Raw genomic sequence first — 72,089 nt, forward strand, 5'->3', positions numbered from 1 at the left:
TAAGAAAATTCCTATAAATCTACATATGAATTATCAAAGAAACATGAATTGGAAAGATAATATTTTTTGTATGTATAGTTTTCAGTTTATTTTACCTGAAATCTCAATAAAACCTTCCTTGAATGGATGTGATATTTGCTCAAGCAGAAGGGTGTTGGTAGTGTGCTTGGAACTATGGTAAATCACCAATTAGGATTGAGGTCGCAAATCACCAATTAGGATTGAGGTCACAGAAATTTTAGAAAAGAAAATTTATAGATATTTGATGTTATGAAAATTAGTTCATCTTCGAAGTAATCACTTAGGTGTAGATAATCTAGAATTTTTCATGGTATGTCTGTTGTTAGCTTGTCCATATTTCACTGGGATAGACAAAATATTAATAAAGAAAATATATTTATAATTTTAGATTTTGCATATAGTCACAATAGAAATGGTGACAAATGAAAGGTTTTGTGTATGGATTTTGAAGTAGAAATCAGTGTTTTATGAAATATTGTTGAAATATTGATGTTTGAATGACAATACTACATATGCTAATAGGTTTCATTGTATGGAATTAGGAAGGATTAATGAGTTTTCTATGATATTTTAGCTTACCATTTTAATAATCCCTAACAGACCCTGCTCCATACCATAGAGTTGACCCCAAATTGTCATGTTATCTGTTGTTACATGCAATAATAGTGGATCGACATTCGGGAAAACCATGATAGAGGCTTTGGCTATGATTGCATATTGTTGGAAGGCTAATATATATTATTGGGATGTTGAGAAACCTTTGGAATGAGTAGAGAAATGAAGTATTGGAGTTTGAAGGCTGGTTACAATATTTAGCACTAAAACCAAGTAGGTAAAACCAATTAAGTTTTTCATAATAAGGACAATACAATTATAAATAAACCTTTCTATTTCCACAAACATATTACAGATGTGCATTTGTAGTTAAGACCATGTTTAATAATGTCATGTTGCCATGAGTGAAGGATTCTCATTGCTAGTAATATTGATGTTGTTAATATCTTCTATTATGGGGTTCTTCATTACTAAATTGGCTAGCTGTGTGAGGACCTTTGTTGAAGCTTTGGCATTAGGATATTTTGTTTTGGTGCATGGACATTTTTTGTGAAGACTTTTCTTACTATGTGCAGAGTTGTTTATAATTATGAAGTGTTCTTATTTATCATTGTTAAGCTGAGAACACAACATTAAATAAATAAAGAGTACATGTGGCAACCATTTTTTACTTTATCAACCTATCTTAGAGATATCACTTTCTGTTTGAAATTTTTTCATAATAATACCATTCTTTGTGCATTTCTAAGTCCTAGAACTGGCATTGGGAAGTAAACAACAAGCTACAACAGTGAGAAGAAACTTGAAGCACCATCTCAAGTTATTCAAAGGATTGTTGGAAGACATTATATCTAGTTTGAATGTTGTTTTAGTATGATGACTGATGAAATCTATAAAAATGCATATTGGAACATGAGTCTCATCTAATATTGAAGGTCAAATATCTCTATTATTTGTTAATTATAAATTTCTACTCATGGAAAATAATGATATGGGTTTCAATCTAAGAAGTGTTCAAAATAGTGCAAGTAATATTGTTTCATTCAAGAGAGTTGAATGGATGTGAGGCTATTTGTAAAGTCTACTTTCATCATGATCTGCAATAAACATTAATTCACCAATATTTGAGAACCATAATGTCCTTGCAAGAAAACTATTGTCAAAAAATTTTAGTGACAAATTGGTTGAAACTGTGGAGGATCTTACAAATCTTTATGATGTTAATGTGAACATGACCATCTAGGACCATATTCTTGGGTAACTCAGAGCATGAGATAACTAGTCAAGGATTAACTCCTAGCAAAAGTGACTTAAATATGGAATATTCCTAGTGAAAATTAGAATGCATAGAATCTACAACTTTGAATCCAACCCACATCTATAAGCTAAGAGATTTGTATTAGTTAATTTAAAGCATGAGGTGTGGTAGTACCACTCAAAGCCTAAAGGTAACAATCTACAAAAATAAAATAATATTTGATAACAGCTTGCTTGGTTTGAAGTTATTTTATTTACAGGAGATTAAATTATAAATAAACCTTTCTATTTCCATAAACATATTACAAATGTGCATTTGTAGTTAAAACCATGTTTAATAATGTCATGTTCCTCAACAAAAACAGAAGCTGCTAATGCCCTACGCTCATCAACATTAGTAGTGATGACAAGAATCCATAACTTTGCAGTTGCAATTCCTCTTAAAAAGCTATTTACCTCATGATCTGCTTCAAATGATGATGATAAAAATTTATCAAATCGACTAATTTAGTTGATAACAAAAAAGCTATTAAGTTGTCCCAACAAAAATGACATTATGTCAACAATAGAGTAACAAAAATTTTTAACTCTATTTTTGTAAATTGTAATTGTAATATGACTGAATATGGAAAAAGTAGAGTATAACTATAAATACCTTAGAATTGAATGCTAAATCACTTCATTGACTCAATCTAAAATGTGATGCTTCTATATCCCATATGGACCCCAGATCCTGAAACTAACGAGTACTAATCGGTTCCTCTTCATTTTGAGTTGGGTATTCAAAGTCCAAAAAATATTCATCTTCATTCTAACTTTGAGACCTAAATTCATCATTTATGTTAGAATCAACAGTAACACCACCATCTTTTGAAGTGTTTCAAAGGTCTCATCTTTCACGCATGGAATTCCAAATGGCCAATGACCTATCATAAGGAAAATCTTTAATATTGTATTGAGTTACAAACAACAAGCAAGTTTCCAAATTTTTGTCTAGTTTGTTTCTGACCTTTGATTTCAAAAACCCCAATGCACTGAAAAATATCTCATCTTCCACCGACCCTAATATCATTGCTTGACATAAATCAACAAGTTTGAAATATTTTGATATTGAAGTACGCAAAACTTCACTCTAACTTATCCTTTTCCAGAGCCTTGTTATTGCACTAGGATCAAATGGATTCTCAAAGTTTTCCATCTGGTGTTTCATACACAATGCAAAATGTTTACATTTTTTTTAAAAGATTTTTTGAATCCAAGATTCCTTGTATTGGTTGTCCATCACAATCTATATGCTTTGAAAAATGTGTTATCAATTCGTCAAGTTTATTACGAAACAACTTTGCATCACTTGGATAATCTCCAAAGTGTTTCCAAAATTGAGGAAACGCACAAATCATGGCTTGAAGAATTTCTTCTCGAGGGAACCTTTCATGAATCTCACTTAAAAGTTGGTACAAAATAGACTTCACATTTTCACTAACAAATTTAACAATCTTGTCAAAATCATCCTTTCTAACTAGTAGTACTCTGCCTCTCTTGCTTGTCTTAGATTGGTGCATTGGTATTTGAAATCCTTTCACAAACATGCATAGCTCATTTTTTTCATTGAATAATAAAAAATTCTCAGCATGATTCAAATCTGTAATTATCTCTCACCTTGAAAAAATTGGGCTATGACCTGTGAGATTTGAATACAAAGAGTCTAGAGCCATGCATGTCATTTTACATAAATCACTATACTCATGAATATACATAGTTCTGTCTTGGGCTTTCTTAATAAGTTTGTTCATTAAATCCAACATGGGGAGAAGACTGGCTAAAGTTGATAGGCTCTCTATATCACTTAACTTATTTAACAAATCAAGAGCTTTGTCTATTGTAAGGCATTGCTCATATATAACTCCAATCAAGGATTAATATTCTACTAGAACTCGTGCTACTGGTCCATGCAAAGATATCCATCTGGTCTCAACATCCTTCAGAATATTATTTCTTACTATTACTCCCTTAGAAAAAATCTTAAATTCTACAAAATGTTTATGACTTCTACAAAAGTAGGAGTTGAGCTCATGGATTTGATCATCAACTTTTGACACTATAGGAAAACTACTTATAATCTTATATGATAAATTCATTTGGTGGGCCATGTAGTTTATGCCAAGCATGTAAGGTGCAATTTTGTTATCTTGCATAAAGACCAATCCTTTGCCCTTGCATTACTATAGCTCCATCAACTCTGACACACACTAATTTCGTGGAAATTTTCAAGTCATCCAAACCAGCAATTTCATTCAAAGCTTTCTTAACTTCTAAATATAAATTTTTTGTAGTTGAATTGGCCCTCATTTTATGAACACAAAGTAGATGAGCTCGACAAACATGTTCTTTTACAGTATATACATGCATATAGACCCAAGCAATGTTATTTACCATAGTGACTTCATCTAAGGATAATGAAATGAACTTGGATTCTTTTACTTTCTCCTGTACATTTTGCTTTTCCACCTCAACAAGATAGTTTTCCATTTCCCATCCAGTGTATATTGACCAATGTGACATAGGATAGTGAGGAACTCTCAAAAAAGATAATAAATTACTATATTATGAAAAGTCTCTCATAGGATGCCCTTTAGATAGAATATGAAAAATAACACTCATCTAAACGGTCTTTGTCAAGTTTGCATCATTGAGTGCATGTTGAAGCCCAACCTTGATTGGATTGCCACTACTGCTGACAGCATCTTACAAACACACAATCAGTTCATGTTTGGGAAAGTTTGTATAAAGGAGTTTTCATCAAGATCAATTTTGGTCTATTTTGATCAATTCTAAAGTCCTATTTTACTAGGCAATTCTTATTTTGATTTTCGCTACTTGACTTAATTGTCAAATGCAGAACACCCTAATTTACATTAATCAGGCTACTTATTTGATTCCTAAAGTATTGACTCGAATTAGTCACATTAAACCTATTGATTAAGATTTAATTCAATTTGAAGTGTTTATACTTTAATTAAATCAAATTATATCCTAAAGCTAATGTACTAAGGAATTAAAAATATTTAATTTAATAATTATGCTCATTTTAATTAGTTGAATGAGGTTATTCAATTAAATGAAAAAGGCATTTATGAGGTCATCTCTCACTTTATTAAATTAAATAATATCTTCAAAATCTTCTCTTCAGCTCCAAAATGGAAACTCTAAGTGAACTATCTCTCAAATTGGAATTAATTTGGTTAACTTGTTCTCACACTCATGAAAAGCTCAGTCAACTTCACCTGCACAAGGAAGCTTCCATTTTAACTGAATCGTCTCTTTAATCTTAAGCATCCATCCAAATTGATCTTGACCATTGATCAATTCTCAAATTCTATTTAAGGGACTCTTAATCCCTCATTACAAAGGTTAGAATTTGAATAGTATTGAATTGTTGTCGAACTAAATATTCATTTTCTTTCTAGCTTTCACATTGCTATCATCTTAAACTATCATTTTAGATTAAGAATGCATACATTTAGCTTAATATCTTCTATTTCTTAGATTAATGCTTACATTTCATATAGACTAATTGCATAATCATACTCTACATAAAATCCTTCATTCTAGAAAGGTCTGGTTGCCTGCATCTCGATTTGAGAGCACAATAGACAAAATCCTTCTAGTTAGAAGGCAACAGGACGCATTGTCGGGCCTCTTGGATAAACGACTCCATGTTTATTCTAGGATGATTCTGCACATAATGACCATGTTGAAGTGTAGGTGAAAGATCCGAGGTCACAATTTCATGTATACATTTTTGGCACCCACCATGGGGCCTGATAAAAAAAAATTATGGCCTTAAATTATAGAGATTATGTCAATCTAATTCGACGAAAACAAAACAAAATATTATATTGAATAGATGTGATTCCCCTTTTGGTTGAAGATTGCATTAATGAAAAATCAACCCATGACATTCAAAGACATGATAATGAGTTTAATATAGCGCCTTTCAAAATCTCAAAAAAGTTTAGATATGGGTTTATCTAATTTTCGTAAATGCTTAGCTATTAATTTAAAGAACTTCGTAAATTTTTCAAATTTTCCAATAAAATACTTCAATTATCCACCATACAATTATTGAAATATATATAATACTTTATTTTACTTATAGCTTGTGATGAAATGTAACATATGAATAACAACACTTGTTAAAGAAATTGATAACATGATTATAATTGAATCACCTATATAACACAATACTTAAGGAGATCAATTGATTTATTTGTAACAAATGTTTAAAACATTTCATTATGGTTTTACACCATGACTTATATCTTTAACAAATTTACCATTATCACATTTCTAAGTCATAATATATTAATGAAGTTTCATATACTCTTCTTAAGGTTTACTTCATAACCTTAATCTAGCATTATAAATGTGTTTGAGGAACATCTCCTACCCAGTTCTCAGATGGTTAAGTGTAATGTTAATATATATTTGTATGGTTAATAAATCATAGCTATAATGATGTCAACCTTTTAAGGCCAATTTTTTTTTTTTTTTAAAGAGATCAAATTTCCACAATCCATTGTATCAATGATGTGTTGCTCGATTTGATTGTGTTAAGATTTTTACCATCAATGTTTCAAACCACACCATGTGATCCATCATCAAGATGGAGAGCAAGAGATGCAAAAGAAAGTCCATTAAATTAAGAATGTTTGACAATCTTATCATATCTTAAGGCTGTGAATTAAAACCTAAAAATTTAATGAAAGTGATAACAAATAATTTGTGGTGACGAATTACTGATTTAAACAAGGATATCCTTTTTTATATGGTAATTAAAAGTATTAATATATTGTTTTGCATAGATTTTGCAAAGGTTTATCAATGTAGCTTCATAATGCATTGAATGCTCTATATGCTTTGTAGGTTTTTTTTTTTTCTTGCACTTCTATTTTGCAATATTATGAACTCAAATGTTCCTCTATATGACCTTTTTTCTTCAATTTAAACATATTATTCCCACACTACATAAATTTCAAACAAGCATGCTAAAAATGGACCCCACACACACAGTAGAGAAAAAAATTGAAAGGGTTACATACTAAATTCAAAAGATTGGAATACCATGATTTAAAATATTTTTTGAAAGATAAAACAAAAAATTACATACATTTTTTAATTAGAATAAATATATTGAAGTTAACATATATGTAGGGTTTGGTTTTCCGACCAATTTTTTCCTCTCCAATAACTCGTAATTTTCTGATTTGATTTTCCGGTAACGTCAAAAAGACACTTTCCGTTTTTTAATTCACCTCATCGCAATATTTCATAAATGGACACTTCTAATTTTTGAATTCTCTCATCGCAATATTTATCGGTTGAGAACACCATATGATGTATTTCAATACGATTATGATTGCAACTGAGTGTGCATTTTTTACAACTTCTATGGAAAGTTTGAATTCAACAGTTGTCTCGTCATGATGACAAATTTCAAATTCTTTCATCGGGAGAGATTCTTGAATCCTCAATACGCAGTTAGAGTTTGTGTTATGATTGATACTGACACACAAACCCCAAACAGGATTCTTGAATTCTCTAATAATGATTCATACTGGTGGGAATGCCGAAGAATGTCTGCAGAATGTCGGAAAGTGTGAGGAAAGATTGTGCAATGTAATTTTCTTAGTGGCCCTCAGAGTACAGGTAGTAAGTCTGGCTTAAATCTAAGGGTGCCTTCGATTGAGAAAGATGACATGGTTCCTGCAGTATTTGTTAATTTCCAATCTATTGAGGAATGCGTATGACAAGCAGCTGAGACATCGCTTAAAGAAACTTCTCCACCACCAGTGATTCTTGATGGCAAATTTTCTTCCCTTGTCTACCATTGATAGCGAGCTGAGTGGTCAACATCTGCAAAGTGAGGGAAGGGGACTTGACTTGTACCAAATCATGAACAGTTGTCTCGTCATGATAACAAAGTTCAAAATCTTTAATCGGGATCGATTTGTACCAAGCATTGTAATGTGATTTGGTAAGATGCCAATTCCCTCATCTGTTTTTTCTGCTGAATTGTTTCTTTTTAATTTTCTATAGCTTTTTATTTGATACTTGATGGAAATCTGATGAATTCAATTGAGATATATTTGTATTTTGAACGCTTAGCATTTGTTTGAATGTGGGTTGGCTTGAAATGGATGATGGGTTTTTTAGTTGATGACATATATGCCTCTTATGCTCTATTTCCAACTATGAATTGATTGGGAATATGTTAGTTTTCTTGGTTTGGCCTGTTGGCTTTCTACCCAATTGGGCTGTATGAATATGCTTTGGGTTTCTTTTTAAATATAGGATATTTGTATTATTGGGCTCGATTTTGTATCACACATTTCTGTACTATAACGTGATTTGGTAATGTCCCAATTACCTCCTCTGTTTTTTTTGGCCGACTTAATTCTTTCCAAGTTCTAACAACTTTTTCTTTCATACCTGATGCAAATTTGATAAATTAAATCAAGATATATTTATATTTTGAATGCTTGGGTCAAAATGGATGATGGGTTTTTCAGTTGAGGACATATATGCCTTTTATGCCCTACTTCCAGCTATCAATATTGACTTGGAATATGATAGTTTTTCTTATTTTGGGCTATTTGGAGATGTTGGCTTTTTAGTTTTTATCCAATTGGGTTTCTTTTTATACTTAGGTTTATTTATATTTGTCATTTGTGTTTCCGAATCTTACACTTTGCATTAGAATCCAATTAATCGTAGTCATTGCATTAAATCAGTTCAAATGATGTAACCATTTCTAGGAAGTGAGTCTGTACCCAGAATTGGATGTTGTGGTTTACCGAATTTCAACACTTTACCTTGATTAATTGATCTCTGAAAATGGGCCTAGATGGTTCTCGAAGTGTTGGAAGAGAAAATGATTAAACACTGTTGTGTCCAGGCATTTGCATTAAAACACACATGTATGGTGGGATACTTAAGTTTCATCTCTTTAACATGTTTTTTTGGGATACCCACTGCTGACAGTTGAAAGAATTTTTAGTTTTTTAATTAACTCATCTAGCTACTTATTGAGATGGTACTCTATAGCATGAGCTCTTACTATGAAGAAAGTAGAGAGTATTTGTTGGAGGGAGTTTAAAAGGTTCCTTAGCAACGCATTGATAATACACAAGTTATTGGGATTCTCCTCCTTTAATTGATTATTATTTGGATTTAAGGAAGAGTATCCTAGCTGGGATTAAAGACATCAGATTTTTACAGTCCTTAATATATCTAGTTGTTCCTCGATTTAACTTTGTAAGAATTTTGCATCATCAATGTCTCCTTGTTTAATCTATTATTATTTGGATTAAACAAATGAATGGATTGAAGACATTAGATTTTCACAGTCCATAGTATATCTGAGTGTTGTTTAATCCATAATTATTTGAATAATACAAATGGAAGGGATTAAAGACATCAGATTTTCATAGCCCATAATATATCTCTGTGTTCCAAGATCTAACTATGTAAGAATTTCACATCATCAATCTTTTGGATTGCACTTTGTATTCCAACATCAGAATGTGGAGAGCAAGAGGAGAGAACATAAAAATTGTAAATTGCAGACTACAATTGACTAAATCAAATTCTGCATCATTATGCTCCTCTCGTCCATTAAGTCAGTCATGTTTCACAATTTACTATTTCTTCCCTCTCTCCTCTTGCTGTCTACATTATGATGTTGGATTATGGAAAATATTGCTGACATAGTTTACATCCACACACTCAGATACAAATGAAGGTATATCACTCTTGGACAGGTTATTGCAGTAGACCCTATTTATTGTTTTTTTTGAGATTGGAGATGGGGATTATAGATCCTCTCCAAGTTGTCTTCCTTTAGTCAAAATCTTGGATACCCTTCATGATTATTGGATTTGAGCTCCATGTCATTTCTTCATTGTTGTGGGTATTTATGCTTCGTAACTATTAAGCACAAATTCTTTGAGTTTATGTCAGAAAGGCATGATTGTTTGAAGGTTGAGTTACACTGTCATGTCCCTTCAGAATTATCCCTATTGGAATCAAATAAACTTATGTTATATTAATTATTCTATATTAGTTTCAAACTAACTAATATAAAATAATTAGTAATTGAAGTTTTTTTAAATTTTTAATTAAGTAGTTCCCAAATAATCACCAACTGATTTTGTATTCTAGGTTAAAAGGTGGCAATTCAGTATTCCTTTCTGACCTGGTGGAAGATTACAAACAAGTTAATCTCGAGATCGTGAATCAGAGTTGAAGGTCATGCAGGAGACACGTTATGGCCCAGCCAAATATTCATCGCAGTTGAACAGATTCAAATAGTTTAGTATATTCATATTTGCTGGTTACCTCATTCTCACATGAAGGCTCAGTAAGCATAACTGGAACGTTGGCATTCACATATAGTCAAAGACAAGGATTTCGAGGGAACAGTATCGAATACCAAAGGATTCATTAATTCGTGTGTAAAGAGAGGTATAACCGAAGACAATATTTTCTGTCACAAAGCAGACATCAATAATCGTGATTGCCAGATTCCGATGTCTGATTCAGGAGTCTAGCTAATCGGCAGTGGTCCATACAGAAACATTGACTCAGACAATTAACTGGTCTATTCCCGTCCACGGCAAGGGAAGGAGATTGGAAGGAGCATGTTCTACGGGAATCAATGTATCTATACAGGTGCCAAGTTTGTACTAAAACTATTTTATAAATCTGTAATTAATCTGGAAAAGCATTAAAGTATAATAGTTCCTGTGAAAATATTTCTATACTTTTGTTACTGCCGGATTGAAAGTTTGTATTCCGTGTGTATGAATCTGTTATGAAATAATTGTTATTCCCTGCCGGCTTGGTCATATTTATTGTATTTAACAAATTCTGAGGAAATAAAGAAATTGCAATTGTGTTGGAAATTACTATGGGTATTTAGTATTCAGAACTATTTTAGATACTCGGAATTTTACATACGCACCATCTCACACCAACTCTTGATCATCAAATTTTCTTGTATGAATGACTTATTAAGTTTTTCATTCTGTATTCTAAAGAAGATGCATCTTTTTAAACAATCTAGTGTTTGTTTTAGAATCTTCATCTATTTATTCCTGAATTGTTTTCAATTAATATTAGGCTGACTTGCAATTCCATAATTTTTCCATCGTTTTTTGATTTGTTAAACTATGAATTTTATGACCTTGCAGCTTTCAATAATGTTCTCTTGTTGATCTTTGAAGCTCTAAGTGATGTTCAAGACGCTGGCTGTAGTTTACTTTGCCAATCAGATGTTATCATTTTCATTTTTATCATTTGAGTAGCTGAGTTTTCTCTTTCTCACTACAGCTTACAAAAACAAGTTGCTTATATATTTGTGTCATTTTGGTGATGTGAAATGAATGTAAATCACTAACTGCTTAATAATGTTACTTACTTTGAACAATATATATTGCTAGTTTCACACTGCTTGGTACAGTAGTTAATTATAATGGTTTAAGTTTTCTCTCTGTTTTTAAAAATATGTAGAGAGTAAATTGGCAAGAGGTGCTTCTACTATGGAAACCAGTATATGCCTCCTTTAGTAGCTGAAACCTAAGAAACATTCAATCTGCATTCTTTGTTGGATCAGCTGTGTATAAGAAACATGAAGATATGTTTCTCTATTCTTAGTGTCAATGGCCCTGGGGTTTTCCAGAGACCTACGCTTCTATTTGGCATGAGAAGTCGATATCCATTGCTTAATGGGATGGCTTTAAATGCTACAATAGTCAAATGGAAATATTGTCAGTTTGGGCGCTTTCATGCGTTTCCAGGTCTCAGACTTGCATGCAGTGAGATTCATGTCAGCAGTGAGAAGAAAATAAAATATGTGCAGCTCTCACTGCTGCAGAGAACAGGAGGATGAAGCGTGAAAGTCAAGGGACAGTAGATGATAGTTAGGATGATACTGATCTATGCCCTATACATTTTGTTAAAGAATTCAGCAATGGTACAGAATTGAAAGAAATTCTTGAGGCAGCCAAGGAAACAGACTCTCTAGTGGTGGTGGACTTTTACAGACCAGCTTGTGGAAGTTGAAAATATTGAGCAGGGTTTTATGAAGTTATGCAAAGGAGCTGGTGACGGGTAAGCTTAAGTAATTTCCTTGTAACACAATGTAAGAGTTCGTCTCCTTCTATGACATGTCATACATTTTTTAACATTTCTTAGCTTGAATTTTAGGTCATGCAAGATCTGATCTTGAGGGAGTGGGAGAACATTGTTATTATTCTTAAAAATCATGGGGTTTTTAAAATCTATGTTTGCCTTTTTCGCTTTCATTCTTCCACATATAGCTACTTGATCATGTTGTCAACAATTTGTACTTTCTTCCTAGTTTAGTTGGATCCTGTCATTATATTGTACTATCCCAGATCCAAGTTCATTAAGGATGTCAAGGAAGAAGATACACATGTTTACTCATTAGAAGTTATTCATACTATTATGATGATGATGATGATGATGCATCACAAGATGGACCCAAAACATTGATCATGAACTTCCCACATACTTTTATACAAAAAGCACTCTTATTCACAATAATGGATTGTGGAAATATTATGCCACTTATAGTTACTCGACTGAATGAACTAAGCACACATCACATGAATAAATATACCATGTCATATTCTTTCAGATGTTGTTGTCATAATTAAAAGCAATCATCTGATTGGAATGATCTTCTAATGAATTAGTTTCATATTTTAATTTCAGTCTTATTTAGAGAATGAACAATATGAAGACATGAGGCTGCACATGGATGTTATATAGCCAGAAAGCTCCGTACCCAATGGACAAGAGATGATGTTTCGGGGAAACCAATTGCCAAAAATCTATAAAATAATTACAGTCCTGATTTTATTGAGATGACGAGTTCATTAAATTAGTAACTGTACTGTTGGTGATACATTGAGTCCATGATTCATATTTGGTGCTTCATTAGTTGTAGAATTCGACTTAGGTGTATGATTTGCCAGCTGAAGGAATCACTTCCTGTTAAAACAATTGCAGTACCTCTGCATTGAACATGCTATCTTTAGAGTAAATAGTTTGTTGTTTGAGAAATGTGTCTTATACTCATAGTTACACTGCCCTAGGAGACAGGGGGACAAGTTTTCGAGACGGGGGGACAGAGGGGCCTTGATTTGGGGACGGCGGGGTCTTTATACGGCCAGCATGGCTAGAACCAAGTATCCATCTAACAATTATACCGTCATAGCTACTTGAGTAAACTTAATTTTGGCCTTTGTGAAGAGAAAAAACAACTGCATTTATACTCTTGATGTGACCAGAAATAAGCCTTGGAGGTTGACCTTTTTAGGCTTATCTGCTGACATTGTAAGTACTTGCTTTCTAGCAGCATAAATGCTCCCTGTGTGACCACCATCTTCAGCCGACCCTCCAATCTTTCGCGTGTCTTCCCACCAAAAAGCACCCCTTTCTTGTCTGAACCAACAGTAATAAACTTACTCCCATCTGGAGAAAATCTTACACAATTCACGAAGTTTGAATGCTCTTGATTTTATTGCTTGTGCTTGTTTTTCTGAGGGCTATGAAACTTAAAGGAATATTAAATATTTTCTGGATTCATTATTGCTATCAGAGCAGAAGCAGCTTGCCCATTTTTCCACTAATTTCCAGTTGCTAGAGTAGTAATCTACAATTCATCTTCAAATGATCACAATCTGAACAATAATACTTTGCAATAAACCTTTTGCATCTTTGTTTATAATTATGGAGAACGAACATTTCAGTGATGGCTATAAACTCTACCATAATGAACAAATTTCCATGAAACATAAATAAGAGTAACATCAGATATATAGGTGCAGAAACTAAATGAATGAGGATCTGGATTGCTGCAACATGATTCAAAAAGGTTCATGCTCTCTAGTGACTTCTTTCTTTAATCATAGCGTTGATTTGAGATCTTCTTGAACTCCAAATGCTTAATGTTGTGAGATTTTGTCATCATCTCCAATACACATGGAGCCCTCAAATTTTTCTAAAAAATTTGGCTCCATCACATTGAACATTGAACATCAGCAAATTGCCAAATAATAAATATTAGTCTATACATCAGTCTTTAGATCAATAGTATGAGTATCTAAATTCTACTATCTAATAGTAATCAATGATCATACGAGTCATGACATAAAGATGATTACAATAAGTATCATGTGCCATGAATCATGATTACAATAAGTATCATGTGCCATGAATCATGATCTCAAAATAAGTATATAATGCAAACAAAAACTACAAGTCTCTAAGAGTCCAAATCAAAATGTCAAATCAATGATCAATGATCATCCCCTGGAGGCTGGAAGTTGAAACTCATCGTCACTGGAACTATCAGTCTCTCCAAGATCAAGAGCTGAAAAGGGAACACCAACTAGCCCTGTGGCTGGATCTAAAGTATCCTCCTCCTCATCAATCTGCGATGGCTCCTCAGGCTCTAAATCCCATCGTGATGCTAGACTCTCCTTGTACACAGTTGTGTTGCAGTCATTGATACGCAACACACTGTGTACAGCCACTAGCTTCTCTACTCTTTGAGAGGTAAGTGTATTCCTCTTAAGAGAGTGGATGAAACTATATGTAGACCAATTCCTCTTAATGAAGGAGACGTCCTGGCATCCCCTTGCAATGAAGTAGACTACTTCGCATCCCCCTGCAACCCCACAATTGGAGATGTCTCGCCATCTCAGAGACAATGAAGGAGACTCCTTTGCATCCCTCGAACCCCCACAATTAGAGACATCTCACCGTATCCGGCGGTGGTGATGCTCTAAGTGGCGCCGCCCAAAACGCTGAGATGTCATCCCCCCATGCCGAGGACATCCAAGTCTCTCAGACGGCCTAGTTTTTTTTGTGGGGGGGGGACGTGTCCCCATGTTACACTTTCAAGAAATATGATATTCGATCAGCCAAACAACAAAGTTACATAAAAATTGTTCCTCTTTAAAGAAAGAAAAGATGTCATATTTGCTTGAGTTACCAAAATTAAGTTTGGATTTACAAGTATAATCAAACCCTTCTTAAAATGCCTTAGTTCCAAGATATCAAGTGGGAATCTGATTACATGAAAAGTCAACTTACAATTTTTTCTTCAAATGGAAATGTGTGGTGTGTAGCCTTAATGTATTATGAGGCTTTTGCAACTATCTTTGGTCATTCCAGTGCTCCCCCAAAAGATTATCCTTCTAGGCAAGATGGACAATGAAAATATAATTCAGTTCACTCTGTAAAAATGCCCATAAGGTCTTACCAACAATGCATTTCTAGAAGATGAGAGAATTTTATTCGCCTCTACTACATAGTGCATAAAGAACCTATACCAACCTTATGAGTGCTTGATTTGACCGCCAAACCATAGTGATGAAGCATAAATCATCCCTTTCTCATAGAAAACTATGTTTTCAACTCAATTCACAATGTATTTCAATGTGCTCTCTGCTTGAGGACACACAATAAACATATGTCTGCTCCTTCAAGCAATACTGCCCCATACAAATTTATTGCAGAGACAATTAAATTCAGAACAACATTCAATATTCTGATAACTCCTCCTACATTAGAAGTTTAAGAAGATTATCTACAGCAACTCAAGAGTATCTAAAAGGTCTGATTTTATAACAGAATTTGCAAAAACTTTACAACTTTAGCAAATTCCTTTTCTTTTCTTAGTTCATTCCTCAGTTGCTCATTCTGTAACTTGAGGGTTGTGATATTAATGTCGTTTCCATTCAATTCATCATTGGCAATCGTCAATTGATTCATTGTATCCAGTTGCATGTTATCAATCCTTAGTACCTCTGATGTCTTCTCTTCCAGTCTGTTGGTTAGTGTTCTTTTGTCATCTTCAATCATGACCTTGTCTTCCTCAACTTTCTTTTTCTGCTCGATCACCTCAAATAACAATATTGATTGGACTTCTTGTTCTATCTTAAGATTTCTGATTTCTTCAGTTAAGGCACCATTCTTTTCCATCAGATCTGCAACTGCTGCATCAAACTCACTTGAGTTCTCATTCTCAAATAGTCCAATAGTGTCTTCCTCTTGGTAATGAGTGTCATTATGCTCAATAGCTATCTCTTTCCTTCTCCTTAATGAACTCTGCAATTCATCTCTTGCTTTCATGAGCTGGTGTAGGGCAAGCTAGATTTCAATTTTCTCGTTCTCAATAGTCTTTCCCAACTTGTAGGCTTCCATCTTCAAGATCTTTCCTCAAAGTTGTAAAGCTTTCCTTTCCAAAGAACAAGGCTTTGATACCAATTGTTGGAAATAACAATGGGAAAGTAAACTCTGATCGAGGGGTGAATCAGTACTTCAAAACTTTAACCATAAAACATTTACCACACATCCATCTCATAACTAATCATATAAACTGAAATAGCTAACTACACATGTTTATCCATAGCATGAAACAAATCACACATAGCACAATAAACTTGTTACCCATAAACCCTCCAATGAGAAGGTAAAACTAGGGTGGGGATGACACCCACAAATCTTCACTACTGCAGCTATAAAGTGTAGCCAATTAAGGTTACAAGAAGTTTGATCATAAACTATAATCTGCCTTGTGAAAGGTCTTTCCTGTTAAAGGCTTACAAAGATTATTAAGTCTCACCTTGTTAAAATATTTCAACACCCTGCTAAAAGTGTGCCTTGTTAGAGGACTTAAACATGCAATAAAACAAGCACTCGGTTAAGAGATTTTCACAAGCCTGTTAAGACTAATCTGTTAGGATATTTTCTATGCATCACTAGTTAGAATGATTCAACACCATGATCCTTCGATTAGCAGTTTGTTGCTAGATGTCAGATCTTCTCCTTCCTGATGTGTACTTGATCCTTCTGATCAGATATGTCTCCTTTGTCCTCTCTTTGCTTTTCCTCTGTTCTTTCTAATTGATTCTGCAATTTATAATGTTATCACAACCTCAATAGCCATTATGAATGCTCTCTGCACTTAGCATTCGTCTCTCTTGCGTCTCCTTCTCTTCCTTCACGAATACAAACTATTTAGGGTTTGTCTCCTTAAGTAAAGACAAGTTAGCTAGGGTTAGAATCAACGATTGATGTTGATCCATTTTTCTGCTTAAAACATCCCTCAATTTGATTGGTTGCATGTACTATATAAGGATTCACAATATACACTTGTATACATCTTCTAGAATTGTAAAACAATCGTTAAGTCAGTTAAAAAATGGTTTACAGAGGAGTTTGTGCCATTACAAACAACTATGTCCAAAACTGTTCACTCGACAATTGAAGTCTTTGATGTTCGGGATACACTATATCTTTAATGTTGTAACTCGTCTTTTGATTGACTCGACATATTCTATTTACTCGACTCATGAGTGACTCGGCACTGATTATGTATATTACTTAACATGTATTGTCTGGCAACTTATGCTTGGCATGGTCTGATCACTCGGCTCACACTGATTGCTTGGCTTGCTTTGATCACTCAGCTTGCATTGTAATTCTGCTAAATAATGACTATGTTTTTATACTGCCTTGTCAAAACCAGTTTGAGATTAACAAATCGTACATGTGAGATACCAAAAAGTGGATGTCATTGATAACTGAGAATCCACTAGTAAGAGCCAAGGTAACCAATTAGTGATAGATCAGGAATAAGATTCTAGAAATGTGCAAGGTGAAAAGATGTGGAAGTTACACCTAGCTTGTAGATACTTTAGATAAAAAAGGACATGGATCTTAAAAGAATAATAATGGTAGATGATGAAGGGAAATATCAAGTGATATCTTCAATAGGTAACAAAAAAAGGCAATGAAAGATAAAGTGTTCATTACCTCTTACCATTGAGAGTGGAGGACATTTTAGGAAATTCTAAAGAATCTTTGGAAAGGGTGTTGAGAGTCATCAATTAGGTATGCCAAGGGCAGGATATTGGGGATAAGCTTTTGAGTCCTAAACAATGTCAAAAATGAGGCACACAATAAAAAATGAGGAACCCAAATATATAAATAGTCACCAGAGCTAAAGAGGGTTCACTATGACTTGATCATTTTGGTTTCAAGTATCATTCTTTTTTAAGTGTGTGCTGCCTATGCTCTTATGAAGCTAGATATATAATAAGAAAGACTATGTATCTTATGATTTTGAGGCAATGTGATATATATCCTTTTCTGTTGTGTTTCAGTGTAAGATTTGTTTTCAAAGTATGTTTTGTTTCTTTTCAACATGTTTATGGTTAGCAAGATATATATGGCTCGATGCTAATAATGAATCTACATGAGCATACATGTACAAGTCTTCATGGTGGGTGGCATAGCATGGAACAAAAGGTAAACATATTTCTATTAGATACATAGATAACTTGGGTTAGAGGTGTGGCATCATACATAATTAGTCTTAAGGCGGAATTCATTGATTGGTTTGTTGAGGTGTTGAGACCCTTGGAAGAGGTAGGTTTCAGATTTAAATGGTCTAAGTACACAAATCTTTCCATTTTTTTTGAGGATAGGGACAACACTAGAGACTTATTTAGTGCAATGAATTGCTTTATTGAAGTCCACGTCATTTAACTTTTCAACATCCCCACTTCACTACTTTAGAAACTTTGGGAGTCATAGAACACTACTTTTGGTAAAATGGGCTTGGACTAATGGTTGGTCTTGATGTTGTTGACTACAATAGATGAATCCATGCCATCTATATTTACATATTCCTTGTCCACTATGTAAGAGTATTTGTGAAGATAAATGTGGTCACTTTCCATGGAAGAGAAATTGACTATAATTTTGACATGCTTGCCTTAGTTTAACACCTAGATTAACATCAACAAAACCTCAATCATCAAAAAGAAATTGACCCTAATTTTGACAAGTATAGACGTCTGTTAAAGTCAGAGGATTGCTGCAAATGAAATAATACTACCTGCGATTTTTGTATATTTCAAATGCAACAATCTCTCTCGCATTTATATTGGGAACAAGGTTATGAAGAGACATGTCCCTTTAAGGGACATGTCTATTCATTAATTACATAATTAATGAAATAAAAAATATATTTTATATATATATAAGTTACCAAATTCTCTCTTGGACCTAGGAATTCTTGGTACAATTCCCTCAAAAGTCTGGTCCTTGTCAGATTCTGTCAGAAGTCTGCTGCAGAGACCGAATTTTGCTAGGAATTAACCCTGGCAAAATTTAGATGACTTTTGGGCGACTTTGGTTTCCAGTGAAGGAACCCAAACAGAATTTAGGAGAATTTTGTCAAAATACACCCTTTTGTTTACTTTTTTGAAAAGATTTTTTGCCAAATTAGACTCAAATTACTAATCATATTTAATTTGAATTCAATGCTACTTGAGAAGAGGAATCAAGATATATAAAAGTGTCACGCATCTAATATGGAATGTATGTAATACCATAATTCATACATATAGCCTAACATCTATAGAAAACTATGGATTGAACAAAATCTAAAGAGATCTATACTGTGGATAATTCTGGATGCAAAGCCCGCTTTCTTGGCTTCATTTAGTCTGCTCCAAATCTACTTTCTTTGAATCATCCAATATGATTGTTAATGTGTAAAGCTTACAATGTGGCAAAAATCACAACCTTGACCTTAAATGGGCCTATGGTATTACTTTTTGTGCTTCTAAATTGCATCAGCAAAAAGATGATGATCTACTTGATGGTTTTTTATGATATTTGATCAATGATGGCTGATTATTAATGTTGACATTATTGTTTTTGAAGTGAAACATTGATAAGGTGGTGTATTTGGCTATGTTAGTTTAATATTAGCATAGTGGTGTATGAACTTATTTAATGCTGCATCTATGTACACACACACACACACACACACACACACACACATATATTCCTGTATGGATGAACCCAAAATGAATTCGAACCCAACCGCACAAAAATCTGAACGAATTTCGAACCCAAATCTTGAACCCGAACCAGTACCAAAATCCGAACTGGCGACTTATATGTATAATAACCTTATACTCAATGAATAAATTATATCTCATATATAATTATTCAAAGGTTTATCCTGACTAAAGCTACAAAACATTAACACTCCCTCTTAGCTAGAGAGGATAAACACAGGATAAATAGATCACCATTGGTAATATTTAGAAATAATACAACAAAGGTAGTCTTTGATTAGAAGACTTCGAATATATGATATCATATAAGTATTGGCCTATCAAAATATCAACATAGGATATTCATCAAGTACTAATTTGACATCGTATCAAGTAGCATGAGCATTGGCCTATTAGAACATCGATTTAATGATATCCACCAATTACTTTGAGTAATGGCCTATCAAAATACCAAGGCAAGATATTCACCAAATACTTATCATATATATAAACAAACAACTTATAGACTATAAATTTAAGGACATCTAACACTTAGTTATTGATTTACAAGGTAAAGCCTTTTATGATCTATTTCAACATTTACATAATGTATATTTTGATTTAAGTTATTGTAAGATCATCACCTTTCAATAATTTCTGCAAATACAAGCGATAATCATTTGGATGTCATCACTTCCTCATGATGTACATAGGAGGCAAACCCATACACACATGAAGTCACCACAAGTACTATCATGTGGTGTTGTCATGGCATCCACCATGGATCATATCAAAGAATAAGGTGTTCACCTCAAACTTATCTCTCATAGAGAAGAATGTATTACGAGGGATTTCACTGGGTACTTCTTCATTAAGAAACGCTAACTTTTTGACCTCCTTGTCAAGGTTATTTCCAATAAGGTGTCAAGAGTCCCTCTGAATTTGAAACATATCCTGTATCCTCTCCCTCTCTTTGTCCAAAATTGCCTGTGATGAATTGTCATGCTCCCTGGTTCAACAAGTATCCATCTATCTAGAAATGTTATAGTCTAGACATTCTTGGTTCACATGGAACTTCATCCCATGAATCATAGTCCCTTTAACTGCTGTAATTTTCTAATTAGTAAAGAAACCATCTCAACATAGTCTACTCCTTCTGAACCAATATGACCAAGATTCTTGGAAGCAAACTGAAACAAATATCTTAGTTACCGATTTGGGATATGAATCCGATTCGGGCACATGAATCGGATCTGTGGATTTGCAATTTTTTTTTCCCAATTAGGATTTGTGAATATATATATATATATATATATATATATATATATATATATATATATATATATATATATATATATATATGTATGTATATTACTGGTCTTGCCCAAGCCCCAACTAGGAACAAATGTTTATATGTTTATATATATATATATATTTCTCTTAGTTTTTAGTATATATAATGCATAAAAGGGTCATTTTAGCACTAGAAAGCAAAATATATATATTTAAAAATGTCATATTAAACAACTTAGACTCACTTAAACTTGTTGATCCTTGAGGATTCACACTGGATCCTTGAGGATTCGTGCCTGCATTCGTGCAGCTCCGAGCAGGATCCTTGTTTTACACAGTGGATTCGTGGCCCATGAATTCGGACGAATCCACTGTGCCCATGAATTCGGACGAATCCACTGTGTAAAACAAAAATCCTGCTCGGATCTGCAACCCAAGCACAAATCTAGATCTGGATCGGACCCAAATCTGGATCCGGCCTCTAGGGCATGAATCCAGTAGCTAAGCATATCATCTATTTGCTCCCTCTCTAATAGATGTGGAAAACTCCCTCTTGTTATAGAAGGGTACTCATATTAAGTAGCATGCCTAATGTATGATTCTTTTTCCTGCAAGAACATCCTCAGAGACAAGGGGCAATGGTCAAGGCAAGTGACTCTTATAGCACATATGGAAATGCAATTAAGAGACAATATTGAGATTAGTAACACTCAAAGCTAATCAATACTTATTTGCACATCTTTGATAGAAGTTTCTCTACTGAAGGTCCATATGCATTAAATAAGAAACAATGAGAATGAAATATTGATTATTGTGCATTCATATGCATTTGTCAAACAATGAGAACGAAACATTGATTATTATTGCCCCCTCAATGTAAAATTCCCACTCATTTATCATCGAACAATTTTGCATCACATTATATATGGAAAACGTCTTTCTCTTCTTTTTCTTCTTTACAAAGAATCATCCCTCGGATCAAGGAAAAGAACAAGAGCATAATAAAGAAAATAACTCTTATATTATATGCATAGATATAGTCAAGAGATTGGCTACAATATGCAAATAAGATTAGTATTCAAGAAGTAATAACCAACAATACTTATCTCAAGATGTTCATTAACTTTTGTTTTCATGTAATCTACTTCTTTCTTCTTTCTAACTATTAGTCTTCTTCTTCCAAGTTTTAGTGTGGTCCTTTAACTGAATGAAGGTCCAAACATCCATAAACTTACCAATAGCAACAAAGATGTCTATACATGAAGATATGCATGTAGTCTATATGCAACAAATGGGCAGAATCCCTGGCTGTATGTGACGACCTTGTTACTCAATTTTCACACATGTCAAAATTCAGTTCTATACAATGTTCATGAGAAGATAAGGTGCATATTTAATTACATTCAGCACATGATTAAATGATAGATCAATATTTCATTCAGAACAAAAGAATGACATGAATGTCCTTTGTATTATACATTATAACGTACAATTGATATTTACAAACTGAATGATAATAAAATGCTGGAAGTAAATATCTCACACAAAGTGACCGCAAGAGTAGCCCTAACTACTAATATACATTCCTACTCTATAAAAAATGCATAACATGAAAGAAGAGAATAGAGTAGAGGAAAGGTCATGGGCACCCGTCATTGCCTGCAATGACTGGTAACAATGTATCCATTTGATTCTGCCCATTTGCTGCTTCGCACCACATCTTCTCCAAGCTTTTGAATCCTGCATTCAAAAGGAAGATATGTTACATCCAATGGATTTAAGCAATGCTAATGTCTCACTTCACCTCAAAATTCATACTCCTGTCATGCTACCCATTTTACATAAAACAAGAATATCTACCAGAAAAAGGAAAACAATCACAACGAATGGTTTATTACTAACATGTTTGTTTCCTTTGATCATGATAGTAATAGATTGAATCTTTTGTGTGTGGCTGATTAATAATGTAAAAGAAAAAGCATTAAAGGAACAAGTCATTTTGATTTGAGTACCTTTTTCTTTCAATATCAGAAATAGTCAAACATTAAAGGGACAAGACTTTAAACCTTGAAACCTTTTGTTTCAAGTAGAGTAATGTAGCTGAAAGACATCAATTACAGGAAGCAACTGTAAAAGACAATGCAACATTGCTTAGAGATAATTGCAGATTTTAAAATCAGCAAAGGAATATAAAAGTCACAAGTCTATAAGGAAGCATAGAGAAGATGTTTTATGGTGGAGATCAGATCATGAATTATGGAGAACACATGCAGAAATAAAAGATGTAACCCTAAGGTAATGAATAGTAAAGTGAGGATGGTTAAGTGTGGGACAGAAGAGAAAGAATGTGGTACTGCAAGATAGGGTGATGAGAAAGCAATTCAAGGGCATAGAAGATGTGAAGAAAGTTTGATGAACCAAGGAAGCATGATGAAATCAGCAAAAGAAGATAGGAAGACATTGCAATGAGGGAGACAACAAGTGGAAACTTATTAAAAAAAACAAAGAATTGAAGAACACACAAGGAAAAGCTGCTTGAATCTGCTCTTGCAATTGAAAGAGAATTTCAGGTCCTAGAAGCTTTAGGGAAGTATACAAATATTCCCGTTCAAAAGGTTTTTTGTCTTTGTACATAAAAAGATGTAATTGGCACACCATTCTACATCATGGAATATTTGGATGGTCAAATATTTTTGAATATTGGATCGCAGGGGCTCAGCCCAAAACAAAGAAGATCTATTTACCTTGCTACTAGGATTAGGCTGCTATGGAAATCGTGAAAATTACTGCAATAGACAGGAATTCCAGAATGGTGCTAAAAAATGGTAGTAAGCTCAACTCCATGTTATTTGTGAACAGCGAAGTAAAAGACAAACATTAAAATCTCATGGTTACAGCCTTCATAAATGTCAAGGGAAAATGCTCTAGAATTACCAAAATCACAGAAAAAGAACACCTGTAGGATGAATTAAGACACAACATTAAAAGTCCAGGTAACAGTTCAAGATATTCAGTCATGACTCATGACAACCATTTTTGGCTCAAAAATCACATAATAGATATTGTCCAAATTACCATGACTATACAATAAACCCCACATCCGGCCATGAAAAAAAAAAGACATAGTTATATAGCAGATAAAGAACCCACCTAGTGAATCAAGAAACAAACCCATCACTCATGACCAAATAGAACACTCAGAAGAGCCACGATACCAGTTGTAGTGATGGCTATAACAAGAGCAATGAAGACCCAAATATGAGCAACAGAGAAAACCCTCTAGTGGTGGCTAAATAACAACGAAATGGAGCCGTTTTTACAAAAGGATAAACCCAGGAGACTAGAAGCAACTAGTCACGACATGAGGAGATACCAAGAAAACCTTTAGAAACACCATAATGGTGGCCAAAAGTGCAGAGAAGAAAGAGACAGCAGTCACGACATCAAAACAAGACCTGTAGCGGTCACAGTTTGCTAAAAAACCAATGCCAAAAGTGCAGGAAACTTCCAAAACCTTCTAGAATGGTGCAACTGGGCTTTATACAAACCCTACTCTTCCTCATTTCATCTATCATCGACCAAATGAAAAGGATAATGTGTTGGAGTATTATCTTTATTTTTGCCTTTCAATTAAATTCAATGTAATAAGACTGTCGGGCTTGCAAAGTGCTATATGAGGAGAAAAATAAATTATTAGTTAAAGTAATAAATATAGAACTTAATTCTTCAAGTATATATTACCATTTTAATTAATAGTTTATTATTATTGCATTTTATTTAGATTATAAATATTATTGTTTTTAAGTTGATTAATTATAAATCAACTATTAAATAATAATAATTTTAAAGGCAATTAAATAAATAAAAAGTGGGGTTTTGCATTTTCAAATTAATAGTTGGAATCATTGGTCAACTTAGAGATGAAAGATAGGTGAGTTAAAATGCAAAATTTGAAGGGAGATGTCTCAGTTACTATTTTTAGACTCTCACATCTGATTCATGACTTTGGAGTCAATTATGGAGTGTTTTTTGGCATTTATGGAGTCTTCTTGGACTCATCAACATGTGTATTTGATCAAGGCACAGTTTGGAGTGCATGTGGCATGTTTTTGGAGGTTTTAGACTATTTTTATAAGCAATTTTCTCTGATTTTTGAGCCTCACTTATTAATTTTTTGGAAAAGTGGCATTGTTTCATTGTTGTTATATACCCCTCTTTTTCATAGAGAAAGGGTTCAGATTTTGAGAAGAGAGAGGTGCACATGTGACTTTTTTGTCCTTGGCATTTTTTTCTTGAATTTTCAAAGGTTTATCCTTACTAAAGCTACAAAACATTAACAAAGTCTTTTCAAAACCTAGATTAACATAAAAAATGGAAACCTTAATCATCATAACATTTGCTTCTACATAGTAGTTGGGAAAGGTGGATCTTCTTGATTGAGCACATAAGGTTCTATTTTGAATATTCAATTCTAGAATCTATGGGAAAATTCAGCAAAAAAATAGAAGCAAAATTTAAAACTTGTGATGAGAAGGTATATGATTACTTTCATGAATTTCTTGTATGATTGTGACTCAATATATTTTTCTATGAAGATTTAGTTGTAGGAGACAACATTAAAGGTGGATCGCTAAAGAAGCCAACTCTCTAGGGATGTGTTCATTGCCTTGATCCAACACCATAGAATGCTCAAAGTTAGAGTGGGCTGCATCCAAAGAGTTAAGCGAAGATTCTCAAAGATACTGAAGAGAGACAGGCCATACACAATCACCCCATTGCAAATGGGGACCCCTCTTTTTGCTTTGCGAGTGGGCTTAGGTGGTTTTAGGTTCTTAAAATAGCAACAATTTCTAGTATTTAGGCATTATTGGGTAGGAAAACGGAGTCAAGGAGATTGTGCTTAAAGTTTGAGTCACTTGAAAGTTTGGGAAGGTTTTGAGTTCCAACAATTCTAGTAGAATTCCTTTGAATAGTGGATTTCCATGGAAATTTCTCTATCAGAGGAATCTTTACTAAACATTGAGTCTTCACTTGTTAATGCAATTTGGAATGTTTGAAAAGAAGCGGGAATTGATGAGAGAATTGGTGAAGGGACGCGGTGAGGGTGAGTCTTTTGGAGACAAGTCTATGAAGTTAGTGCTGATCATAATTGCTCTAATCTCAAGAATTCCTCTAGCCATAATCATTCCTCAGATCTGACTTGGAGTTCCTCAAGCTCCTAATATTCTGCCATTGACATTTATCTTCCTCCAGGATGGTGTGGAACAAGAGATGGCAAAGCAAATTAAGAGAAATGATCATAGTGAATCCGATGATAAGTAGTTGATAGATGAGGAGCACTACTCTAAGAGAGTTAAAAGTGGATCTCTTCTACCCTATTTGGTACACCCAGATTTAAGCATCCTAGAGTGTACACAATTTCATAGGGCTAGAGTGTGTTAGACTAAGTAGATAGTGGGGTAGCCCATAATTTCATAGACTCAACACTGTTACCAAAGAGGCGTACACAGATGGCGGATTTTGAGTGATTCAATGTTGTGATGTCAGAATGGTTTAACGCACCTTGTCCCCTAGGGTTCCCTTATGTAAACATTACTATTGACTATGTCTATGTGGTTGATTTGAGGGATACAAATTCTATATTGGGCATTCGATGACTCCATTCATTGGGAAAGTATTCTTAGAACTTTTAGACTATGGAGTCAAAGTTCAAAGTGGATGGGAAGAAGGTTGCATTGATAAGTATGTCCAATACTGCTCCCAAGACTGTTGCAGCGAAGAGAATGAAGAGTACGTTTAGACATCTTTATGTGGTGTAGGCAACATAGCATTTTATTTGTGCAAGTTATTTCATTACAAGTGGTATCATAGCACGATCTTGGCCCTAAAAAAGAAGAAGGCTTTCTCATCAATGTTGGAGGTCATTTAAAAATTTCTTTCAAATTTGAGCAATCTTTTTGAATTTGTGAAGGGTTTTTGGAGTTCACATTGAAGCATGTTTACTCTAATTCATAAGGAAATTGGAGCTGAATTGAGTGAGTTATTGTAAAATTGGGGTCTCTATCCAAAATAATTGAAAATGGCAGATCTTAGCGAAATTCTTCTTAATTTTTAAAAGGTTTATGAGAAGGCTATTGAAGAGTCTACTATAAACTTATTAGATTATTTATATTCCATTTTTGTGATTTATTACAAAATCATTATTTTCTATCATAAGGGGGCCTGCTACAAGAGGTAAAATGAGGTTTGCAACATCGGGAAAAGCTATTGATAAGTATGGGTGAACAAATAAGGATATGAGTCCTAGTGATGAAATAAGCAAGGTTAAGAAAAGAATCTCATTAGTAAGTGAAATATGTATCAAATGTGTTAATAAACATATTGGTGTGTCAAAAGTAGCTCTGAGAATGGCTCACTGTACTTAAAATGAAAGACAAATCAGAAACTAATAGTTGGAGAAATTACCATTGAATTGAGAATTTTCCTCTGATTTTTTGAAGTACAGCTCCCTCTTATGATTTAATTATAAATTTCTGGGGTATGCTTTTAACTAGAAGGAAGGGAGGGCAAACAACATATGCTGATAACCATGATTTGAATATTGGTTATGAATTTATGATTGAAAATGAAACAAAAATAAATGACACAGATTGTTCACCCTGTATCAACAAATAATAATCGGAAAAAGAGAGATGATTCCTTCCAATTTCATGAGCATATCGAAACTCAAAGATTCTGTTAAAACTTAAAACACATGTTCACAACAAATAGAACATAGGGCGAATCAAAGAACAATTGCAGACTTGCACAAAAGGACTTTCAACCAATAAAATAATAATCAAACACACAGATTTAAAGTATTTTTCATTTCTTTGATAATGAAGAGCTAAAGAATTTGCTCTCTCTGTATGAAAATTGTGACTGCAAGAAAAATCCCCTCTTCCCCTCCCTAGGTTGCATATAAAATTAAAAGATTTTCATAACAGAACCACTCCTTTAAAACAATGAATTACAAAATTGATTTTAGACTTCTGGAAACTCTTCAATTCCTATGACTCCCCATTGATTATAAAATTACATTTTCTAATTTTATAACTTCTCACTTTCCCATAGGATAACTATAAAACTCATTAATGAGTTACACCATCATGTCAGTAATAATATTTAAAGTGGGAGGTGGCTTTCATTCTTTGTTGCAACCAATGGTCTTTTATAACTTCTCACTTTCCCAAAGGCATAATTAAACTCATTAATGAGTTACACCATTATGTTAGAGAAAATATTTGAAGTGGGAAGTGGCTCTCATTGTTTCTAGCAACCAGTGGTCCAGGTGAATAGACACGAGTGTATGTATCTTACTGAGATTAGGTTAAAGACTGAATTGAATCAATTCCCCTTTGAATATGAATCCATCTGGCTTGAAAATATTGGCTTTGGCTTCATGTTTTCTCCAACAGAGCATACAAATTGTGGGTCTTTATTTTGATTTACCAAGACAAGCAAGGTAGAATCCAGGCCTTCACTTCAATTTTCTGCAGTAAGAGCATTATCCTGAAATAGAGGGCGTCACCTTTGATTTATCAATCTTCATTTTGCTCATCAAATTGTTATTATTTGTCACAACAGAGTTTACCATATGGAGAATGATCTTTTTAACCTCTACCTTGTCTTCATTGGCCCTGCGATTCAAGCTGTTGTTTGAATGTCCATGGATCTACTTGAAATTCCTTCTGCTTTGCGACCAAGTAAAGTGTCTGATCATGGGTGAGATGAATGACAGATTGGATAGGAGCAGCCTGCGTTTGTTTGAATTCATTTGAATGCTTTTTCAGATAATCTTGAAATTTGTGTACAGCCCCTTCATCAAAAATGCTTGTACAAAACATCCCAAAGATCTCCTCCATAACTGAGGGAATTATTATCTCTATCAGAACTCCCAATTTTGGTTGAGAGCTTTGATCACTAATATCTGGCTTATTTTCACTATTTCTTTGATCTTGATTTTCAAGCTCATTGTCAAATTCTCCAGTCATCTCAGTCCCATCTTCTAGTAATTTCACCAATGTCAAACTTGGTAAAGTCCTTCATCTTAGGCTCTCCATGACACTCATTTTCATGAATGTCATCAATATTGATTTACGTCTTTGCAAATTTATAAACTCCTCAAGAAGTTGAACCCATATTTGACCATTACATCTTGTAAATAATTATATTCCCTTGTGTGCTTGGTGAGAAACCTTGTGTCCCATTTATGGGTTTAATCTCAAAGATTACCATTTAACAACACGAACAAGGGGTTTTATTTGTAGAGATTGGAACATTGCATCTCTTTTCTTGCATATGCATTCAATAGGAGTAACATTTGTTAACTTCTACGGTTGCCATTGCACTGAAACATCGACCTATCAATGCTTGATACAAGCACTAGACTTACAAAAGAGATAGGAGGTGTTTAAACCATGTTGTAAATCAATCGAAGGACGCTAGCCCATTGCCAACGATCCCCCTCCGAGCGTTATTCGTCATGACCTACAAGGATTCAAACCTGTGACCAAGCTTTGATAACACTTGTTAACTGTTAGGGTTTCCGCTGCACCAAAAGATTGACCTGTCAATGCCCAATACAACCACTAGACTTATAGAAGACAAAGGAGGTTGTTATACAATGTAGCAAATCTAGTGAGGGATGTTGTTAAACATTGGAGAAAGGACCCATGATACCATTAAAATTGTTGATGTCGATATAAAACCAACGACACCAACTTTTAACATGAACAACTTTAGTGTTGACATGGACATCATATAGGGACGATATAGTAGAAGAATGAGTAAAGTACCAAGTGAACACAAATAAATACGATGAAAGGTGTACTGATGCAACTCTACCTCAACAGAGACAAAAGAAGATGAAATTGAATGACACATCACTAGAAATATAAGTATCTCTTTTGCCGTTAAAACTTCTAAACTCACTCTTAGCAAAAGAGAGATCTTCAATTTGTCAGCAAATGACAAGTACAAGTTGTTGTAATAGAAAAGAATGTCAACAAAAATCTTATCATAGATTAAAAATTGCTATCTAAGCATAACAATATTTTCCATATCTTCTATTAGAGGGTGAATCAAGAAAAAAATAGAAAATAAAGTCGTGGAGTCATAGATGACTTCGCCATGGCTACTCCTAGAGGGCGGATCCACCATAGCTACTCCCAAAGGGCGGAACAAGGGATTTCACCTCAAACTTATCTTGTAGAGAAGAACTCATGAACAAGGGATTGCACCTCGAACTTCTCTCGTAGACAACTCATTAACAAGGGATTGCACCTAAAACTTCTTTCAGAGAGATGAAGTCATAATCATGTGCAAAGAATCATTGAAGTTGAATCTCTCTCTCAACAAGCATATCATTCTACACAATACCAAGCTTATCTCTGAAGTAGCAAAATTTCACTGTCGACAGTTGCTTGGTGAGGGTGTCTACTTTTTTGCTCCTCTATAGAAATCTACTTGAGCTCAACCATATCTCTCAATTAATGATATTTAATTTCCATATGTTTGGTTTTGTGGATTAATTGAAAGCTTGACTTAGCTTTTGTTATCACAAAGAATCACTTTAGGCTCCAAAGGTTTCCTAAACAAATGTGCAAGCAATTTTTGAAGCCACACAACTTCGCTTGCAGCTACACAAGCTGCAACGTATTCTGATTCAACTGTACTTTGAGAAACACAAATTTTTTTCTTGCTGCACACTAAAATCATAGCTCAACCTACACTGAAACAACATCGTGCTCTTCCTGTTAAGCACACACTTTGCCCAGTTTCAAACAAAGAACCTCTGCAAGTTCATCTCTACACATGAGGACTCTACACATAGAAGAATATTTTTAATGTCCCATGTCCAATTGTATAGGTTTTGGAATTGATTACTTTAAATTTAATTGGAGGAACTTAATTTCTAACCAATTCTTTAGTTGGAGTGCAAGTTTCTACTTTTCAATTGTATGTTTAAAGGATTGTTTGTAAGTCTAGTATTATTCTAGCACTTTATTTGAGACTTGAAGAATATAATTTCCCCTATTATATCAACTGTTCATTGCAAAGAATATATGTGGTCACTGATATCTTGTTTCTTATCAATCCATTCTGATCATTCATCTGATGTAGCATTGGTATGGCAATGGTGTGGTTATTATGAAATCAGTAGAAATATATCTTGATGCTTATGTGCTGCTAGATCTTTCTCTTCAATTGGTGAGTCTAATATTGTGCAATCCGTCCTCAATACTTAGTGGATTATCTCTATGTGGCTGTGAAGAGATTATATGATGAATCTAAGATCGATTTATGGTAAACTGAAATGAGATAATAATAAATGCAATCACTATTTCAGAATTCTGATATTATGACATGCAATCTATAATTTGTAGGTGCTGCTATCTCCTGCTCTCAATTATATTCTATATCTTCCTTAGATCGTATTTCGTTGATTTCCTTCCAACAGGTAATTCAAATTCTGTCCTCTTCAAACCTGAGACTATAACAACACTTAGAATGATGACTAGGATGGGATGGATGATAGAAAGAAACTGTTCAGTACATGTTCACTGTTTTTTCCTTCTCTTCCAATCCTCGATAGACATCCACACTATATATATGTACGTACTAATGAGTTGATGAATGTATTCTAAGGGACGCATCTTTTGTATCTTCCTTTAAATGATGTCTCCAACAGATTTGATTAAGATATTCACACCACTTAGTTATCGTTTATGGTCAAATATCGATTGAATAATATCAACTTGTATTGAGTTCTCTACTCATTGATGGGATTTGTGGGGAGTATTTGATTTGTTCACATTGCATATATGGAGGTAGAAATGATGCCTTAGCCTGGCAGATGAGAAGTTATCCACGTTCGATGTATTCTATGTATTGTGCCTTGAGCATCAATTGATATTCGACCACTCCAATTATTTCAATCTCGTGACACTATGACTAATGTTATGGGTTGCAGTCTTGTCGTAAGGCATACAACTGTCCTCATTCCTCTTAGCTATGTTCGCGATGGATGATAGAAATTCGATCCTGCCCTTTACACGATAAGATTGGTATCTGTTCGACTGCAATCTCTTAGACGATATTAGTTTCTTTATTAAGAATTCAGTCTTCTTAAGTTTCTTGATTATGTTATTATAAATTTTATATTGATATAATAAAATATAATATTATTTATTATTATATAAATTATAATAAATATAATAATAGTATTATTTAAGATTCAATCAATATTGTTTTATTATTATTATTATTCTAACAATATATCTTTATATTAAAACTATATTGGTTTATACTAATCATCTCTTAGGTTGTTTTATTTATTTTAATAATTAATTATTTAATTAATTAAATCTTAATTTTTGGAATATTACAGTCCATCCTACCCAAAATTGCTTGTCCTCAAGCAATCCAAACTTCTCAATGTAGTTTTGATATTCAATCCCATGGTCCTAAAACGAAAAATTACATCTTGATGTTAGAACAACAATAAAAATAGAAAAAACATTATATATATTTCATTTTAAAATGTCAAAAATAAATAAACAACTTATCTTAGTATTCCCATGCTCTTTGTTATGCATTCCTTGTATCAATCCTCCTTTAGTATGCATTTCTTTCTTTTCTTTTTTCCCTAAGGAAGACTTTATCTTTCTTTTAGGCCTTAATGGGTATCCCTTTAGGATTAACCCTCTTTATAAGACTTAGGTGAGACTTTATCTCATCCCGTGATCTATAATATTTTCTCTGTAGTGGGGTGCCTTAGTAGTTCTCCCATAATCATAGTGTACTAGGGTGCCCTGCTAGCAATTCTCCCTTACTATCACTATGATAGGGTGCCCTCAGCGGTTCTCCCTCAACTGTTCCTACGATAGAGTGCTCTAGTGGTTCTTCCTTAATTACAGAGAAATAGGGTGTCCTGACCACGGTTCTTCCTACATATCACTGCAATAGGGTGCCCCAGCTATTCTCCCTTAATTAATCTTGCAATAGGGTGCTCTAGTGGTTCTCCCTTAATTACAGAGCAATAGGGTGTCTTTATCGCAATTCTCCCTACATATTGTTGTAATAAGGTGCCCTAGCTATTCTCCCTTAATTGTCTTCCTTAGGAAGGTGCTAACAATAGGGTGTCATTAGCAATTCTCCCTTAATTGCCACTCTTTCCTTTAAATTAAATATTAAAGTTCTATTAATAATTATAAAAATATTTACATATATGTATTATTTGATATTTACATTTCCAGATCAAAGTATGACCAAAGTTGAACTTCCTCGAAGCTTCAATAATTCTCTAGTCCCATATCCTCTTTTGATCAGCATTCACACTCTTGTTCTGAAGCCTCTTCATTATTTATTTCATGCATTGCTTCTATTTGATGGAGTTGACTTTTCTTGTCACACTTATGTCCAGGTTCCCAAGGGCCTCTACATCTAAAACATATGCCTTTCTTCAATTTATTCTCTTTTTTCTTTTGGGCTTCCTTACTTAGGCATTGGTGTCCTCTACTCCATTTGTCTTTGCAAAAATAACATTATTTCTCCTTTTGGTCTTCGTGTGTGTCTTCATTTTTATGCTCCGTCTTAGTCGAGAAATTCTTAGATCTTTCTTTTGATGAATCAGATTCCACTTTTCTAGCCTTCTGAATGGCTTCTTCCACCGTTTGAGGTTCTAATGGGTTAACTATATTTTTGATAGAATCCTTTAGGCCTTCAACAAATAAGTATGTAAGCCTCTTTTGAGATAAGTCCAAGATCATAACTGCAAGTTTTTGGAATTCATTAGAGAATTCTTCCACCATTCCATACTACTTTAAATGGGTCAGTTCTTTGAAGTACCATTCAAGTTCAACTTGGTTGAATCGTTTGATCAATTTTTGGGAGAATTCCTGATATGAGTTTATGTTTTGATGTCCTAAGGAGAGAAGCCCATTGTGCCACCATTCATGTGTTGTACCTTCTAAGTGGAGTATAGCAAATTGGAGTGCTTCTTCCTCTGTCATTGGGCTAAGAGTAAAATATGTGTTTAATTTTTGGAGCCAAGCATGGGCTGTCATTTTTCTTGACCCATCAAAGTTGGGCAATATCACTTTGTTTACCTTGTGTTTCAGATCTTTATTAACATATCTTCTTGTTCTTTTAGGAACTTCATGTTTTTGACCCTCACAAAACTCTGCAAAGGTTATGAGTTCCCTAATTTCGGGTTCAAGGTTTGCATAGACTCTTGCATTCTCCGCTGTGCTATTGATAGGTTGGTTTATTCCCTCCTCTTCCCTTTGAGTTTCTTCTCTAGGTAAGAAGGGAGGTCTCAGAATTCTAGATGATAATGATTCGTTAACGTCTGGTTCATTTGAACTCATATCTTTCTTGTGGGAAGAGTTATTCCTTAGGTTATTAATGGAGTTCCCCATGTTTTGTAATGCTTGTAGGAGGGCTTGATTTGATTTCTCCATTTGATTCAATATAGTTTGGTTGGTCTGGTTGGTTTGCTCCATATACGTTCACTTTATTTGCTAAGTTGTTCATTGTAGTTTTATTTGTCCTTCTCTTGTAAGTTTCCATAAGCCTTCACTTACAAGATGGCAAGATCGATGCTTTGATACCACTGTAATGTCCCATGTCCAATTGTATAGGTTTTGGAATTGATTACTTTAAATTCAATTGGAGGAACTTAATTTCTAACCAATACTTCAGTTGGAGTGCAAGTTTCTACTTTTCAATTGTATGTTTAAAGGATTGTTTGTAAGTCTAGTATTATTCTAGCACTTTATTTGAGACTTGAAGAATATAATTTCCCCTATTATATCAACTATTCATTGCAAAGAATATATGTGGTCACTGATATCTTGTTTCTTATCAATCCATTTTGATCATTCATCTGATGTAGCATTGGTAATGGCAATGGTCTGGTTATTATGAAATCATTAGAGGTATATCTTGATGCGTATGTGCTGCTAGATCTTTCTCTTCAATTGGTGAGTGTAATATTGTGCAATCCGTCCTCAATACTTAGTGGATTATCTCTATGTGGCTGTGAAGAGATCATATGATGAATCTAAGATCGATTTATGGTAAACTGAAATGAGATAATAATAAATGCAATCACTATTTCAGAATTCTGATATTATGATCATGCAATCTATAATTTGTAGGTGCTGCTATCTCCTGCTATCAATTATATTCTATATCTTCCTTAGATCGTATTTCGTTGATTTCCTTCCAATAGGTAATTCAAATTCTGTCCTCTTCAAACCTGAGACTATAACAACACTTAGAATGATGACTAGGATGGGATGGATGATATAAAGAAACTGTTCAGTACGTGTTCACTATTTTTCCTTCTCTTCCAATCCTCGATAGGCATCCACACTATATATATGTACGTACCAATGAGTTGATGAATGTATTCTAAGGGATGCGTCTTTTGTATCTTCCTTTAAATGATGTCTCTGACAGATTTGATTAAGATATTTGCACCACTTAGTTATCATTTATGGTCAAATATCGATTGAATAATATCAACTTGTATTGTGTTCTCTACTCATTGATGGGATTTGTGGGGAGTATTTGATTTGTTCACATTGCATATATGGAGGTAGAAATGATGCCTTAGCCTGGCAGATGAGAAGTTATCCATGTTCAATGTATTCTATGTATCCTGCCTTGAGCATCAATTGATATTCGGCCACTTCAATTATTTCAATCTCGTGACACTATGACTAATGTTATGGGTTGCAGACTTGCCGTAAGGCATACAAGCGTCCTCATTCCTCTTAGTTATGTTCGCGGTGGATGATAGAAATTCGATCCTACCCTTCACACGATAAGATTGGTTTCACCCGATAAGATTGGTATCCGCTCGACTACAATCTCTCAGATGGTATTAGTTTCTTTATTAAGAATTCGGTCTTCTTAAGTTCCTTCATTATGTTATTATAGATTTTATATTGATATAATAAAATATAATATTATTTATTATTATATAAATTATAATAAATATAATAATATTATTATTTAAGATTCAATCAATATTGTTTTATTATTATTATTATTCTAACAATATATCTTTATACTAAAACTATATTGTTATATACTAATAATCTCTTAGGTTGTTTTATTTATTTTAATAATTAATTATTTAATTAATTAAATCTTAATTTTTGGGATATTACAATATTTTAAACCATATCCCACTATACCACAAACATGTCTCAATATATGTTTGGCTGCCACAACATGGATTTGTTTTGGTTCACACATGAATTGCCTCAAAAGTATCAATAACATATATCAAACCTTATGTTAACCAAACACATTCAAGAACCAATTAATTGCCTCTACATAGTAGGATCAACTAGATCTGAAGTGGCTGCACACTCATGTAATTTTTTTTAGATTGGCTTCCATAGGAGTCACCGCAGACTTACATTCTAACATTCCAAATTTCTTTAAAATATCAATAGCATATTTGTCATACCTCTAGCCAAGCAATTAATGCAATAGACCAACATCTTTCATTTAAAACTTAGAAGTTAACTCTTTATGTTTGACAATGAGATCATCATCACCAGTGACAAACAAATAATCAACATAAATCACTTGGCTAAGCACTTTGTCATCTTTAAATTTGAAGTATAAATTTGGATCAACATCATTCTTTTGGAAGCCTGAACATAAAAGATAGCGATCAATTCTCTCATACTAAGTACGAGGAGCTTTCTTAAGACCATAGAAGACCTTTTGTACCCTGCGCTCATGTGACTCCCTACATGAATCACAAAGCCCTTTGGCTGCTCAATGCATACTTCCTTTTCAATAATGCCAAAAGAATGATGTTTTTACACTCATTTGATGATGTTTTAAACCCTTAATTGCTGCAACGACTATGATGGTTTTGATAGAAGTGTAACATGCTATAGGTGCGAAGATCTCTTCATAGTCTATGCCTTCCTTTTGTGTAAAACCTCTAGCTACAAATCTAGCTTTATATTTTTCTATATTCGCATCAACTGTATGTTTAACTTTGAGCAACCATTTAGAAGAAACAACAAATTTACCTTCAACCCTAGGAACAATGTCCAACACATCATTTTTGATGATAGATTGATACTCCATCATGGCATCCTTCCACACTTGCTGATTTGAAACCTCTTCAATACTAGCAGGCTCAGATGCTATAATGTGGCTCATTAAGCATAAGAAGGGTCAAGCAAACATGGTTGTTGACACTCTATGCAAGAGATCATTATGGTGCAAGAGTTCCAACTCCAAAATATAGGGATAGATGCACTAAAAGGTGATGAAGCAGGTGTCGTTGGAGCTAAGGATGAAGGGTGAGTTAATGACTTACCACCCAACTTACCTATGAAGCTTGAGAGCATATTGGATATATGGGAGATCAAAAGAACAAGGCACAAGGTGTATGATGAGTACTTGGTCAAATGGCATGTCTTACCAAATGAAGATGCTATTTGGATGTTAGAGGATGATATCAAACAACATGGAGTGTCAGTTCATGCACTCATTTCATCAAGAGAATGAAATATCTCTTACTCGAGGTGTATGGTGCAGGGGCACCTAGTCCAAGATGGTCAACATGATGTACATATGAAGTCAAATTACATTTTTGGTCTAAATAAGATCTATCGAAACCTTTTGTTTTGATGTAATGGAGTCGTCTAGGGTCCAATTAATAAGTTTTGTTAGTTGTGTCAAAAGATTTCAAAGGTTTCTTTGCAACTTTCAATATTGCAACATTGCATTTTCTTTGGCAAACTTGGAATGTGTTCAGTCACGCATTCAAATTGCCATTGGAGATGGTTTTCAATTAGTTAATGTTTACGAAGCCTACACAACTTCGAGGCAAAGGTTGTTGAAGAATCTTTGATGAAACTAATAAATCAAACTGTGTTCCTTGCTATTTTCCCTTTTTTCCTTCTGTTGCAGAGCATTGTGCTACCTTGTACAGTGGATTTATGATTTGAATTTCATGTGAGAAGGAAAAGCAATAAGTTTAGTTTTTTTTGGTTATGTTTTGGTGAGTTTTCATGAATAAATGAGGAAGTTTGATTGTGTTTAGTGAGACCCACCTGTAAACCATAGGTTGTAAGGGTTTTGAGATAAAGACATGAATATCTATCCATTCCACCGTCATAAATTGATCAAACTTGGTGCCAATGAAAGTTTTAGGCGTCTTCTTTGTGATCCACCAAGTGGTGCATCGCAAATTTTCTCCTCAAATTTTCGATGAAACCTTGAATTGGTCGAAATTTCGACCAAATACTTGGTCGAAATGGACCACATTTGGTATGACCATTATTGGTGTCCATTGGTCAAAATTTCTACCAATGTTGGTCGAAATGCCAGCCAAGATTGGTCGAAATTTTGACCAAATTTTGTTGCAAATGCCATATTAAAATTTATTAAAAAAATAATATATAATATTTGGTCTAAGTTTCAACCAAGTTTGGTTGAAAATTCGACTAGTTGGCATCCTTGATTGACCAAGATGCCAAACCAAACAACGACATCCTCGTCGATGACTTGGTTGAAATGTTTGGTCAAAATTTCGACCAAGTCATACTGGCATTGGTTGAATTTTCGACCAACTTGCTTTGTTTGAAAAAAATGAAAATTGGATTAAGGATGATTCCAAAAAAAGTGAGATTTGTCCTTGATATGGAGCCCCCTACGGATATCACTAGACTTAACTCTTTCTTGGACACATTGGGTACTTCCAGAAGTTCATTAAGAACTTTGCATAAAAATCCTATTGGTTGGATACGTTGACTCGAAACAAAAAGCCATACGCATGGGAGATTGTACAAGGTAAGGCCTTCAAGGAGCTCAAACAAGCCTAGTGTGTACGCCCATCTTGGCATATCTGAATTGGGACAAGGATTTCTATTTCATGTGGATGCCTCTAACATAGAAATCCTTGTCCCAATTCAAATATGCCAAAATGGACATACACACTAGCCTTGTTTGAGCTCCTCAAAGGTCTCTCCTTGTGCAATCTCCCATGTGCATGGCTTGCCATTTCGAGTCAATTTATCCAACCAATAGGATTTTTATGCAAAGTTCTTAATGAACTTTTGGAAGTACCCAATGTGTCCAAGAACTAGTTAAGTCCAATGACATCCGTAGGGGGCTCCATATCAAGGACAAATCTCACTTTTTCTAGAATCATCTTCAATCCAATAATATTGCACAAAATGATTTTCTCACTTGGGAAATTATTATGCCAACTCCAGTTTCCGATGGTTAAGCCAAATTCACAATATTGCGGGAATTATTTAGCTTTCAATGGTTATATGTTTTTTTTCTTTTCATATATTTTGTATGTGTTCTGCACATACTTGCATGATATCTGGTCAAGTATATCCGCTTTAGATTTGTGGTAGAAAGATTGATTTTTGGGTGAGTATGGAAGACTTCTAGGCTTATACCTGGCCATACAAATCCATCACCTGCTAGAAGGCCTTTCTAGTAGGACGTAGAGTTTAAGAAGCAAGTAGTTCATACTTCAACTATTTGAATGAAGTTGCCACATATTAATAGATGGAATTGAATAAAGTATTGTATGTTTGGCACGATTCAATTCAATGTTGATCATTTTGATAGGAATGTATGGAGTTTGGTAATTGCATCAGATACATCATTCTAGACCAAAAGACCTTTTTCCCATCATTTCATGGCGTAAGCAATTTCATTGCATTCTACCTACATATTTACATAGTGTGGATCATCTATATGCATTCAAAAGTAAAAAACAATTGCATCTGGATTATGGTTCTTCACATAGACATCTTAGTAACAATTTGAGAGCATTTAAAACACATTTGATATCATTTCAAGCAATCATTAACAAACTGAAACATTGAAACATGTACAAAGATTGTTTGCAATGTATTTAATGAAGTTCCTTGAGTCTCTAATTTTGAGGCTGAATTTGGCAAGGGATCTTTCAATGGTATAAGTGCGTGATCTTGCCAGCTTGTAGGCTAAAGAGAATCTACAATACTTCCCCATCACATGGGGATTCATTGTCCTCCAAATCAATATGCAGATCACTTTTAGACTTTCCCTATTAAGAGGAAGTAAAATGATATTTCAATCAGGATAGAATAATCTTGATCAATATTTTAGTTCAAACATCAAAAACAATTTTTTTTTGAGCTTTACAGCAAGATACAACCACAGGGTAATAAACAACAAAGTGCATCCATTTTCAAAAGATTATATTTTTTCAATACACTTGGAACAATATTAAGGATTCACAACATTTAAGCACATGTCTGTGAACTCCAAATTAGGAGCAAAAATACCATGCAAATTAAAAAACCAAGTTTAAACTTACCATGAAGGAAAGAAGTCCTATTAGAATGTTGCACCCATGTGTTCACAGTAAACAATAATAAGTTAATCACAATATTGGCATAGAAATGAATTGTACTTGATTCCCCAAATCAGACACATACAAAATTCATGTGAACATAATCATTTAATAATATTGAATCAAAATCAGTATATACCTTGAGACAGACCACATGGGATTCCACATTTCTAGATGAACTAGACAATACACAAGTAAAGACAATAATAAAATTTCCAAATTAGTTTTCAGCAAAAAAATAGGTTTCAGCAGAAACGAGTGCCCTCCTCGTATAATTTGGGTTTCCTCTTTAAACCAATAACTCTAGACTTAAACATCTATCAACACCTCCATCACCTTACACCCTCCAAGATCTTTATCGACACCATATCCCCATAAGCTTCCAAAAGGCTTAACTCTTAGCCAACTAAGTGATTTCAACCATTAATAGGTTCTACATACTATGGTGGGCTTCAAAACGCCAATACAAACTCTTACTATGAGACTCTCCCTTATAACCTACCTTGGAATGTAGGGTAAGAACTCAAACTCTTTAAAACATCTATCAATACTAACAACAGAATCAGATATCCATTATTGAATTCTTTCAAATTCCAAAACCTTAGGTTCTAACTAGTTCCTCAAGGCATATCACTCGAAGACCCCAGTCTACGTTATTTGGCATACAACCCTCACTCAAGCTACAACTCTCAACAATCCCAAATAACTCTACCAAATGAACTTGAATACTTCATTACCTTATTAAGATCTTTCAAACTGCTGGTGTTCGGGTTCCCAATGATTGAGGAGATCTTTAAACTGTCAAAACCTTGTATTGCTGAGAGTTTCCTTGCTGACCACCATGACTGGTTCCTACACTCCAATAGACCGCCTTTCCTTCTCTCCCAAATGGTTCTTTAGTATCTTCTGATTGAAAGAAACCCTTAAACATTCATGCAGCTCCTTCACTTACCTCTGCCACGTCCATAAATTGCTGATTCACTGTGTTATTCTTTGTAACAGCAGGAATATCTGATTCATGGCATCTCCATTAAAAGACACCAAGCTATTGTGTTTGAACTCATAAGAAGGGAAACCAAACAACCAAAAAGAACCTTTCAATCTTCCCAACGTTCTAAAATGATATTATGCAGTTATCTATTCCGAAAATACATGTAACTTGCTGGAATCCCGAAATACAAATTACTTTTCCATAACAGTGATGCTAGTTATATATAGATGTTGTATCAACCTTGACGCTTTCAATAACTTTCATAAAGAAGTTTAATAATCATCAAAACCATGAGATAGCAAGCAAGAACATACTGCTGTAATAAAAAACCTGAGCATGCAGATTTTACTGTCTAAGAAATGAATACAGCAAAGTATTCTCATAACCCGTGCTGTTAGGCAAACATGCAGCAATGATAAAGATACTCACGTAAATGCCATATGTAAGGGAACTTCAAAAAACATTACAACCACAACTCCAAAGATAAGATGTGAAGGCAGCATTGAAGCATCAATTGTACTCTAATAGATTGCAATGATTGCAGGAAATTCACAAAATGGATTTTCTAAAACAGCCTTACAAGATTTTATACAAACCTCCTCAACCTTTACCAATATTCTCCCAACTTGTGCTCGAATTAGTTCTTTGGAACTGGTCACAGTTGTCCATCAAAACATAATTAAGAGTGAAATTCGTTTAGATATTCTAGTTGGAAGTGCACTGGTAAACATGTTGGTAAAATGGGGAAGCATGTGCAAGGCATGTGAACTGTTTGAAAAATGCCTCAATGATATGTAGTCTCATCAATTGAGATGATTGCAGGATATGCACAGAATGGATTTGTTCAAAAAGCCTTAGAAACTTCTAAGCATATGCAGCTAGCAGGGGGTAAAGCAGGACTCCATAACCTTTTCCAGCCTCCTCACAACTGGTGCCAAAATGGGGCCTTTAGAACGTGCATGAACTGCCATCAAAAATTTTGAAAAAGCTTTTGGTCAGATATCACAGTTACCAATGTTCTGATAGACATGTATGTAAAATATGGAAGGATACAAAGGTCATCTAAATTGTTTGACAAAATACTTGAAAGGGATGTGGTCTCATGGAATTCAATGATTATAGGATATGCACAATATGGGTTTGTTAAAAAGGGTATGAAAAATTAGAAACCTTTAATCAAATGCTATTGGCATATTTAATGCCATATTTCACAACCTCTCTAGCATCCTAACAGTCTATGAAAAAATGAATGCCTCATTGGACATGGATTTCCATCAAAGTATAACCAAATATAGATATTTTTTAGATTTTATAACTATAAAATCCATAATTGACTTGTATGGAAATTGTGGAAACATGATCAAAGCATGAAGTGTTTGATAGACTACCGAAAAAAATGCTATCTCATAGAACACCAGGGTTGCAAGATATGCACAAAATGGATCTCTTGAAAAGGCATTGTATACCTTTAAACAAATGCTATTGGCAAATGTAAAGTTTGACTCTGCAACCTTTGCCAGCATTCTACTGACATTGTGGAAATTGTTAGATTTTATAACTATAAAATCCCTAATTGACTTGTATGGAAATTGTGGAAACATGGTCAAATCATGAAGTGTTTGATAGTTTGCCAAATAAAGGTGCCATCTCATAGAATACCAAGGTTGCAGGATACACACAAAATGGATCTCTTGAAAAGGCATTGTTATCTTTAAGCAAATGCTATTGGAAAATGTAAAGTCTGACTCTGCAACCTTTGCTAGCATCCTACCAGCCTGTGCAAAATTAGAAGGTTTATAACAGAGTATATAAATACATCAATCTATAAAAAGTGGATTTTCCTATGGTGTTTTTGTTACCAATGCCTTGCTAGACATGTGTGAAAAATGCAGATACATGCACAGGGCATGTGAACTACTTGACAAAATGCTTCAAAAATATGCAGTAGATGGAATGCCATTGTTACAAGATATGCAAAGGATGGATTTTTATATGATGCTTTCAAACTCTATGAAAAAATGAAACATTGAGGAACATACTCTTACCGTGCAACCTTCACATGGTATTGTTTACATGCAGTCACACAGGTTTAGTGGATGAAGGCTTTAAATACTTCAATAGCATGAGTGACTCTTATTGCATTATGCCTAAAACCAAGCACTATGTATGCATGTTTGACCTCCTCGGCCAAGATGGCTATCTTGAGGAAACTCTAAACTTTATCATCAAAATGCCAATGGACATGTTTCCTCAATGTGTAGATTACATAAGAATATATTGTTGGGATTATTTACAAAAAATCTTTTTTTTGAGATGGATTCGAGAATGCCATAACTTATGTTCTTTTGTCAAACTTGAATGTAGAAATAGGTAGGTTGAAAGAAGCTCATACAGAGAGGAGATTGATGAATGATATAGAAATTAAAAGATACATACAAATTGAAGAATGTAAGGTGTTTGAGTGAACAAGGAAAGGGCAGAATCATCCCGCCAAGTTTATTATAAAAAAAATCAAGGTGACATTATAATAGAATATTCTAAAGCCCTCTAACAAGGCCACTCCTAACAGGGTGATTAAATTCTTTAATAAGGTCACATCTACTAGTGTGTTTTGTAAATTTTAACATGGTTGTCTCATAACAAATCTTAATTCAAAAGACTAAAAATTGGTGACATTTTATTGATGTTTTTTCTCAAATTGGATTTCCACATTAAATCCTAGTGTCATACTTGTGTGGATGTTATCTAAGATGATTTATTGTTAATATTTTACATTCAGCAAGTTTATTACTATTAGGACAGTGGACTACAAGTTTACGTTACTAATTGTTTTCTATAAAGACCGAGCTAGAGACCATGCTACTAAATGTTCATATTTGAAGTATCTGAAGTGATTAAAAGTTGAATTGGTACATCTAGACCTGAGGATAAATGGTTCACCCCCCCTCCTCTTAGTTATTCTAAATTGTTTTAACACAAATGAGTCCCTGAATTGGTTCTATGTGAGAAGTTGACCAATGAATTATTTCTTGCACATAATTTAGTTTATTTGATAATGTTGAGATTTCCATATCAACTAATATTGAGCTTGATAAATATAATAGAAATTTCCTAACAGGGAAGAATCATAGTGGCTGATGTTTTTGTATGCTAAGTGATGTGAGAAAACAAAGTTAGCATAGGCTCTTAGATATACCATTGTGGTAATTCGAGAAATCACATGTGTTAATAGAGACCACAGGATTAGCATGATTGTCATAGGATATGCCAAACCACTTGTGCAATAGTTTGTTCCATTTACCATTGTAATCATTAAGATGGACTCATTGAAGGTAAGTTTGAAGTGAAGCAGAGCATGGGATGCATGGGAAGGACATCTATTGGAGGATAATGGATCAGATACAAGATGAGGGAAGAAGACAATACAAACTAACGATGAGCATAAATGAGATGGAGATGGCCATGGGGAAGTATGCATTTTCTTGTTTTTTCTTTTTGGGTGAAAAATGCTCTTCTTAATGTTCATGCCTTTTTTTAAGATACACACAAAGTGGGTTTTTTGAAAAGGCTTTACAAGGTTTTAATCAAATGCAACTAGTTGGAGCAGAGCCAAACTTCTCAACCTATGCAAGCGTTCTCCCAGCTTGTCTTCAAATTAGAGCTTCAAAAAATGATGCAGTCATCCATCAAAACATAATTAAATGTGGAATATATTCAGATATCATAGTGAGAAGTGAGCTTTGGTCTTTGGAAGATCTATTAAATTTTTTGGCTCAAAAAATACAACAGTTTATGACTTGTTCAGATTGCCCCTTCTGAAATTCTACTAAAGATTTTAACTTGGATAGAACACTCTAAGTTTTATTCAGATCTCCATTATCATACAAGCTCTCGTTCTTGTTCCTCTTTGTCCAAAAGCCTATTAAAGATTACAACTTAGATAGCACAACTTAAGCTTCAATTGAGCTCTCTTTTATGACACTTGTTCACATTTACTCTCGTCTTTGTCAAAAATAGATTTTGAGTATTCAAAATAAATGGGAAGCATTCAGACACCCAAACAATTATATGGAGTCCATTTTTTCCATCTTAATATTGTCTCCCCTTCCTAATAAAACAATCGCAAAAATATATGTAAAATACAATGGGAAAAGTTATAGAGGCTGCAGTTTTCAGAATGAGGGGTCATTGCAGAAGTCATCATTTTCCATTTCTGGCAATGCCAATGGAAATATCTTGTAGTACAAGCATTTAGTATGTTTCATAAATGATTCTTCATCATTTTCTTGGGTATTTAGAAATGGAGTGGCCCATCCTTAGCTAACTAAAATGGGAAGGACAGTAGGGCATTACGTATAAAATGGAATGGTAGCAGCTGTCAATGCTCAAGAACAACTTCTTATACCTCTACATTGGAAGAAAAGAAGGATGGGCCAACTAGAGAGGAAGCATCAAAGCCCACAACCCTGGGTGGGTTTTGATTAATAAATTAATGTTTCCTTCAACCATCTAAATCATGAGTATATATTGATGAATGCCCAAGCCATTACAATTTAGGAAATTAGGGGAAGTGATCAGTAGTGATTTGTATTTGACAATTGATGAACACTGAATCATATTTCATGAGCTACATTTTGTAATGCAATAATTGGAATGATATTCATTGGGAGTTGTGAACATAGACATATATGATATCATCGATAGCTTTATATAAATATTTTTCAACTATCAGTGGCATTTAATATCTATATTTGGCATTTGGCATTGATCAATATCAAGTAGAATACAATGAATTTATTTTGTTTTACAATTTTGCATTTTTCTCTTTCTTTTTTTGTAAAAAAAGTGCATTATGTACACACACGTGTTCCCATATGCACCCAAACCCCTAAAAAAAATTATCGCACTCAAGTACTGGGTTCATGCACCCACACCCACACCCATCTCCATCCCCAAATTTGAACCAGCAACTCAGCATATTTATAATAAGAAAAGCATCTAGCTACTCACAAAGATCAATGACATGTACATACATGTTATATATGTGTGTGTTTGTGCTTATAATTTTACTTTATTCATGGATTTATCTTTTAATATAGTTGCTAATATTATAAATATTTATCTCTACTCTTAATTTGGCTATGATTCTTTAATTTTGTTTCAAATTGTTGTTAGGTCATTTGATGACTAAATACCCATTGAATACTGACTATGTGTCAATGATCTAATCTACTGGATAGCATCACAGGAATGAGATTCCCTATTGTGACCCCACTATTCAAAGCTTTTGTCAAAAGCTATTACTGAGAAAAAAAAATGCTTTTTGTTATTTGGGTTCTTGTTGCTAAGGCTATTGTTCAATTATATTTTTGATCTAGATCGCTCCCCTATGCATTTAACTACCAATATTTTTCTCAAATGAATGAATGACCTTGTAGTAGGAAATATTTTACTTACAAAAGTGATTGTAGGTGAATGTTTTCATGAAAACATAACCATTTTTTCCCTTGTTATCTTCTAATGACACATTGTGTAACTAAGAGAAGCCTATAATAAATTGGTGTATCTTTATTGATATGATGACTTGAGTAATCAATTAAAAGCAACAAGAGTATCAGGGATTTTGATTCTCTTTATTGATATAATGATTTAGTGGCTCATTCATTTGCTAGGCTTTCAAAATATCTCTAGTCTTGCTTCATTGATATGATCATCATTGTATAGATCAATTTTATAGTCGTACCATGTTGAAGGTTAGCATTTGCCAAAGTAATTATTAGAGCTCTTGCATGTATACCTGTGTATATACATGTGTGCATATAAGTATATGCACACATACATATACACAAATATGCATACAAGTCTATTTGAGAATCTCTATTGTATTATCTACCGATTCATATCGGGTTGAAGACATTTTCTATAGTTCAACATACCAATCAAGGATCGGGTTTAGTATCATTGCTAATATTCTAAGTATCGGGCTTTCATATGGATGATTACTAATCATCGAGCTGTGAATATTTATCTTACATATAACTTGTTGTGCATAGTTACCGAGTTTTCTTATTGTATCGGGCATGTTAATGAAGAGGCACATTAGTTACTGTCGGTGTTTAAGATAGTTTTGATTAGTCATGACCACGTAGGGTCATGACTTTACATGGCCTTTGGCCACGTAGAGTCATGCCCCTACGGGGTCATGTCTTTTGGTAAAATATAAATATAATATGCACATTGGTGTACAAAGCAATATCAATTACCGAACATACTTGCAGTCCCCAAGATCATACCACCTGCAGATTTCCAAATACATCATCAGCACTTGATTCATTGAAGACAAATCTGGAGATCTGAACTTCTGCATAAAAGAAAGGTAAGTCAGAATTATATATCTATCATTATTTCTATTAGAGATCCTGCACAATAACATACCATGTCGTGGAAAGAAGGATAACAATCTTATTGGCTATCTAAACTTGTCACTTTAAGTGAGAATAGATCTTCACTCCTTTTTTAATTGGGTGTGTTATTTTCATAGAATAGAGCTCACTTTTTATTGTCAACTGTTCATCCCCATCATCAAGAGTATATTGTTGTGGGTTGTTTTGGTTGCCATGATGAAGGATCTATGACATGCCTCTAAATAAAAATATACCTTACTGCTCACACATGTAATACTGCATTGCATGTGATGCCATATTGTTTCCAGAATATGTCCAATCTTGCCATTAAGGTGATGATCTTGTCATAAAAATCAAATTTTACTTTGCAAGTGTAACATCTCATGGCAAAAGGAATAACGATCTCTTTTGCTATGTATCAATGTGGTTTATGTGAAAAGATATACTTGCTGTTTAGCTGGATGTGTTACTTTCATAGAGTATGGTTCATGTTTTACGACGAAAAATACTTTCACATCCTATAGAGTTTATTGTTGTTGGGTTTGCTTTGGTGATCATGATGGAGGATATATAACATGTTTGCAAAGAAAATATACCTTCTGCTTATACATTGCATTGCTGGATGACATGTTAACTTTTTGCTTTTGTTTCCAGGTTTAATCTATCTGGATCGAATATAAATGGAACAACACAGAAAGAAATTGATGAGAAAAGAAGGGTCCAAGTGCATATTCCTTTTATCTCTATCTGCTGAAATGATAATGTTGCCCATTTGTTAAATATAATTCAGTGCTGTTATATTAAATGTTGCAACTGGTTTCTAGGTAATCTCAAAGCTTCATGCAATTCTCAGACCCTTTCTTTTGAGAAGGTTGAAAGAAGATGTGGAGAAAGATCTTCCTCTGAAAAAGGAAATAATAATATATGCACGAATGACTAAAACACAGAAAGAAATCCAAGATCATCTAATAAAGAATACTCTTATTCCATATCTACATGATAAGTCAGTAAATGGTGAGAACAACTCATGGAATTCCATCTATAATTACTCGTATGGTTAATATGTTCAACAGGCACATAACACTTAGCCCAGTAAAGATTCTTAGTTCTTATTATGGTGTGTTTGGAAGGATTTATTGGATGAATTAATTAAAGCTTCTGTGCATTTAGTAGAAAATATAACAAGTCAGATTTTCTACAGGAACAAGAGCTCATAAAGCCACTTTGGACAATTTAATGATTCAAATGCGCAAGAATTTCAACAACTGGAGATTTCTTGTATGCTTTTATCATGATTGAATGAAAAAAACTTCTGTTCAAAGTTTTTGAGATAAAATCATAAAACCTAATTGGACTTTCTTCTCTTCTCAGTTGACTATCCTCCAGTAAATGAATTGATCGAACAATGTGGCAAATTTCAGCTTCTAGATAGGCTTCTATAACATTTGAAAGCTAGAGGACATAAGGTAAGGACAGGTTCTTGTATTTTGGTCATCAATGTTCGTATCAAAATTAAATTCTATGCTGTTATACTGATTTTGAATATGTGGACAGGTTCTTGTATTTTCTCAATGGACTAGAGTTCTAGACCTGCTGGAGTACTGTTTAAGTGAAATGGCCATGAAATGTGTCACATTGATGGATGAGTTAAATTAGCTGATAGACAAAGACAGGTTATTCTCCAACTGGTGGACTTTATTTTAATTGTACACATCAAGTGAAACTACAACCTATGATTATTTGATAGAAAAGCTAATCACTTTTTGAATGAAGCATCTTGATTTTTCAAAGAATTTCATTTACTGAGTACTTCTCACTACTCAACATCATTCTGGTTAAAATGCTAATTGTGACTTCACTTACAAGCTTTATATGGCAGTTCAATGTAATGGTGGTTTAATTTGATAATTCAGATCAACGAATTCATAATCCAGGAAGTAATATTCACATTTTTTTTGCTAAGCACCCGTGCCGGTGGGCTTGGAATAAATCTTGCCTCAGCAGACACTTGTATTATCTATGACAGTGACTGGGTAAGAAATTGTAATTGCAAAAATGATATTATTTATATGCACTTGTTTGAGTATTTGGATTTTCTGTGTTATGTTTTATGTCATTTTGGATATGAAGTTTTAACTGGTATTTGGCATCTTTGCAGAATCCACAAATGGATTTGCAAGCAATGGATTGATGCCATAGGATTGGGAAAACCAAACCTCTGCATGTTTATAGGCTTTGTACAGCTCACTCTGCTGAGGTAACGTCTTCTTTTTATTGGGCTTTGAAACAATCCTGGAAATAGGTGATGGTCACTGATGTTTGTGGTTGGTGAAAAATAGTGTCAGATAATGTGTTGTTCAGTTGTCAGATAATGTGTTGTTCAGTTGGGACTCGAAACATTCCTCCCAACAGCTCAAGTCACTGATGTTTGTGTGGCAGATGAAAAATAGTGTCGGATGCTTAAAGTTGCTTCTAGCAAGTTGACGTTGGAGCATGTTGTGATTGAGAAAGGTCGGTTTTGCCAGGACCGGACTTTTCACAGTTTCTTTAAGGTATGTATCTAGATATTGCTAGCTTGGTTTTACAACTAGAATTTAATGTTACTGTTTACATAAACAGGGTCACCTGAACATTTTGAATTTTGAGATTCAGTAGAGCTATAATATTACTTAGTCTTTACTTTTAATTCGTACATAGTTAAGATGGGCGAATGTCTCTTTCAATCTCATTGTTTCTTGCGTTTCTGCAATTCGAAAGTATGCTGTGCGCAATTATACTTTGGATATTCGATGATACTTGGTTCTCTTATCTATTTGTCGGTGCGTGAACCTTCAACTAAGAGCATAGAACCAAATTATTGGAAAATCAGAGTTTTTGAGTTGTTAGAGGAGCCAATAGATTCACTCTATTAGATTTAGGGTCTGGGTGTTATCTTAACATGGCAGACTTTTAAGACATGAATTAAGTGAAACATTATTTTCCATATACCAATCGAATGTTGGCATTTTAGACAAACAATTCCAGGTTGGGCCGTATGCATATGTGGCTAAATGGAAAATCTGAGGATTACCGTAATATTCAGTCTCATTGTTTATTTTGTTGAGTTCATTTACCTTACCCCCCTTCCAATGTAACAGATACAAGGATGAGTTTTGGACATCAATTGAATGGCTGTAGCACCCTTCAGAAATTGAGAAATTGATCCTAATGGTATGAAGTATGTTAGAGCATATGATATTGAGAGGTTTTTATTACTCATAGTTTATCATATCTTATCATGTATGAGAGTTAATTTTTAATTTCATCCATGCTTTCTATCCATACATTAAATTACTAACTGCCTTTGCTGTGTAAAGCAGCGACTATAACAGTTATGCTCATTGGCATCACCGGACTAGAAAGAATAAAGGAGAATGGAGAAAAGGAATGTTGCTCAGCAAATGAACCTCCAAATGCTCAAAAATCTGTAAAAGAAGAATAAAACATGGAGAATGCAGCACAATATTTCTTTCGAAGAATGGAAATCTGCTCATCCCTAACCCTATTTTTATTTACCGTTATCGCTATAGCTGTGTTGATTAAGCTATTGGGGAACTCTGTGTGGTTCTTTATGCTATGGCTATGAACCCGTTACAAAATCAATCAAGAACTCAAACCCACCTCCAAATTAACTACAAAGGCAAACCATCTAGCAAAATTGGGCATATGAACTAAACAATCATAAAGAAACAAATGAGGAAGAGATCAGAAAGAGTAATAAGCGAGCTAATACTTACTCAAATGCCAGAGAATATTGAGAAATTTTTTTGACATACTTTCTTCAATAAAAGATTACAGATGAACAATAACCCTAACACCAGGAGAGCACATTCCACCATTTTATAGGGCATTTTATAGGGTTACAACTTTTAAAACTGGACCAGTTTTTTTTTTCAAGATAAGGGTCAAAGTTGAACAAAGCCCCTATAATAGTAAAACTCATAGGACACTTTACAGGATTCAAACTCCTCAAATCTGACGATTTCATTTTTTTCCAAAGTAAGAGTATTGCAGAACAAACATAAAACCAGGACAGAATGTAGGAACATTTTATAGAGCTAAAGCTCCTAATATTAGTCTTTTCCTCTCTTTCGAAGAAAAACTAATGTTGAATGAAATACTCACATGGAGGGCTTGTCCATACATTTTTCTCATTTTAAGCTGCCTGATAATGCTCTTAGCTTCTTCTCTATTAAAGGCATTTCCATCTTCGACCCACTTACCAATTGTAGCAGGGACATCTTTGAGAAAACATTTAAGAATATCTTCAAGCAAGATTTTAAACAATCCATCTCCTACATCTTCCGCTTCTGATAAATCAGAATCAACCTGAGCTTCTCCTTTTAAGACCTCGCCTTCTGGATCCAAAGCTAAAACCTCCATACTGTCGCTGTCTGACAACGAAGCTTCTTCAGGGGGCACGTCTAGCTCAGATAAATTTTCACTTTCATCTTTGCTCTCCTTTTTCTCCTGTACGCTGCCTGTAACCTATGATGCGAACCCATGAGCAATCCCCGGATAAATGGCAAAGGAGATGTTTCAATCAATGATGAAATTGCATGCCTGAACTAAGCGCTCATGATTATACTCCTAGCCGAAGGGCACTGCATTGCGAAGACAATTCATTACAAGATTAGTGGCAACGAGCTTTGCCATGCGATTTGAGACTTGAAAAATATGTTGCGAGCTTGCCCACATGATCTTGAGTGCTTCCACATCAAATTGCAACTTCCACATCAAATGTGATTGCCGCCTTTTTTTTCTTTTATGCTATTGAGAACGGGCTAAAAAAGTTTTAAAATAGAATTCATAGGCCAATATGGCCTTTGGTCGAAAATTTAGGTCAAAAATTAGGGGGAAATGTACTAGTGTGAGTCTATGGTTTTACTTTTTGTGCTTCTAATTTGCAACAGCAAAAAGATAATGATTTACTTGATGGTTTTTAATGATATTTGATCAATGATGGCTGATTATTAATGTTGACATTATTGTTTTTGAATTGAAACATTGATAAGGTGGTGTATTTTGCTATGTTAGTTTAATATTAGCATAGTGGTGTATGAACTTATTTGTTGTTACATCTATACACACACACACACATGTATATATTTAAAACATATATTCTTGTATGGACAAACCCAAAATGAATCTGAACCCAACCCTCAAAAAATTTGAACGAATTTCAAACCCAAATCTCAAACTTGAACCAGTATGAAAATCCGAACTAGCAATATATATATATATATATATATATATATATATATATAATAACCTTATATTTAATGAATAAATTATCTCATATATAATTATTCAAAGGTTTATCCTGACTAAAGCTACGAAACATTAACACTCCCTCTTAGCTAGGGAGCATAGACACAGGATAAATAGAATACCATTGGTAATATTTAGAAATAATACAACAAAGGCAATCTTTGATTAGAAGACTTCCAATATATGATATCATGTAAGTATTGGCCTATCAGAATATCAACATAGGATATTCATCAAGTACTAATTGATATCATATCAAGTAGCATGAGCATTGGCTTATCAGAACATTGATTTAATGATATCCACCAATGACTCTGAGTAATGGCCTATCAGAACCTCAAATTAATGATATCCACCAAGTACTCAATATGGTAATGGCCTATCAGAATATCAAGGCAAGATATTCACCTAATGCCTATCATATATCTAAACAAATAACTTATAGACCATAAATTTAATGACATCTAACAATTCGTTATTGATTTACAAGGTAAAGCCTTTCATGATCTATTTCAATATTTACATAATGTATATTATGATTCAATTATTGTAATATCATCACCTTTCAATAACTTTTGCAAGTACAAGCGATAATCATTTGGATGTCATCACTTCCTCATGATGTACATAGGAGGCAAACCCATACACACATGAAGTCACCACATATACTATCATGTGATTTTGTCATGACATCCACCATGAATCATATAAGAGAATAAGGTTTTCACCTCAAACTTATCTCTCATAGAGAATAATGTATTACGAGGGATTTCATTAGGTACTTCTTCATTAAGAAACGCTAACTTTTTGACCTCCTTGTCAAGGTTATTTCCAATAAGGTGTCAAGAGTCCCCCTGAATCTGAAACATATCCTCTATCATTTCCCTCTCTTTGTCCAAAGTTGCCTCTAATGAACTGTCATGCTCCCTGGATCAACAAGTATCCATCTATCTAAGAATGTTATAGTCTAGAGATTCTTGGTTCACATGGAACTTCATCCCATGAATCATAGTCCCTTTAACTGCTGTTATTTTCTGATTAGTAGAGAAACCATCTCAACATAGTCTACTCCTTTTGAACCAATATGACCAAGATTCTTGGAAACAAACTAAAACATATCATCTATTTGCTCCCTCTCTAATAGATGTGGAAAACTCCCTCTTGTTATGTAGAAGGGTATTCATATTAAGTAGCATACCTATTGTACCATTCTTTTTTTTGCAAGAACATTATCAAAGACAAGGGAAAATGGTCAAGGAAAGTGACTCTTATAGCACATATGGAAATGCAATTAAGAGAGAGAATATTGAGATTAGTAAGACTCAAAGCTAATGAATACTTATTTGCACATCCTTGATAGAAGTTGCTCCAATGAAGTATAATGTCCCCATTTTTTTCAGGCTCTTGGCATTAGCCTATCATGTGACCATCGTAGGCTAATGAGGATGGACAGAGGGTCTCTTTTATTGGGCATCTACTTCAGGATTCGGTATCTTATGGGTTGGCTTTCGTTTGATGTCATTCAGACTTCATTTGCTATAGTTTTGTCATGTTTGCTATTTATAGTAAGTCTGATATTGATTGAGAAGGACCCTTTCTATTTTTGGAAAGTGCATTTGGTCACACAGGGAAACAATAGGTGTGACTCCTATTTGAGATGACATATTAAAAGGATAAGTATTTTGGGAGTTATTATTATTTTGGTGGCCAAATTAATATTAAATCATTAAATGGCTTATTATAAAGTTATAATTTAACTTTATAATTTCCCTTAAGTTGAGGGTTGAGTCATCATGGGAAGGGGCCATTTATTTAATTAATTCATGGAAGCCTAAGCCAAGGTATTAATTTAAAGTATTGGAGTAAATGAATTATTAAAAAGAAAAGTATATCTTTTTATCCCACATTGGTAAGAATTGTGTTTGAGCTCTCACAAGAAAGAATAAAAAGGGACTTGAGAGCTCATTCTAAGATATCCATTGTTCATTTGATGAAAATTTATTAAGTTTCTTGGCTGTGAGAAATGGCTAGGGTTTGAGGACTGATTCCTCTCTTGGCAATTTGAATCATCACTGATTGATGATGAATTTCGCAAACTAAATTCTTAGAATACTATTCTGATTCTGCGGATGCAAATTTGGTGCTATTGTATACCAAATTTGAAGAGAACTATTAAATTGCTTGCCTCTTCATTGGGGACTCAAGGTGCCACCAAGCTACAGGTTCCTTTGGATATTTCATACATTTTTCATATCATTTAGATGCATATTAGAAGGTATGGCTGTAAGTGAAAGTTTGTATCAGATTTAAGCATTATTCCTATAGATGTAAGCTAAGAGTCTTGGCATCTTTTCATTGTCGTCATTGTAGGAAAGATAGCATTACAAATTAAGTGTCAACCTTTGGGAGTTATATTATTGTAATGATCATTTGAATATTGTATAAGGATGTGTGCCAATTGTATGATGAAAAGTCACTTGGCTATAGGTGGTTAATTTGATGTTAGAATTTATTATTGTGCATAGAAAGGATATTAAAGACTTGCATAAGCATCCTAGGTGTTTGATAGAATCATTTAGAAGTGAACTTCAAAGCAATACTTGCAATCACAAGTGTTGTTATAAGTTATTAGAGCAAACTGAAATTTATATCAGTCATATGACCCTTGTATGCAAAGTGTTTGATGAAATTCCTTAAGACTTTATCAGTATTTTGAGATCAGATTTGAGCAGGGTCATTACATGAAGGTCCATATGCATTAAATAAAAAACAATGAGAATGAAATATTGATTATTGTGCATTCATATGCATTTGTCAAACAATGAGAACGAAACATTGATTATTATTCCCCCCTCAATGTAAAATTCCCACTCATTTATCATTGAACAATTTTGCATCACATTATATATGGAAAATTTCTTTCTCTTATTTTTCTTCTTTACAAAGAATCATCCCTCAGATCAAGGAAAAGAACAAGAGCATAATAAAGAAAATAACTCTTATATTATATGCATAGATATAGTCAAGAGATTGGCTACAATATGCAAATAAGATTAGTATTCAAGAAGTAATAACTAACAACACTTATCTCAAGATGTTCATTAACATTTGTTTTTATGTAATCTACTTCTTTCTTCTTTTTGACTATTAGTCTTCTTCTTCCAAGTTTTAGTTTGGTCCTTTAATTGAATGAAGGTCCAAACATCCATAAACTTACCAATAGCAACAAACATGTCTATACATGAAGATATGCATGTAGTCTATATGCAACAAAAGAGTAGAATCCCTGGATGTATGTGATGACCCTATTACTCAATTTTCACACAAGTCAAAATTCAGTTCTATACAATGTTCATGAGAAGATAAGGTGCATATTTAATTACATTTAGCACATGACTAAGTGATAGATCAATATTTCATTCAAAACAAAAGAATAACATGAATGTCCTTCGTATTATAGATCATAATGTACGATCAATATTTACAAACTGAATGATAATGAAATGCTAGAAGTAAAATATCTCACACAAAGTGACCACGAGAGAAGCCCTAACTACTGATACACATTCCTACTCTATAAAAAATGCATAACATGAAAGAAGAGAATAGAGTAGAGGAAAGGTCATGGGCACCAGTCATTGCCTATAATGACTAGTAACAATGCATCCATTTTATTCTGCCCATCTGTTGCTTCGCACCACATCTTCTCCAAGCTTTTCGAATCCTGCATTCAAAAAGAGGATATGTTAGATCCAATGGATCTAAGCAATGCTAGTGTATCACTTCACCTCAAAATTCATACTTCTGTCATGCTACACATTTTTCATAAAATAAGAATAGCTACTACCAAAAGGAAAACAATCACAACGAATGTTTTATTACTAACATGTTTGTTTCCTTTGAGCATGACCATAATAGATTGAATCTTTTGTGCGTGGTTGATTAATATTGTAAAAGCAAAAGCATTAAAGGGACAAATCATTTTGATTTGAAACATTTTGCTTTCAATATCAGAAATAGTCAAACATTAAAGAGACAAGGCTTTAAGCCTTGATACCTTTTGTTTCAAGTAGACTAATGTAGCTGAAAGACATCAATTATAGGAAGCAACTGTAGAAGACAATGCAACATTGCTTAGAGATAATTGTAAATTTTAAAATCAGCAAAGGAATGTAAAAGTCACAAGTCTATAAGGAAGCATAGAGAAGATGTTTTATGGTGGAGATTAGATCATGAATTATGGAGAACACATGTAGAAATAAAAGACGTAACCCTAAAGCAATGATTAGTAAAGTGAGGATGGTTAAGTGTGGGACAAAAGATAAAGAATGTGGTGTTGCAAGATAGGGTGATGGGAAAGCAATTCAAAGGGATAGAAGATGTGAAGGAAGTTTGATGAACCAAGGAAGCATGATGAAATCAGAAAAAAGAAGATAGGAAGACATCGCAATGAGGGAGACAACAAGTGGAAACTTATTATAAAAAAAAAACAAAGAATTGAAGAACACATAGGAAAAGTTGCTTGAATTTGCTCATGCACTTGAAAGAGAATTTCAGGTCCTAGAAGCTTTAGGAAAGTATACAAATATTGTTGCTCAAAAAGTTTTTTGTCTTTGTACAGATAAAGATGTAATTGGCACACCATTTTACATCATGGAATCTTTGGATGGTCAAATATTTTTGAATATTGGATTGCAGGGGCTTAGCCCAAAACAAAGAAGATCTATTTACCTTGCTACTAGGATTAGGCTGCTAATGAAATCATGAAAATTACTGCAATAGATAGGAATTCCAGAATGGTGCTAAAAAATGGCAGTAAACTCAACTCTATGTTATTTGCAAACAACAAAGTAAAAGACAAACAACAAAAATTCATGGTTACAACCTTCATAAATGTCAAGGGAAAATACTCTAGAATTACCAAAATGACAGAAAAAGAACACCTGTAGGATGAATTAAGACACGACATCAAAAGTCCAAGTAACAGCTCAAGATATTTAGTCACAACAACCATTTTTGGCTCAAAAGTCACATAATAGATATTGTCCAAATTACAATGACTATACAATAAACCCCACATCTGGCCATGAAAAGACAAAGACATAGTTATATAGCACATAAAGAACCCACCTGGGAATCAAGAAACAAAGCCATCACTCATGGCTAAATAGAACACGTAGAAGAGCCACGATATAGTTGCAGTGATGGCTATAACAAGAGCAATGAAGACCCAGCTATGAGCAACAAAGAAAACCCTATGGTGGTGGCTAAATAATGACGAAATGGAGTCATTTTTGCAAAAGGTTAAACCTAGGAGGCTAGAAGTAACCAGTCATGACATGAGGAGATACCAAGAAAACCTTCAAAAACACCATAATGGTGACCAAAAGTGCAGAGAAGAAAGAAAGAACAGTCACAACATCAAAACAAGACCGATAGCAGTCACTGTTTGCTAAAAAACCAAGGCTGAAAGTGTAGAAAACTTCCAAAACCTTCCATAATGGTGTGACTGGGGTTTATACAAAGCCTACTCTTCCTCATTTCATCTATCATCAACCAAATGAAAAGGATAATGTGTTGGAGTATTATCTTTATTTTTGCCTTTCAATTAAATTCAATGCAATAAGACTTTCGAGTTTGCAAAGTGCTATATGAGGAGAAAAATAAATTATTAGTTAAAGTAACAAGTATAGAATTAATTCTTCAAGTATATATTACTATTTTAATTAATAGTTTATTATTATTGCATTTTATTTAAATTGTAAATATTATTGTTTTTTAGTTGATTAGTTATAAATCAGCTATTAAATAATAATAATTTTAAAGGCAATTAAATAAAAAAAGGGGGGTTTTGCATTTCAAATTAATAGTTGGAATCATTGGTCAAGTTAGAGATGAAAGATAGGTGAGTTAAAATGCCAAATTTGAAGGGAGATGTCTCAGTTACTATTTATAGACTCTCATATTTGACTCATGACTTTGGAGTCAATTATGGAGTGTTTTTTGGCATTTATAGAGTCTTCTTGGGCTCGTCAACATGTATATCTGATCAAGGCACAGTTTGGAGTGCATCTGGCATGTTTTTTGAGCTTTTAGACTATTTTTATAAGCAATTTTCTCTGATTTTTTAGCCTTACTTCCTAATTTTGTGGGAAGGTGGTGATGTTTCATCGTTGTTATATACCCCTCTTTTTGATAGAAAAAGGGTTCAGATTTTGAGAAGAGAGAGGTGCACATGTGACTTTTTTGTCCTTGGCATTTTTTTCTCAAATTTTTTGAGCTATTATGCAGATGTATCGTTCTTTGGGCCTTTAATTGCAGCATAGTTTTCATTGCATTCAGCCTTTTAGAGTAATAGATTTGGCTATATGATTTTTGATGATTGATGTTATCTAGTTGTGTTTTATTCAGAAATCTTTTGGGTAATGTCTCGTTTTGCATCTTCCATGTCTGATATATGTTATTCATAGGTTTTAAGTTTTGTTTCTTTAGTAATATATTTGATTGTGACTTATTTCCTTTCGTATATTCGTCTTTTACCCTTCTCTTAAAATATTTATGTGGATTAAGAGTTCCTTCAAAGTATGTTATGTGGTTATCTAATGAAAGCGTTCATTATGCTACATAATATAACAATAATTTGCATTATTATTTTTGGTGTATCACCTTAGTTTTCGTCATTTAGGTTTTCCATTTTCAAGTTTACCTCTTTACCCTTTTCCATACAAACTTCACATCTTTTATTAGTATAGGTGAGATGTGAGATATATCAGATAGCAATCGGCCTAGAATTTAGAGGTTCAATTAGGTCATAGGTCACCCACAACCTCTAATTGATCCAATGTTTCTCCAAAATTGCTAAAAGTTTCAGGACTTGAGTATTAGGCTGCAGATTTTGGAGGTAATATACCCATGGTTCTATAATGTACGTAAATCATCTACATCAACATATAGTCTTAAGTGATTGAATGATCATAATTACTAATATTATTTATTTTTATGTCAATTCAAAACCTCCTATACATATCTAATGAAAAGACTCACTCAAACTATGGATTAGCAATTACATGTACCCCCTTTTTGGCACATAATTTTCTTCCTCGCATCATTCATCTCAATGTTCATAGATGAAGCCAAATACTCATAAAAGAGAGAAGCTGCATCATTATACATGGTTGTCTAAAGACTCTACTCAGTTCTAAAACTCCTTTTAGCAGTGGAGAGTTCTCAACAGACAAGCTTTTTCAAGATCCCAAGTTGTAGGAAAGATACCCACATCAAGTAAATACTCATGTTCCAAGTGTACATGCCAACCTTAGACAAATTGCACTAGTGTAGAATATAATGCCATTTAGATAGTTCAAAGTGGAGTAAGTTAAAAATTGAGATCACTGCAAATGCTATAACACTGTCTACTTAGTGTGTTTGGAAATGTCTTTGTCCATGCTCGATTAAGGGATCTCAATCTTCACAAATTATCCTTGTATATTATTTATTCTTCACCTTCATCCTCGTATACTTTGAAATATAAGAACTCATGGATGAAGCTTCATATATTTTGGTTTCATTGATTTGGATAATATGTTTAACCAGATTTCTACATTGTAGTCTATGACACGAGTGTGCTCTTAAAACAATTCTCTACTTTAATGCCAATTATGGTGATGGCTTGTCAAGTCTATTTCTCTTCAAAGAATAACACGTGATTTGTTCCCTCTTAACTATTCATGTGCTAGTATTTTCTCTTCGTGAGCAACATATTTTCCTTCATCATAAGTGCTCTTTTGGGCACTTCGCTCATCACAACATTCATTGAATTGTCAATTGGTATTAGTGTATGATGGTTTTCATAGTCTCTTATTACTTCTTCCAAGGAACAAACTGACCATTCATTGTTTCCTTCAATATTTAATTAATTTTGCATAAAATTGATCAATCTCTTTCTAATAGTCAACAATGCTAAGGTTTTTTTGATCTTTGACCAACTTTCCAATTCAGACGTAACCTTGGACAAACGTACTGGCATTAGTTGCAAATCTAGATATTAGAAAAGTTAGTGAATATTACTTAGTGACTCTCATATCTTGTCATTTGGTGCCAATGATCTTAGGCACATTTGATGAAATCATTTGATTGGAATACAACAATATTCTGATAGCCATCTTATCATGAACATAATTTTAGCAGATCTGACAAAATGTAGTCTGCACATAACCAAACTCATATATAGATCAAAAACATCAGTAATTTCTTTATATCGCAAACATTTGATGAATTAATCTGGTCACTTCTTTACCTTTAGATATGCCTCCAACAGTCACCATTGTTGCTTATCTCAAATAGTAACACAAAAACAAAACAAAAAAATTATCGCAATATATGTTCATTTGACTCTAGAGGCGTTCATTTTTCATACATCATGTCAATGAGTATTTGCTTATGGCAATCCAATTAATTCATGTGCTACCATTGTTGGCAGGGGGGAGTAGAACTATAAGGCAATTATTTTTCCATAGACCTTGTTGTAGTGTGCACCTCTACAGTGCGATTTCAAATTTTGATGACACATTGTTAATATTCGTGATACTCGTGCAACAAGGAAGCACTTTGTTTTTTCTTTGATTATATAACCAATTCTCTAGACATGACAAAATTGCACTTAAGTAAGAGACTAATGACCCTAAGATCCAATCAATTCTTCTGACTTGGTCTTCTCCAATGATTCTATTTGCAGCCATAAGAGTATGCGTAACAATAAGGAATCCATGTCTTAATATATTAAGGTTTTTAAACTAGTCCAAAGGGAAATATTTAGAGTACAACATTCCTAGAATATCACTTTACAGAGTCAGCTGCAGCAATTAGGGTCCTCAAATGTCGTGTGATATCATGGATGTTTTGAAATATTGAGTTGAACTTCATAGCCTACTGATTGAGTGACAATATAAATATTTAACATGAGTTTCTATTTACTTTAACTCTTGAATGTCATTCATCGACTTGAGAATGAAATTGTAGAGCAGCAAGCTAGTGTCTTGTTCCAAATTCTCTCTAGGAGTTCAACCTATTGATGATGTGCAGATCAAGATACCTTTTCCATCTCTTCTTACTACAAAGGTTGAACAAAGCTTTGACAAAAGAATAAATTCGGAAGCCTATGGTGATCAGAAGTGGAAAGTATCTTTGTACTGCAATATAGAAATTGAAGTTTTAGTAGCCATAAGGTTCCTTCATAGTGCAGAGTCTTTTATCGACTCTTTTTCATTTGAGAAAACTTTGAATGCTACGTGAATGGTAGAAATATCAATCTATTAAGAAATTGGACTTCCTCTGTAGTTGCGAAAGGTGAATAGAAGCAGAATATCAGTTAATGCAAGTAGATGGAGCATTCATTATATGGCAATAGAAGAATTGTGGTGTGAGTATCTATTGTGGTGTTTTTGTCATGGCTTAGCAACATTCTTCTAAGTTTCCATAATAGTAACAGAGCCATAAAGAAAATATAATTTGAGTAATGGATAGTTAGGAAAAAAGGATTAACAAGTTTTTTGAGTAGTAACATTTCCTTGCCAGGTGGGAGGAACTCATTTCGAAGGGCACGACATACTGTCAACAATAATGAAATCAAGATAGTAACTGCTGAATATTGAAGATGTGGAGTTGTGGTTGAAGGTTACATGGAAGAGTGAGTGGAAGAGACAAATTTATATCTATGGTATGGAAGGCATAGTGTCAAGTTTGGAGTTGGGTCGATTAACATGCAAAGGCACAAATTCTAGTTGTCAATCCATTGATTGCAAAATTCTTATAAGTGGGAAAAGACAAGAAAAGCACCTAGCATAAGGAAATTACACCGGGTTATTATTTTGGGGGCTTTCGACTACCAATTGGAAAGAGAGAATCAAGGGGCACATTTGCGATAAGGAAATACGTGTTAGTAAACAATTTTGCATTATTTGTTTGAGCTTGTAACGACATCCCCTCAATATTCCAATTTATCTCAAGTTTATTCCTAGCAGTAGAGGATGGGGAACAGATGGATATCAAGACACACTTAAATCCTTTGATACAAGTGGAAACACATTTTGTTGAGTGATATTTTCACCCCAAGAAATGAATAATGAGTCTTTAAATGAAGAGATCTATGAAAGTTATTATGAAAGCTTATTTGGAGTGGTGATATTGATTCTGCTTTGAGCGAGCTTCGGGAATGGTATCCAAGGCTCTTGTAGGACAACATGTCAACCATTTACTTTCTTCTACATTGTCAGAAGTTCATTGAACTTGTTGTGGTGATTTTTTTTAAATCAAAGAAAGATGGTCAGAAGCAACAATAAATTATGCTCCCTTGGAGTTGCAAAGATTTCATGGAGTTGCAACCCTTGAAGATTTTCTCAAGGATGCTATTGCTTTGCTTGCAAATGAAGATCCAATAACATCTGATTTGGGTTACCTCCTTAGCTTGATTCAAAGAGAAGCGGTTGCAGATGCAGTAAATGCTATGGTTTTGTCAACTAATCCCGCATTGCAAAATCTAGTACCACGGTGGATGAGATTAATGGAACACTCTTATTTATATGTGCAAATCGATATTTGATTTCTAAAATGGAGGGAGGCAGATTGATGAGTTCAAATTGAACATAATTGTTTTTGGTATTTAATTAAGACACATGGTTGGAATCATAGTTAAAAAACTCAGTATTGGCAATATCTTGGCCGACCCAAAAATTTTGAAAAACTTGGAATCGGCAAAAACTCGACAAAAAATTCGATAATAAATCAACACTTTTATTGAACATTTGAAAATATAAAATTTCTTAAAATATTCTTAAAAATGCATATATACACACACCAAATTTGTAGAATATATAATAATTTGAGATATCTGCCATATCTCATTCAAAGTTTTAAGTTAAACATTTGTGTATAGGATGGTGCATAGAATATATAATCTTTAAAATATAAATTAATTAGCTCTCGTTGGCCAAGATAGTGATTTGATAAACTATAGCCTTTTTAGCCTAGTTATTATAAACATTTTAGATAGTAATTATAAATGTGATGAGCATATATTGATTGGACCATTAAATAATTTTATAAATTATAATTATATAACTATAATCTTTTATATCAAAATAATATAAATTAAAAAATATAAATTTATTAGTACTTGTTGGTCAAGATAGTGATGTGATAAACTATAGTCTTTTCCTTCTAGTTCTTATTAACATTTTAGATAGAAAATAATTATAAATGTGATACTTTACTAAATAAACTATATATTATATACACCTATTATCAGTATCGTGAATTAAAGCTCATTAATAGTTTATTTGATATAGTCAGGAAGGTAGCAAAGTCAGTATTGCGTGGAAATTTGTTGGTTTTGGCATTTGATTAAAAATATTATAAACCTTCAAAAATTTATCGTAGGTTTGGGCATTCGAATGACTTTCCAAACCGTCATCCCAGTTGTGGATTAATGACTTTCCAAACTGTTGTCCTAGCTGTGGAGCAACGTTTTTCTGACGATATTCATTCCCATTTATTGTCTGTAGAAATGGTTTTATGAAACCCTAATTTTCTATTAAATTATGTTTGTTTTACTACTAATTTAATGCCCTAGAACTCACATGTTTTTGTGATATTTTGGCATATATCTCACTGCATTTAATCATTAAACTGGCACCGAGTTTAGCAACAATTAAATCACCCTATAGATTTTGGCATGATATATCGCGACTTTAGCAATATATCATAGAGATTTTAAACTATGGTTGGAATTAATGACAATCAACATCTATTCCTAAAGATTATTTAGCAAGGTGACATTGGAAGGGTTCGATGCTAGAAGATTTGATGTTGTAGCCAAAAGAGGTAAGCTTTGAACAAAATTGTTAGAAATCTCTATGCATCGGTTTCCTACATCTTGAAAGAGTATCCCTTTTGGTAATTTGGGAAATTATAGGGCTTGGATAAAATTAGGAAAGATACTATGAAGCCACATAAGCAATTAGCTCAAAATTTTGAATTTGATATTAGAACAAAAATACTCGACATTTATAAAGAGTATAAAGAGTTTCCTATTTGAATTCAGAATGATTTATCATTCAGCAACTACGTGGATTTTTATCGAGGGCAGCAACATATGACTGATATGGCAAAAAGAAGGTATCTGGACTTGGTCCAGGATCTCTTTGCGAATGAACAACACACATGGGTGTACGAGGAATTTTCGATGGACCAAAATCATCATTTGAATGGTCTTGAAATAGAAAAGTAGATGACTACCAGTGATTTGCAACCTTCTCGCAATCACATAGTAGATATTACTCGCGATGCTGGTTTCATCGTTGGTGACTTGGAGGCGAGATTGGTTAAGCAGAATAATGAAGTAGATTGCACACAAGGTAATAACAGTTCAGGATCTTGGTATATTAAACCATATATTCATGATACTCAAAACATGAATTTAGAGGAACAACCTAAGATGACATTGCAAGACAATGAATAGCTTCAACCAGGAGATAATGAAATACATGCGTTACAAAATTAACTGAAGGTTAGTAAAGACATAGTTGTGGCATCCTCGGTGTAGTATGACAGTACCCATGGGTTGGTTGAGGAGCTCTACAAGAATGTCCCAAGGGAAGGGGAATGTTATTGGCATGTGGCTGATTTAAAGAAGGTCAAAACGACCCTGGAGACTATGAAATCAGATTACTTATATCTGATGTTTGATAGGGATTATATTCTTAAGGTTGCTGAGATTTATGCAACATAATCAAATAGGGAAAAGGATGAGATTGAGGATCTCAGCAGGACGCTTGAGTATGTTCGGGAGGCTCTAAGAGAAACTCGATTTTCTCTACAAGGAATAGAAAATCAAATCAAGCTCATAGAACACTCTCGGGAACATGAGAATAGAATGAGGTAGGAGTTCTTCTAGGAAGTCATTGATGAACTTGAGAGCATTCAGTAGATGTATGACTTGGATAACTACACCAAAAAGTTAAGTAGCAAAACTTCATAACACTTTCAGCTTGTTGACAACCCTTTGTTTGAAGTTGTTGTTGATTGGACGTCCGACAATCCTCTTTTTGTGTTAAATAAGGGATCATCTCTTGTTTGCTACGAAGAGGAAGAGTTTGATTTCAAACTTTGGGATCCTGACTCAGATCCTAAAAGTGAATCTAGATCTCAGCATGGGGATGATGAATCAACTTCTGTTGCTTATCATTTGATTAGCCACAACATATTTTTCTGATTTCACCCCAATCATGAGTTGGGTGAATTTTCGTTATCAGCCTCTAAACAGTTCTCAGTGGAGTATTTATGTGAGGTCTATTGTTAGATTCTCAGCATCTTTCATATTCATAGCACCTATGTGCTTGGGAATTCTCCAAGTTTATGCCGACGGTATGAATTTTGATGTCTGTGGGATGGTGGTTTTAACTTTTGAGCATTCATTTCCTACATCATCCATTTAGGTCAGGTCTTCACATTCTACTAGATTATACATGGACCCTGGATATATTTCTATCTCATCATAGCAACAAGGTAGCATAACAAGGTTTGGGATCCAAGTGTTGGTAGATTGTATTTGTGGTTGGACGAGGATTTTATTGTGGTCCTATTTAGTTTGAGGTTGAATTTGGTGATGATCAATGTTGATCAGTTTATAGGTGCTAAGTTTCTTTAGAGAGTTATATGGGATCTAGGGATCTAGTTGAGAGATAGATTTCAAGGAGGCATATGGCTTTAGAGTGTGGCTGGAACTGTTTTGAGTTTGGATTATAGGGCTGCCTACAAACTCATATGGGATGCTAGTACTAATTGCTTGAGGACAAGAAATTTTAAGGAGGGGAGATTTGTAATGTCCCCTTTTGGGATATTAGAAATATTGAAGTCTTATTTTATATAATATTAAAATTGACTCTGAGACATAGACTCATAATATTAAAAGGTCAATTTAAAGTTTTTAAAAAGGACAAAGCTCAAGGAGGAATAAGACGATTTATCAGAGAGAAGTTGAAGAGTCACATTGAATAGGACGAAGGCCAGAGGGGAGTCAAAGAGTCTTAGTTTGTGTATTAAAAGGGGAAAGAGGCTCATTGCTAGATACACTTGTTTTATTATTTTGATTTTCAGTTCTCTCTTGTGAGAGTCATTTAGAAAGCTTTATCTTTCAGCTAGTTTGAGGACGTAGCCCCTTGTGTAGGCAAACAGTGGACACAAACCCAATTTCCTGAGAAACATCATTTCAGGTGTTTCATTCGCACTTACAAGTTCTTATTTTAGCATTCCAATCTAATTGTTAAATATGTATATAGGATTGGTTTTTTTTGTGTACTAGTTACTATATTGCTGTTGTATAATGCAATAACGTATTTGCAGAGTTGTATGGAAGTTTCTGGTGTTAACATTATAAGCCTGTAATGCATTTCTATATGCCTGGAATTCTGAATATTATTTTGAAAGGATCTGGTTAGTAATTTGTGAAGAATCTTTTGGTTTAAACATCGTATTGTATTCCATTTGTCTATTTCTAAGTTTGACTATTATTATTAAGAAGAAATCGGTTAAACATTTGTCGGCTATTATACTAGATTTGTTTGTGCTGGAATACATCTGCAAGGTTTTAGTTCTGATTATTTTGTTTCTAAGAGTAATCAACAAATATTTGGCTAGGGATATTACAAAAGGTATATGATTACTTTCATGAATTTCTTGTATGATTGTGACTCAATATTTTTTTTATGAAGATTGAGTTGTAGGATACAACATTAAAGGTGGATCACTAAAGAAACCAACTCACTAGGGATGTGTTCATTGCCTTGATTTGACACCATAGAATGCTCAAAGTTAGAGTGGGTTGCATCCAAAGAGTTAAGGGAAGATTCTCAAATATGCTAAAGAGAGATGGGCCCTTGGTCCTAGTGTAAGTTTCCACACCATTGCCCCATTACAAATGGGGACCCTCTTTTTTCTTTGCAAGCGGGCTTAGGTGGTTTTAGGTTCTTAAAATAGCAACAATTTCTAGTATTTAGGCATCAGTGGGTAGGAAAATGGAGTGAAGAATATTGTGCCTGAAGTTTGATTTTGAGTCACTTGAAAGTTTGGGAAGGTTTTGAGTTTCAACAATTCTAGTAGAATTCCTTTGAATAGTGGATTTCCATGGAAATTTCTCTATCAGAGGAATCTCCACTGAACCTTGAGTCTTCACATGCTAATGCAATTTGGAATGTTTGAAAAGAAGTGGGAATTGATGAGACAATTGGTAAAGGGATGCGGTTGAGGGCGAGTCTTTTGGAGACAAGTCTATGAAGTTAGTGCTGATCAGAATTCCTCTAATCTCAAGAATTCCTCCAGCCATAATCATTCCTCATATTTGACTTGGAGTTCCTCAAGCTCCTAATATTCTGCCCTTGACATTTATCTTCCTCTAGGATAGTGAGGAACAAGAGATGGCAGAGCAAACTAAGAGAAACAATCTAAGTCACCAGATTCTCTCCAACAACCCTCAAAGTATGGTTCAATTTTGTACAAAGTTTGGTCCTTGTCAAATTCTCTCCAAATTCTCTTGTAGAGCTATGAATTTGTTGCAAATTCTGTTAGAGGAACCCGGGCAGAATTTGTAGCGAATTTTGAAGAATTTTCTGTATAGATTTGGGCTGAATTTGGTCTCGGAACCTTTTTTTAGACTTTTTAAAGTGTTTTTTTGATCTCTCAGACCTATTGTAACCACTAAAAAGACCAAAAAGATGTTTACATGTCATTTATGCATTTGTCTATGAAAATGAAAACTTGCTTAGAAAGGAAATCCAAATTAATAACAGGTGACTAAATTGATGATTATAGAGGAATGTCTTTAAAAAGATATGATATCTTTGAATCCAAGAGTTCATATTTGTATCTCACCTTTTGATATAGCCTTGTTAGAAATGCTCTAACCAATACAAAAGTAAAATTCAGGTAACTGCACTTATCTTTTGACAATTCCTTTAATTCTCAAACTATCCCCATGATATGGAAATATGTTCCATGCATGTGACCAAGCAAGTGGATCAAGTTGATGTATTGCTAAATGATGCAATTAATGTCCTATTGAACTGAAACTTAGATTTGGTGGTGTATTTTGCTGTGTTCCTTTACTATTAGTAGATTCAAGTATGGATTTATTTTTTGTTGCCCGCGCGTGCACACACACACACACACACACACACACACACACACACACACACACACACACACACACAATCTATCCCCATGATATGGAAATATGTTCCATGCATGTGACCAAGCAAGTGGATCAAGTTGATGTATTGCTAAATGATGCAATTAATGTCCTATTGAACTGAAACTTAGATTTGGTGGTGTATTTTGCTGTGTTCCTTTACTATTAGTAGATTCAAGTATGGATTTATTTTTTGTTGCGCACGCGCACACACACACACACACACACACACATTTTTGTACCAGAATCCGAATTGGCAACTTAGGAAATGATCATAGTGAATCTGATGACGAACAGTTGATAGATGAGGAGCACTTATCTAAGGGAGTTAAAAGTGGATCTCTTCTACCCTATTTGGTACACCCAGATTTAGGTATCCTAGAGTGTACGTAGTTTTATGGGGGTGGAGTGTGTTAGACTTAGTAGACAGTGGGGTAACCCACAATTTCATGGCAGATTTTGAGTGATTCAATGTTGTGATGTCAAAATGGTTTAACACACCTTGTCCCCTAGGGTTCCATTATGTAAACATTACTATTGACTATGTCTATGTGGTTGATTTGAGGGATACAAATTCTATATTGGACATTCGAGGACTCCATTCATTGGGAAAGTATTCGTAGAACTTTTAGACTATGGAATCAAAGTTGAAAGTGGATGGGAAGAAGATTGCATTGATAAGTATCTCGAATACTGCTCCCAAGACTGTTGCAACAAAGAGAATGAAAAGTACATTTAGACATCTTTATGTGGTGTAGGCAACATAGCATTATATTTGTGCAGGTTATTTCATTACAAGTGGTATCATAGCACGATCTTGGCCCTGAAAAAGAAGAAGGATTTCTCATCAATGTTGGAGGTCATTTAAAAATTTCTTTAAAATTTGAGCAATCATTTTGAATTTGTGAAGGGCTTTTGGAGTCCACATTGAAGCATATTTCCTCTAATTCATAAGGAAATTAGAGCTGAATTGAGTGAGTTATTGCAAAATTGGGGTCTACCGAATATAATTGAAAATGGCATAACTTTCAGATCTCAGCGAAATTCTTCTTAATTTTAAAAGGTTTATGAGAAGGCTATTGAAGAGTCCACTATAAACTTATTAGATTATTAATATTCAAATCTTGTGATTTATTACAAAATCATTATTTTCTATCACGAGGGGACCTACTACAAGAAGCAAAATGAGGTTTGCAACATCAAGAAAAGCTATTGATAAGGATGGGTGAACAAATAAGGATATGAGTCCTAATGATGAAATAAGAAAGGTTAAGAAAGAAATCTCATTAGTAAGTGAGATATGTATCAAATGTGTTAATAAACATATTGGTATGTCAAAAGTAGCTCTGAGAATGGCTCACTGTACTTAAAGTGAAAGACAAATAAAAAACTAATAGTTGGAGAAATTACCATTGAATTAAGAATTTTCCTTTGATTTTTTTAAGTACAACTCCCTTTTATGATTTAATTATAAATTTCTAGGGTATGCTTTTAACTAGAAGGAAGGGAGGGCAAACAACGTATGCTGATAACCATGATTTGAATATTGGTTATGAATTTATGATTGAAAATGAAACAAAAATAAATGACACAGATTGTTCGCCCTGTATCAACAAATAATAATCGGAAAAAGAGAGATGATTCTTCCAATCTCATGAGCATATCGAAACTCAAAGATTCTGTTAAAACTTAAAACACATGTTCACAACAAATAGAACATAGGGCGAATCAAAGAACAATTGCAGACTTGCACAAAAGGACTTTCAACCAATAAAATAATAATCAAACACACAGATTTAAAGTATTTTTCATTTCTTTGATAATGAAGAGCTAAAGAATTTGCTCTCTCTGTATGAAAATTGTGACTGCAAGAAAAATCCCCTCTTCCCCTCCAGGCCTTCATTTTAATTTTCTACAATAAGAGCATTCTCCTGAAATAGAGGGTGCCACCTTTGATTTATCAATCTTCATTTTGCTCATCAAATTGTTATCTTTTGTCACAACATAGTTTACCATATGGAGAATCATCCTTTTACCCTCTACCTTGTCTTCATTGGCCTTGTGATTCAAGCTATTGTTTGAATGTCCATGGATCTACTTGAAATTCTTTCTGCTCTGCAACCAAGTAAAGTGTCTGATCATGACTGAGACAAATGACAAATTGGATAGGAGTAGCCTGTGTTTGTCTAAATTCATTTGAATGTTTTTTCAGATAAGCCTAAAATTTGTGTGTAGCCCCTTCATAAAAAATGCTTGTACAAAACATCCCAAAGATCTCCTCCATAACTGAGGGGATTATTATCTCTATCAGAACTTCCAATTTTGGTTGAGAGCTTTGATCACCAATATCTGGCTTATTTTCACTATTTTTTAAATCTTGATTTTCAAGCTCATCGACAAATACTCCAATCATCTTAGTCCCAACTTCTAGTAATTTCACCAACATCAAACTTGATAAAGTCCTTCATCTTAGCCTCTCCATGATGCTCATTTTCATGTATGTCATCAATATTGATTTACATCTTTGCAAATTTATAAACTCAAGAAGAGCCTGAACCTATATTTGACCATTACATTTTGTAAATAATTATATTCCCTTGTGCCCTTTTGCGCTATTTAT

The 72,089-nt window shown here is 33.9% G+C and overlaps 1 protein-coding gene and 2 pseudogenes across 1 annotated transcript; 2 read left to right on the forward strand and 1 right to left on the reverse strand.

Moving 5' to 3' along the window:
- Positions 1–11,524: 11,524 nt before the first annotated feature.
- LOC149554853 (uncharacterized) lies at positions 11,525–12,061 on the forward strand (annotated as a pseudogene).
- A 10,472-nt stretch (positions 12,062–22,533) lies between these two features.
- Positions 22,534–52,649, reverse strand: LOC149554854 (uncharacterized). The gene is made up of 2 exons (XM_089833534.1): positions 52,087–52,649; positions 22,534–22,820 (listed from the first exon to the last, which is right to left on the reverse strand). The coding sequence occupies exons 1-2, from the start codon at positions 52,342–52,344 to the stop codon at positions 22,647–22,649; spliced, it is 432 nt and encodes a 143-aa protein (XP_089689660.1). The 5' UTR covers positions 52,345–52,649; the 3' UTR covers positions 22,534–22,646.
- LOC149554855 (chromatin remodeling protein DDM1-like) lies at positions 42,331–50,715 on the forward strand (annotated as a pseudogene).
- Positions 52,650–72,089: the final 19,440 nt, after the last annotated feature.

This window comes from Cupressus sempervirens, chromosome 5 (assembly GCF_028749045.1).
Source record: "Cupressus sempervirens isolate cs-2001-9-10 chromosome 5, ASM2874904v1, whole genome shotgun sequence".
NCBI classification, from domain to species: Eukaryota; Viridiplantae; Streptophyta; class Pinopsida; order Cupressales; family Cupressaceae; genus Cupressus; species Cupressus sempervirens.

What these genes read in the sequence shown, in the direction of transcription:
- LOC149554854 (XM_089833534.1), bottom strand. Translation starts at nt 52,344, where the DNA reads ATGGAGGTTTTAGCTTTGGATCCAGAAGGCGAGGTCTTAAAAGGAGAA. An exon ending in TGTATGGACAAGCCCTCCAT is followed by an intron (nt 22,821 to 52,086) that starts GTGAGTATTTCA and finishes TTTTGAATGCAG; the next exon opens with GATTCAAAAGCTTGGAGAAG.